This window comes from Columba livia, chromosome 9 (genome assembly GCF_036013475.1).
Source record: "Columba livia isolate bColLiv1 breed racing homer chromosome 9, bColLiv1.pat.W.v2, whole genome shotgun sequence".
In the NCBI taxonomy this organism is placed as follows: domain Eukaryota; kingdom Metazoa; phylum Chordata; class Aves; order Columbiformes; family Columbidae; genus Columba; species Columba livia.
The window spans coordinates 27,092,719-27,163,867 of NC_088610.1; the positions used below are offsets into that span (position 1 = coordinate 27,092,719).

The window sequence follows — 71,149 nt, forward strand, 5'->3', positions numbered from 1 at the left end:
GAGCAGGGCAGCCTGTGTGTGTAAGAGAGACATGGAAATAATCTGTCACGCTGCCAGGTGCCAGCTTGGGGCAGTTGTCTCTTGTAACCACTATTTTGATCATTGTCCTCTCATCACAGCTGAGAGTTTCTTCTTCCTTCCATGGAAGGACACTGAATGACTAGGTCAGAAGTCCAGGTGTGCACTGAGGCAAGATATGAGCATGCACATTGTGTGTTGGGGGAGACAAACCCAAAGGAGCACAAATGTCATCAGCTGTTTCTGTGGGTGCCATGGACGCCCATAGGACAGTGTATTGAGATCACTTTATGTTGAGAGTAACTTCCCCAACAAACTACCTCACGGCAGAACTGGGATGTGTTTTCTTGAACTGAGGTCCCTGTGTCCTCCCTGGAGACCTACTACAGCTCCACCACCCAGCCCCACTTACTTGCCACCTTTGTGACTGATGATAGCAGATGTGGGTCATGATGTGAGTAGGAGTTAGGCTGGATGGTTAATCCTAGATGACGTTGGTGGTGTGGAGTCTTCCTGGCAGCCAGTCACTGTTGGAATCCCACTGTGACCAACACTTGAGTGAACACTGTTGAACATCTTCATTATCTCCCTGCATGATGAGACGGCGTTCACCTTCAGCTCCTTTGTGTATAATGGCAAACTGGAGGTAGCCCTTGAGCTACCCCATCTAATTCACCCTGCCTCACACAAGAGAGTCAGACAAGATGACAGACATGTCATTTCTATGCAGACAAGATGACAGACATGTCATTTCCAACCTGAGTTATTCTATGATGAAAGAAAACTTTGCCTTGGAGAGCTCTTTGAAAACAGAATAGGGAGAGGAAGGAGAAAAGACAATGAGGCAGTAGGGAGAGAAAATGCTGCACTCTAAATACAGAAGAAAATTTATTTTGATAAGTGGCTGCCTAAGATTATTCACATAGATCAAAAGAGTATAATCAGCTTTCTGTTTCATGACCTTGATACTGTTAATAAAAAAAAAACAAAAAAAAAACAACAAAGAAACAAACAAACAAAACAACAACAACAAATAAAAAAACCCCACAACCAAATAAACAAAAAAAAACAAAAAACCCTCAAACTATTAAAAAAATCATTGAAGTTCTTTAAAAAAACTAGCCACGATGGCAACTTTTTCAGTGATTTCACTGAGTTCCTTTCTGCAGAGATTTCAACTTTTTCCTACTCCTAACAGCTACCACTGAATGACAGCTCTCACCTCTAAAGGAATCCACTACTCTAACCCTTATCCTCAAACCTACCTCTAAACCAAAGTGCAAACACATAACCTTTTACCCTTACCCTACCACTCATGCTACTTCTTAGTCCTTACCCCTAGCATGAAAATGCTGGCCTTAAGCCAAGGCCTGACCCCAGCCCTAAAAAAACCCTAACACTCAAAGCCAGTCTATACCCTAAATACTAACGAGACACCCTCAGCAGAGTTCCAATCCTTCCTGCTAAGCCCTTACCTTATCCCTAATCCAGGTAGATAAACTCTAGTCCAGAAACCCCTACCTGAAAACTTAACTTCCAAAGCCCTCCTTCCCATGTTTTAACTCCTCAACTTCAGTCCCTTTCCTAACCTGGGTTTAGGTTGGTTGGCACCTTGGTGGCAGGACAGGGATCATGAGATCCTAGAGCAGTCTCGTGATGTAGGAAAAGGAATGTGAGGTGACCTGTATCTGATCATCTCCTGACCACAAGGAGGACATGGTGAGAATGCTGTGGTGAGTTCAACCATACCTTAGACAACTCCTGCTCCTGCAGGCAGCATAGGACTGTGAACGTGACTGTCAGTTCTGTCTCTGGAGTTGAACGGCATGTGGCTTGGAAGATTCTGGTGAAGTTACTTTTCCCTGGTCAGCTGGTGCAGCTAGTCTTGCAGATCTCATCTGTAGAAGGGCTATCCCATTTCACTCCTCTTATCACTTTCGGTGTTTTCTTACATGGAAAAAAAATTCAAGTCGTTCACGTGTGTATTTGTGGTTGCAGTTTTAGAGAGAGATAAGGACATGCCGTTGGCCTAATAGTCATTATCAGGTGGGAGCTCCCTGCAGACTTCTCTGTTACAATCCAGTTAATTCTTCCACCCAGGGATCCATTCAGCACAACACAGCCTGAAGGCCAAGCTGTACATGGAGCACAGCCCTGGGTCTACTCAGGTTTACTGCTGTGTGGATCTCTAACTCCTCCATGTATTCTGGTCAGGATCACTGGATCTCCTGATGAAGGTTAGGTAGAAAATAGGGTCTTATTTGAACAACTAGAGGAAGAGTCACAACTTTAGGCCCTGGTAATCAATGGGGGCTTTGAAGACCATGGACCTCTGCTAGAAGTCCTTGGCTGAAGGGCAGGTGGAAGGTAATCCCTAACCCAAGGTGGTGAAAATGGCCTCCTGGATATATTTTTCACAAGAGGACAAGGTAGGACTTTGCGAAGATGTGGAGGACAGCTGTGTCTACAGTGTGGGTGTGGTGGGGGAGTGGGGTAGAAAACCCTGAGGGAAGCGAGCAAGACAAATTGTAGCAGTGCTGAGCAGAGAAGGATGACCTCCCTCAACCCTCTGGCAGTGCTGAGTCAAGGGGGATGAGAAGGACTCCCTTGTTTGGTTGGCCACACTCCTACTAATGCAGCCCAGGATGCCATTGTGCACCTTTACTTTGAAGGTGCAAAGCCAGGAGAGGACGGGGCTGTGGGGTGTATTAGAAAGGGTGTTGGGGTGTATTACAGGGAGGGTGGTCAGTAGGTCCAGAGAGATTCTCCTCCCCCTCTTCTCTGCCCTGGGGAGACCACACCTGGAATATTGTGTCCAGCTGTGGCCCCTCAGTTCCAGCAGGACAGGGAACTGCTGGAGAGAGTCCAGCACAGCCACCAAGATGCTGAAGGGAGTGGAGCATCTCCCATGTGAGGAAAGGCTGAGGGAGATGGGGCTCTTTAGCTTGGAGGAGACTGAGGGGTGACCTCATTAATTGTCATCAATATATAAAGGGTGAGTGTCAGGAGGATGAAGCCAGGCTCTTCTCGGTGACAACCAATGGTAGGACAAGGGGCATTGGGTTCAAAATGGAACACAAGAGGTTCCACTTAAATTTGAGAAGAAACTTCTTCCTGGTGAGGGTGGCAGAGCCTGGCCCAGGCTACCCAGGGAGGTTGTGGAGTCTCCTTCTGTGCAGACATTCCAACCCACCTGGACACCTTCCTGTGTAACCTCATCTGGGTGTTCCTGCTCTGGCGGGGGGATTGCACTGGATGAGCTTTCCAGGTCTCTTCCAATCCCTGACATCTGGGATTCTGTGATAATAACAGCCTTTCCATACCTTCTTGGACATCAGCAAGATATCGTCCCTTGCTTGAGTTTGGCTTCCTTTGTATTCTCATAAGACCTTTCTTAGCTTTTGACCATGGAGATTCCTTCCTTGGTCAACTATTCCATTGATCTAATACCTCCTTCTGTTATCTGGAGTGCCTTGTAGTTCCTGATATTCTGATGTTGTCAGGGACACTACAAATCTGGTAGGCCATCTGTACACACACGTTAATAGCTGTGCAAAGAGAGGTTCATTCCAGGGGAACCTGGAGAAACTCTGGGATTTGTCAATAAAAGCCTCATGAAATTCTAAAAGGAGAAGTTGCCGGTCCTTTACTGGGGGCAGAATAACCCCACACATGAGGGAAGGCTGGGACCTGAACAGCTCAGGAGTGATTCTGAGAAGAAGGGGCTGGGTATTACGAGGGATGCCATACGAGCCAGTGGTGCACGCTCACCATGAGTAAGTCCAAGGGCATGTGGGGCTGCGTTAGGAAGAGTGTGACAAAGCAAACAAGGGAATTATCGTCCCCCTTGAATCAGTGCTCCAGTGGCCACATCTGGGCTAGTGTGTATGGGTGTGGGACTCCCTGTTCTGGAGGAATGGAGAGGAACTAGAGAGGTTCCAGAGATGTGCCAGGATGGGATTTGGGGCCTTTGAGAGAGGCTGAGAAACCTGGGCTTCTTGAGCCTGGTGAAGTGGAGGCTCAGGGCACTACAGCAGTAGCCTGCAACTGCTTGAAGGATGGTTTCAGAGATAATGGAGCTTTTCTTTGTAGTAGAAAGGGAAGGAAACCTCCACAAATTGCAACTTGGAAGGTTCAGATTGGAGGTTCAGAAAAAGACATCTCAGTCCAAGGGCAGTGCTGTGGTACAAGAGGTCACGCAGAGGGAGTCTGGATCAGCCCATGGCTTTGGGCTTCAAGGAAAGAGCAGTGAGGGTGGAGAGACATCAGTGAGAGTAGGAAATGCTGGGATGAGAGCTAGGTAGGAAAGCAAGATGCATGTCAACAGCCTGAAGGCACAAAGGTGCCTGAAGGGGACAGTATAAGTAACCTGAAGTAGAGATTGCCAAGGGCTCTGGTGAGGCTGAAAGGCCACACAGGACCAAGGTCTTTGTCCCCCTGGCTATGGCAGTTGCATCTGTCTCTGAGACCTACCAGGATAAACCTTATTTTGAGGCTCTGGACTTTGTTTCCTCCTTGCCCCTTCCCGGGGAAGCTGGAAAGGGTGCAAGTGCGGTTTTCCTGCACTTGGCCTTGCTCAAACTCACACCCCACTGCCCCAGGAAGAGCCCTGAGCCACGCATTAGGGACAGGACCTGCCTTCCCAGGGACTGGGGTCAGAGTTTGGCCTTTCTGCTTCATAAAGCAATACCAGCATTTTCTCAGCACCTGAGCTGCCTGCACATTACCTTTGCTTACCTGCAATCACACCCTTCAGTTATCTTCTCTAATGAGTCCATGGAGAAGCTTTGTCAATAATGACCCTCAGTGGGGTCAATCAGTGTTTCAAGGTACTTTGAGTTGTGTTTCTGACTTCCACCTCTTGAGCGATTTGTTCAGTCTCCTCTCAGTATCTGAGGCTGATGGACTAAGGGCCAAATACACCATGGGGCTCATTCAGATACAGAAAGTACTAATGAACTATTTGCCTTCCCATATTTTTCTTCAAGTCTTCAAGACATTTCAAAACACTACAACTAATTAGAGCTGTTTCATAATGAAGCTAAGGAGAAGATTTCAAAATGCACCTAACAAAAATGTTTCTTGATTTTGAAGGATGTATTACACTATTTTTCAGTTCAGAGGAGAGGTGATAGCAGCATTCTCTGATTGATATTGATCCAGAATTTCTCCTCAGTAGGTTTGGACAGGTAGGAAAAGCAGTCCCTTGACGTCCAACATGGTATGGACAACCCTCTTCCTCAGTTGCCCAACCTTACCCTTTCTCCCACTGGTCCTTGGGACTTGCCTCGCTTTTCTTAACATCAGATTTCTCAACACATCTCTGCATCTGGATGTTACAGCTCCTTTGCACCATCTCCCACCTGCTCTCCTTAGACAACTGGCTGCAAAAAGACACAAAAGGATTTTTCCTAATTGCAAACAAAGAAAAGTGAAGCACAATTAAGTTTCATAAATAATAAAACACACTCCTCCACCATAAGTTAAGTACAAGCTGCCTCTAATGAGGTTGTCTTTCAACAAGGGATAATCTTATGTTTTAGGTAGGCAGATAAAAATATAGAGACAAACATAATTAAAGAGCTGGCTAAGGAGACAATTAGACTACTGAAAAACAAGTAAACTTATAACTACCTGAAATTCAAAGAAGCAGCTTGCAAGCTGAGCGGAATTTGAATTAATAAGAGAAGGAGAAAACTGGAGAACAATGGCAAGGGTCTTTGTCTAGAGTGTCTGCATCTAAAAGATTACTTTAGGAATGGTCATTATATCAAGACTTATATGACATATCTGCCATGTAACAGGCAGAATAGTGGCAAGGAAGTTACAGTACATCAACACGTCTTCGGAATATCACTTCCAAAAGGTCACAGGATTGGTAGAGGTCTCTTGTGAGAGAGAACAAACCAGCATTGCACCCATCTTTGAAAGAGGCCAAAAGTGCCATCCAGGGAACCACAGACTGTACAAGGGTCAGGAGTGACCCTTCTAATGAGTCCTCTTGGGTGACATTTCTGAGCACCTAAAAGAGAAAAATGTGTCCGAAAGCCATCAGCATGGACTTAGAAAGGGTAATTCATGCCTCACAAACTTGATTGCCTTCATGATGAAGTAACTGCATTTCTGCATGAGGGGAGAACAGTGGATGTCATTTATCTCAGCTTCAGCAAGGGTCTTGGCATGGCGTCCCTCAACATTCTTGTACCCGAGGTAGGCCATGACAGTCGGATGGGTTGACAAACAGATGGGTAAAAACACAGTTGGGTGATCAGGCTGACAGATCAGTGGTGAAGGGGTCTCATGCTCAACCTGGAGACTACTGTGGAACATTCTGGGACCTTGTGGGACAGCACAGGGGACTCTGCTGAGACCTGGACAGTTTAGCACATATATCTATGACCTTGAGGAGGCAACTCTTTCTCCACAAAGGCACCATAGAATCGTAGCAGGTTTCCTAGATAAGTTGTGCTGTCTCTGTCCTTGGATGTCTTCCAGCCCCCACATGGTAAAGCCTTGAGCAACATGGTCTCACTCCATAGTTAACTTTGCTGTGAGAAGGAGGTCAGACCTGAGACCTTCTGAAGTCCCATTCAGGAGAGTGGAAACCTGAATGATGTTGTGGTGTCTTCCCCTACAGGTCTTCCCTCGATGATAGTAGGGAATGTTCTCAGGTTCCCCATGACCATGGAAGTCAGTCAGATGTTAGTATAGTCAGACCAGCTGCAGTTTGCTTGTCCTTTTGTCATGCTTGGCAATAAAAGCCATGAGAAGAGGTGGGCAGTGGCATTTGTTATTTAGGCATTTGCCTTCTGAAGCAACAGCTACGTGTACTGATGCCCAGCTTCCCAGGAAAGGGCTGGACATCACCTGCTGATGGCAAGAATCTTTTCAGTTTCCTTTGCTTCCACAGGTGGCCTTTGTCTTGAACAATGAGTTTTTCTCCCTCCTGTCCTCTCAAGCAGGGGAGTGATTGAGTGGCTTGGTGGAAAATAAAACGTGGCAGCCAGATTAAGCCACCACATTAATTTTTTGTGCCCAATGTGGGGCATGAAACAAGGGCAGTTTTGTATTAAGGGTGCTAGAGTTATAGCAGCTATTCGATGGAAAGTGTCTGTGCAGGTCACTGAGTTCTCTGTCTGTGCCACTTTCCTCTTGATTTTGCTGAGCTTGGAAACATGTTGATACAAACAAAGTCTATGCTCTTTGCCTTGACGTTGATGTCCTTACTGTGTTGGGGTAGGTATTCTATCTTGTGGAGAGAATAAGGGGATTGGACTAGATGATCTTTCGAGATTCCTTCCAATCCCTGACATTCTCTGATTCTGTGAAGTGCAAATCGTGCATGACCGATCATGATGCCTTCTGTGATGGAGTGACTGATTCAGCAGACAAGGGCAGAGCAATGAATGCCATCTCTCAGGGCATCTGCAAGACATTTTATATGGTCCCTCACGTATAAATTGGTGGGATATTGGTGTCATGGATAGATGGAAAAGTAATTGGCTGGATGGCTGTGTTCAAAGAATTATAGTCGATAGCCCAGTGTTCAAGTGAAAACCATTGGCCAGTTTCTAACCTATCAGCCTTTGATGCCTATGTCACATCACAAACATCAGCACAATCCAGGGGCCAGTTCCTGTCATTTCACCTACACATCCACCTATGACATCACTAGCAGCAGCACAAACCAGAGGATTTCTTCTGACCTGTCACATACTTGGGATGATGTGATATCACAAGCACCTGCTCCTCCACCGAAACCTTCTCAGGCACTTATGATCTCAAAAGCTCCTGTCCTATCGCATACTCATCCACCTATGACAGCACAAGCAACGTCACTCCAGTCTTCAAAAATGGAAAGAAGGATGACCCATGAAACTACAGGCCAGTCAGCCTCATCTCCATCCCTGGAAAGGTGATGGAACATCTCATTCTAGATGTCATCTCCAAGCATTGAGAGGAAAAGAAGGTTATCAGGAGTTGTCAGCATGGATTCACCGAAGGGAAATAATGTTTGATGAACCCAATACCCTTCTGCAATGGTATGTCTGGCTGGGTAGACAAGGGAGGAGCATTGGACCTTGCCTACATTAACCTCAGCAAGACTTTTGACACTGTGTCCCACAACATCTTCATAGTCCAGCCTCCTTCAACCTGTTCATCAGTGACCTGGATGAAGAGACTGAGTGTACCCTCAACAAATTTGCTGATGATTAGCTGGCTGAGGTCATTGCTGGACTGCTCTCCATCATCTTTCCCAAGTCTTGGGAAACAGGAGATGTGCCTGAGGACTGGAGGAAAGCAAATGTCCCTCCAGTCTTCAAAAAGGGCAAGAAGGAGGACCCAGGTAACTCTAGACCGATCAGCCTCACCTCCATTCCTGGGAAACTGATGGAACGACTCATCCTTGGTGCCATTTCAAGGCATATTAGGGATAAGAGGGTCATTAGGAGCAGTCAGCATGGCTTCACCACGGGGAAGTCGTGCTTGACCAACCTCATTGACTTTTATAAGGACATAACAAGATGGATGGATGATGGCAGAGCGGTGGACATGATCTCCCTTGACTTAAGTAAGGCATTTGACACAGTCTCCCACAGCATCTTCACAGCTAAACTGAGGGAGTGCGGCTGGATGAGCGGGTAGTGAGGTGGACTGTGAACTGGCTGAAGGAAAGAAGCCAGAGAGTCGTGGAAAATGGGGTGGAGTTGAGTTGGAGGCCTGTATCCAGTGCAGTGCCTCAATGGTCAGTACTGGGGCCGGTATTATTCAATATATTCATCAATGATTTGGACGAGGGAATAGAGTGACTGTCAGCAAATTTGCTGATGACACCAAGCTGGGAGGAGTGGCTGACACTGGAAGCTGTGCTGCCATCAGAGACCTGGACAGGCTGGAGAGCTGGGCAGGGAAAAATTTAATGAAATATAGCACGGAAAAGTGTAGAGTCCTGCATCTGGGCAGGAACAACCCCAGGTTCCAGTATAAGTTGGGGAATGACCTATTAGAGAGCAGCGTAAGGGAAAGGAACCTGGGGGTCCTGGGCACAGCAGGATGACCATGAGCCAGCACTGAGCCCTTGTGGCCAGGAAGCCAATGGTACCTGGGATGGATTAGAAGGGGGTGGTCATTAGTTCGAGAGAGGTTCTCTACTCTGCCCTGGTGAGACCACATCTGGACCACAACCACAACCGGCTTGGCTAAACAGGGAGATTTTGAATGAAATCAGAAATAAAAAGAGACTTTACCGACTGTGGAAAAAAGAGCTGGCTACTTATGAAGAATTTATGGAAATAGCTAGATCATGCAGAAAAAAAAATCAGGGAAACAAAAGTGCAATTTGAAGTTAATTTGGCCAATTCTGTCAGGGATAATCAAAAGTCCTTCTTCAAATATGTTAATAACAAAAGGAGGGGCAAGGAAAACCTCCATTCTCTGTTGGACTCTGAGGGAAATATAGTTAACAAAGATGAGGAGAAAGCTGAGGTACTTAATACCTACTTTGCCTCAGTTTTTACCAGTAAGACAGGTGGCCCTCAGGGCAACTCATCTCTGGAGATGGTTGACAGAGATAGGAAGCCAAATAGCCCCCTTGTATTCCAGGAGGAAATAGCTGGTGATTTACTGAGCCATCTGGATCCTCACAAGTCTATGGAACCAGATGAGATCCATCCTAGGGTGATGAGGGAGCTAGCAGAAGAACTTGCCAAGCTGCTCTCAGTCATCTTCCAACAGTCCTGGCTCACTGGGGAGGTCCCATATGATTGGAAATTGGCCAGTGTTACCCCAGTCCACAAAAAGGGCTGCAGAGCTGACCCTGGCAACTCCAGGCCTGTCAGCCTGACCTCGGTGCCTGGCAGGGTTATGGAGCAGATCATCCTGAATGCAATCACACAGCATCTTCAGGATGGACAAGGGATCAGACCCAGCCAGCATGGGTTTAGGAGGGGCAGGTCCTGTCTGACCAACCTGATCTCCTTTTATGACCAGGTGACCCAGCTGGTGGATGAGGGGAAAGCCATGGATGTGGTCTATCTGGACTTCAGCAAGGCCTTTGACACTGTCTCCCATAATATACTCTCACAAAAGCTGGTAGCCCATGGCTTGGACAAGTGTACTCTACGCTGGGTTAAGAACTGGCTGGAGGGCCGGGCCCAGAGAGTGCTGGTGAATGGGGCTGCATCCAGCTGGCGGCCAGTCACTAGTGGTGTTCCCCAGGGGTCAGTGTTGGGTCCAGTCCTGTTTAACATCTTTATTGATGATTTAGATGAGGGGATTGAGACCATCATCAGCAAATTTGCTGATGACACCAAGTTGGGAAGGAGAGTCGACCTGCTGGAAAGCAGGAGGGCTCTGCAGAGGGATCTGGATAGACAGACTGGAAAAATGGGCTGATTCCAATGGGATGAAGTTCAATAAGGCCAAGTGCCGGGTGCTGCACTTTGGTCACAACAACCCCCTGCAGCGCTACAGGCTGGGCACAGAGTGGCTGGAGAGCAGTCAGACAGAAAGGCACACACACATTTATGCATGCCAAAAGCTGTGATGGTAAGAAAATCAGCTTAGTGCAATTTACAAAGACAGAGATTGCAAATAAAAAAATCAAAATTAAATTTCACAAATGGTACATATACGACAAAAGGATCATGACCTATTGAGACTTAACTTCATTCCCTGCATTTCTTGATCAGAGTAACAATCGGTATATCAGTGTTAGCATTCTCATCATACTGTCCCACAATAGCCACAGGTTGTTTCTGTGTTGTAGCTATAAACAGACAAATCGGCGAGTCCAATTGAATGCAGGCAGCCTGTAAGGTTGCCATGAATTTATTCCTCTAACTCCATTTTTGTTGTCATATTTATTGGATATTGTTTTCCCTTACCGGATCGAAGTCCTGTTTCAGTTCTATCAGTGTACTGTTTGCTTTATCGAGACATTGGCTGTTAATACTGGTGGAAATACAGCATTCGGAATTTCCTTGGAGGTTTCTTACTTGCACAAGCAGATCTGCACCATCCAAGCAGCTTCTTGTGGGACATGCAACTAAACAGAATTCTCAGAAAACGTTATTGGAGCTTACAATTTACTTAACAAATCTTGACCCAAGAGAGGTAGAGGGCTTTCTGGCAACTACAAGAATTCTTATGGTAAAACTTTGTTCCAAATTTGGCATTCTATTGGTCTCAAAAAGTGGCCTTTTTTCATTCTCTTCCATGACCTCAAAAACTATCACAGTGAATTTACTAAGAAGTCTCTTACAACCAGTTACCGCAGAATAAGTCTATTAAAAAAGAATGGTTTAATTTCCCAGCTTCATTAGAACTCTGGTCTATGTGCATGGGGTGTCTGCAGCCTGTGGGGAAACAGTCACAGGCCTGGGACAGTGTCGGATGGACTGTGGTGGAGATGGCCAAGGGTGACACTGGATGTCCCTGCAAGAGCCAAGGTCTTTGTCCCCTTGGCTATGGCTGATGTCCCTGCCACCGAGGCCTAAGAAGAGACACATAATTGTCATGGCCATGGCTCCCCATTGCCTCCTTGCACCCCCCATGCAGGCCAGGAAGTGTCACACCATTGTCCTGCACTGGGTATCGCGCTCCCCACAACCCCAGGAAGAGCCCTGAGCCACCTGTGAGGGACAGGATCTCCCTTCCCAGGGGCAGGGGCTCAAGGCTTGGCCATTGTCCTTCATCAGACAAACCAAGGGCTTTCTCAGTATCAGAGCTGCTGCACTTTGCCTTTGCTTGATGCAATCACTGCCTCCAATTATCTGCTCTAATGAGTCCCTGGGGAGGCTTTGTCAGTAACAGCCCTCAGTGGGGCCCATTAATGCTTCAAGGTACTTTGGAGTTTGTTCTGACTTGGACTTTTTGAGCAGATTCTTCAGCCTGTCCTTGGTATCTGAAGTTCATGGACTCAGCACCAAATACGCCACGGGGCTCATTAAAACACAGAAAGCCCTAACGAGCGATGTTTCTTTCTGTAATTTCCTTCAAATCTTCCAGACTTGTAGAACTAACTGGAGAGGTTTCATTGGGACACTTGCTGATGAAGATTTCAAAGAAGATTTCATAAAGGAGGGTTTTTTCTTTCCAGGGTGTTTTCTATAATTTTTCAGTGTATGGAAGAAGTGACAGCAGTATTCTACACTGGACATTGATCCCGAGGGTCTCCTGAAGACATCTGGACAGGCAGGAGAACAGTCCCTTGAGGCTGGACACTGTATGGACAACCTGGCTCCTCACCCCCACCCCCAGTCTGCTGGTTCCCTCATTGGCCACCAGAGATTGCATCACTTTTCCTACATCAGACTTCTCCACTGAGCTCTGCAGGAGATGCTGCAGCTCCTGTGCACCAGCTCCACCTGCTCTCCTGTGCAAACACTGCACAGTTTAATAAACAGCAAAACACTTTCCTCAGCTGTGTATGTAAGCTGGATCTGATGAGGTCCAGCATCCACAAGGGAAACCCACACAAGAACTGGTTTAGACAGAGAGACAGGAGAGGATAGAAATAAACACAATGAACGTGTTGACTGCCATGTTAATTAGAGCTCTGAAGAACGGGGTAAGTTTGTAACTCCCTGAAGCTCAAAGCAGAAACCAGACAGTTGAGAGGCCACTGAATGACCAAAGAGCAAGTGGAGGAGAAACCTGAGAGCACTGGGAAGGGCAAACATCCAGACAGTGCTGGAAAGTTGTCCTTGGACAGGGACATTTAATCAGGAGAGGTGGGAACTCCTGAATGACGAGGGAGATGAAATCATAGAGTGTTGGTAATAGAAGTACAGTACATATTTCTTCTCCTTCCCTTAGTACATCTTTCATCAGCTGTCTCACGATAAACAGCCAGGGCCATTTTAGGGGCCCCAGTGTACCTGAGGTGCTGGCCTGGGACTGGCATCTATCACACAGGACCTGGGGAGACCAGAGCACCTTGCAGTGCAGGTGGAGCCTGGGCAGGGGTTCCCGGGGCATCTACACTGGCACCAGGTGTTTGTGTCCCTGGAGCTGAAGACATTTGTGTCCTAAATTCATCCCAGTTCTGGAGAACTCTTTCCTTTTCAAAGAAAAGAGACTCCCCTAAAAAGACTTTAAAATGAATGAATGAATGAATGAATCAATCAATAAATAAATAAATAAATAAATAAGAAAATAAATAAATAAATGAGTGAATAAGTAAATAAAGAAATTGGTAAGTAACTAACTTACTAACTAAATAAGTAAATAAATAAGTAAATAAGTGAATAAGTAAATAAATAAGTATGTAAACAAATAAGTAAATAAGTAAATACATAAATAAATACATAAATAAATACATGAATAAATAGAAAGAAAGAAAGAAAGAAAGAAAGAAAGAAAGAAAGAAAGAAAGAAAGAAAGAAAGAAACAGAGAAAGAAACAAAGAAACAAAGAAAGAAACAAAGAAAGAAACAAAGAAAGAAAAGGAAGGTTGACACGTTCCTTTGCTTTGGATCTTTGTCTTCAGTTCCTCTTATTTTAATTTTCATTGACATTAACTGACATCTGATGAACCTGCAGGCATGAAGCCAAGAACATGTTGTGTCTTGCACAGCGCCCCATGCCCTCTGAACCTTCCCTGCCCAGGACTCCTCACACTTCGCCCAGAGCAAGTCACACTGAGGTGTTGGCTGGGTCACTGGCTGAGATGTTGGTTTAGATGGTCACCTACAGCACAGGTGGATCCTGCCCCATCATCGCCTGCTCTGCTCCGCTTAGAAACAGAGCCCAACATCACAATGGGATCATAAGAGAACCGAGGTTGAAGGGACCTCAGAAGTCTGCAGTCCAACCTGTCACCAACTGAGCCACACCAAGGTGTTCAACCCTTGATTCAATCAGAGCTTTAGCAGGACTAGAGAAGTGATCATCCCTTTGTACTGGGCACTGGTGAGGCTGCACCTTGAATCCTGGGGTCAGTTTTCGGCCCCTCATGGCAAGGAAGACATTGAGGTGCTAGAGAGAGTTCAGAGGAGGGTGACAAGGCTGATGAAGGGTCTGGAGCACCAGTCTTAGGAGGAGCGGTTGAGGGAGCTGGGGCTGTTCAGCATTGAGAACAGGAGGCTGAGGAGAGACCTTATTACTCTCTACAGCTGCCTGAAAGGAGGTTTTATCATGGAGGGTGTTGGTCTCTTGTCCCAAGTAGCAAGTGATAGGACAAGAGGAAATGGCCTCAAGTTGCACACGGAGAGGTTTAGATTGGATATGAGGAAATAATTCTTCAGGTAAGCCACCAGGGATGTTCCTCAGGACTCAGTCCTAGGGCCAGGTCTGTCCAATATTTTTATCAATAATCTGGATGCAGGAATTTAATGCACCATTAGCAAATTTTCTGATAATACCATCCTCAGAGGTGCTGATGACTATCCTGAGGGACAAGGAGCCTTGCGGAACGATCTAGATAGATTGGAGCATTAGGCAATGATCAATGGCATAAAATCTAACAAGTCCACATGCCGGATTCTGCACCTAGGATAAAGTAATGCCAAGCACAAGTGTAAATGCGGAGAGGATTGGCTGGAGAGCAGCTCTGCAGAAAGGAGCCTTGGGGCACTGGTTGACAGGATGCTCAACAAGAGTCAGCAGTGTGTGCCCTGGCAGCCAAGAGTGCAAATCCCATCCTGGGGTACATCAAACAGAGCAGAACCAACCGCTCAAAGGAGGTGATTATCCTGCTGTATTCAGAGTTGCTGGGGCCTCACCTTGAGTGCTGTGTGCAGTTCTGGGCCCCACGATTGGACAAGGATGTTGAAGTATTCAAATGTGTCCATAGAGCAACAAAGCTGGTGAACGACCGGAAGGCATGTCCTCTGAGGAGTGGCTGAGCAGTCTGGATTTCTCTAGTTTGGAGAGAAGGAAGCTGATGAGCAAGCTCATTGCCCTCTAAAAGTTCCTGAGGAGGGAAGTGTATAGGGAAGTGCTGATCTCTTGTCCCTGGTATCCAGTGACAGGACATGTGGGAATGATGCAAACCTGGGTCAGAGGAAGTTCAGACTTGACCCTCTACTGAGAGTGTGGTCAAATACTGGAACAGACTTCTGAACAATAGGATGAGGGGCAACGGGAACAACATAGGAGGTCCCATCTGAATATTAGGAAACACTTCTTTACTGTGAGGGTGCCTGAGCACTGGAACAGGCTGTCCAGAGAGGTTGTGGAGTGTCCTCCTCTGGAGACATTCAAAACCCGCCTGGACACCTTCCTGTGCAATCTGCTCTGGGCGAACCTGCTTTAGCAGGTGGGTTGGGCTAGATGATCTCCAGAGGTCCCTTTCAAGCCCAACCATTCTGTGATTCTATGACAGCTGGTTGATGCCCCAAGCCTCAGCATTCAAGAGGCATTTGGACAATGCACTTACTACCCTGTTTTAACTTTAGATCAGCCTTGAATTGGTCATGCAGTGGGACTAGATGGTCATTATAGGTCCCTTACAGCTGAACTATACCTCACTTCCCTTCTTTCCTTTCTCCTCCTTTCCCTAGCAGGGGGAAGCTGCAAAGCCCCCCCACCACAGCCCCACCCAGCACCCTTTGCAGGAAGCCTTTGAGGTGCTGGCCCCAAGGCAGTCCCGGTGCCCAGGAGTTCCAGGGGGCTGTCCCTGCCCTTGGTGGCCACGTGCTGGGCACAGCTGCTGGCTGTCCCTGATGCCTTCTCTGCTGTTTGGCTCTCCAGGACAAACCTCCTGCTCTTCTCTCCAGTCATGGCAGAAACCAGCCCTGCAACCAAGAGAAAAGCCCTGGTAGCTGTCCCCTCTCTGCACCAGAGCTGATGTCCATGAGGCCCCACAGTGAGGAGGACCAGGGTCACAAAGCCTTTTCTGAGGGGATAGCAGGATGGTTTCAACCACTGCAGCATGGAGAAAATCCCAAGTGTAACCAGAGCCATAGGCTGGGCTGGACAGTGCCAATAGACCGCCATGGAAATAAGACTCGCTTTGAAAAACAAGTGAGCGGAGGTGGCACTGGTGTGCTGGAAAGGCCAATCATGTTCAGACCTACAACATTTGGATCCACTCCCAAAGCACAGCCAGGCAAATGATGACTCTTCCCAAATGAGCAAAAAGAGTCCATCTCTGCTATTGCAGTCATGTTTCCTTTTCTACCCAAACCAAGATCCACAGCTGGCCATCTGTACAGGGGATGCAAAATGCACTTCAGCCGCAGGGTAAACCTTCCACACCTCCTGTGTGACTTGCACCTTTCTCAGAGCTATTTCCCTACCTTGATTGGTGGGAAGAGGTTCAGAACTTACGGAAAGCCTTTAAGAGATACTCTTTTGAGTACTGAAAGAGTAAGGAAGCTACTGCCATTTTGGACATTTGTATCAAAACTCATACACACATGGGATAGTGTGTGGTGTGTGACATGGATTTCTTTTTCTCCTTGTTCTCCCTTTCAGTAATGCCTGAGATCTTTGCTTTGGAAAAAACACACCTAAACAAAAGAATCTGAGAACAAAAGTCCTGATCAGAGAGAAGGTCCATCTGGGCCAAGACTCAGTCTCCAAAGCTGCCAGCCATTCGTGTCTACAGGGTCTTGGGGGTGCTCAAAGGCCTCAGTGGCTGGGACCGGCCTCCCTGGGGACCATCTCCTGCAGGGGCCCAGGGGCCGTGTCTCAGCTCAGCCTGGAACCTCTGGTGCCTGCCTGAGCCATGTTGTAGGTGTGTGTGCCTGTCTCTGCCCCATCTCCTGGATGGGCCTGGGCCCTGCCCTGCAGAGAGCGGCTCTCCTGGATGGAGTCCTCAGGCCTGGCTCAGAGCTCATCGTGCTCCAGGCACAACTACTGAGCACAACGATGCTGTGCTGTGCTGTGCTGCTCTATTCTGTACGCTCACAATGAGTCCAATAAAGATGTGACTGTTTGACTGAAATGCCAGAGAGGTTTTAGATCCAAAAACAGTTTCAGGGACACATACACAAAGGATACATCTGGAAACAGATTTTTTTTTTTAATATTTATATTTATTTTATTAAAATTACAAATTTTAATAGAAGGAGAAGGAAGAGAGCTAGCTCCTGCTGCAAACTTGCCCTGGGAGAAAGAACCCGAGAAAGCCAGGGCATGAGTGGTGCCTCGGAGGGCAAGAGCAGTGGGCATGAACTGAGCCAAAAGGGCCCAGAGGAGCTGACTTTGTCTGTCCACAGGCAGAGCTCCACGCATTCCTGCTGCTCTCCCACATGAACAGAAACTCTCTCTTTGACTCCAGACCTCTGGCATTATGAGCACCAGACACAAAAGACCCCACAGTTTCTCCAGGAGATGGTATTCATAGTGTCCTATAACTCCTCATGCTGTTATGTTGGGAGATACACCCCCATCAGGATAAACACTCTGCATGCAAACTTTAACAGGTGAGCAAATGGAGCTTCAGGCCAGGGAGAGTCCAGACCTTGAGAAAATCTGACATTCACCCATCAGAAAGTTCTGAATTTTGACAAGATGAAGTGACCAGATCTGTATCGGGGTGGGACAATGACCCCATCCATCAGGACAAAGCAGGACCTGACACGCTGAGCAGTGACCCTGAGGAGAAGGGCCTGGGCACTACAAGGTCCCCACACCAGACCGTGGTGCACGCTCACCATGAACAAGGCAGCTGCACATGGGGCTACATGAGGAGGAGCGTGGGGACCCAGACACCTGCAGTTCTCGTCCCATTCGGTTCAGCACTAGTGTGACCTGACCCACACACACGGGTGTGTGCCAGTGTGCGGCTTCCCAGTTTGGAGAAGCAGGGAGGAACTGCAGAGTGCAGGGCTGTGCCAAGGCAGGTTCAGCACCTTGTGCACATGGTGTGGGATGCTGGGGGACCTGGGCTGCTTTGGCCCAGCAGCGCTGGGGAGGCTGCAGCAGTGCAGGAGTAGCCTGAGAGTGCTTGAAGGGTGGTTTCAGAGATGGTGGAGGTTTCTTCATAGTGGGAAAGACCATGAGAAAGAAATAATGGCCCAAAGTGCAGCTGGGGAGGTCCAGGCTGGACATGAGCAGAAAGGAATGTGAGTGGAAGGGCAGTGCTGTGGTGGAGCAGGTCAGCAGAGGGAGTCTGCACCAGCCCAAGGCTTTGTGCTTCAAGGAGCAGCTGGGGAGGATGGAGAGATCGCAGCAAAGGAAGGAAGATGCTCAGACAAGAGCAAGGTGGGGCAGCAGCGGGGATGTCTCCAGCCTGCAGGGACAGAGGTGCAGGGGATGCCACAGCACAGGACAGGCCATCATGAAGATGATCAAGGGATGTAAAGAGGCTGAAAGCCCCACCAGACATGAGCTCCTTCTCCCCTTGGCAATGGCTGTTGTCTGCACCTCTGATGCCTGTGAGAAAACACCTTGTCCTTGCAGCAGGAAGGCCAGCAGCAGTGCACAGGCTGGTGGAATCCAGACGAGAAGACTTTGACATACTGGGTGATGGTGTGCAAAGCAGTGACATGGTAGTGGATCTGAAGGGTGAAGGAGCTCAGGAAATCTGATAATCCTTACAGGACAGCCTGCTCCAAGCACAAGAATGATCTCTCCAAGTGCCCATGAACAGAAGCATTTATCTCGTGAGGGTGCTCCTCTGAACTGATGGAGGTGCAGGGCAAAAAGGCCGCACACAGGAGGTGGAAGCAGGAGAAGCTGCAAAGGAGGAATTTAGAAACCTTGTCCATGGATGTGGGGATGATGACAAAGCTGCCCTGGACTTGATACGTGCATGGGAAGGGCAGCAAGATGAGCTGACAGAGCTTCACTTGCAGTAAGAGAATAGACAGGGGGAACATGGGCCTGCTGCTGAACTTCAGAAGAGTAGAATCAGATGGGACTGAGGTTCTTCATGGCTTCTTTGCCTCCATCTTCACCAGCAAGGTCTCCTGGGACTTTGTTCCTGAAGGCAGGAGTCTGGAGAACACCCAGCAGTGGATGGGGCTCAAGTCAGGGGTGACCTGAGCAAACTCAGACACCATTACAGAACAGGAGATGGGTCACTTGACCAGCTCCTGAACACAAGTATCGCTGTGCTGTGGCACCTGAGATTGCCAGGAACACCCACCTTTTGGTCCAGAGGAGTGTGAGTCCTCTTGAGGTGTTCTGGCCTGTCTCTTCACTCACATGGGGATTTAGTTACGCACATTTCTGAAATATTCAGTTTTCCTAGGAGACAATCCACATCAATATGAACTGGAGACTGTTGATGCCACCTGTTCTGGAAAGGGAGGGAAGGGCGAGCAGGGAAGGGAATAGAAGAAATTTGGCTTAATTGCTATTTATTATGGAAATGGTCTCTGTTTTGCTATTTCTGAAATCTCTCTAATCATCCACACCCGACTTGAAGCCTTTAGGATAATGATGCACAGAGCCTTGACTTGTAAGAGGATTTTAGATGTTAATGAGCCCTCTGCTGCCATGATCCTGAACTGCAGATGCTGAAAGAATGAACAAACCTCTAGTGAAGTGAAAGGCAGAAGCAAACTGCAAGTTTCTGAGGGTGTTTGGACCCCATGAAGGGCCATCACTGACACAGCTGTGAAGGAAACAACCAGTGCAGGTCCCTGATCCTGGGGGCTGGTGAAGGAAAGACTTAGAGACACTGGTCACAGGTGGTGAGGGCCATGTGGAGGTGGCTCTGATGCCATGTCAGCCCTTGATGCTTGTTCATCACCAGAATGGCTGAGCCCTGACCCCTGGGACCTGGTAGATTTTTCTCCAATGTTTTTCAAGGCTTTTCCTATGGTCAGTGTGAGTGTTTTGTGTTTTGGAGTGGGTTTTATGTCAAGTGCTGTTGCTTTAACTGCAAGACTCTGGTTTTCTGTGGAATTGGAAATGCCTGTGAGCAAATCACAACTCACCCAGCTTCTTTCATACACCTGGCAATGGTCACCAGTCACCTCAATGTCCCAGTCTCACACTTGCTTGAATTCTCTATTTGGATCCATACCCATCACTCCAGGAGGTTCATGGATCCACCAGGTTCATGGATGATTCCTGGGTACCATCCAAGTGTGGGCAGTGTAAGAGAGGAGCCGAGCAGGGTCAGCTCATGGGCCATGACTGAGCACAGCCACCCCAGCAGCAGCCATTCTCCATCTCCCAGGCACAGCCATGCCCACAGCATGCAAATGGCACTGCCATATATGATTAGCCCATGAGAGGCCTTTCTTCCTTCCGTATTCCCAGGAAAATCATCCTCCTGTTCCTCCTCCACCTGCAGGCATCAACTGCTTTCCATTTCTGGGCTCAGACATGGCTGGAAGGGTTCACTGAAGCCATTAGCCATCTCATTGCTTCTCCCTGACATACCCTGACCCTCTCCCACACCTATAATGGCCAATCGCGGCTGCTCAGACCTCCCACTCTTCAGAAGAGGCCTCGAGCTTCTTGGTTCTTCCTGGTGCTTATCATGAACTTCCTCGCTCTCTCCAGAGTTGACGGTGAGCTTTCTTGTCCATAACAGCCCCTTTATGACCATGTCTTACTAAATGGTTGTGTTTGTATGATCATTTGTTCAGAAAGGGCAGTCACAGGACAGCACCCAATATGTCAAACTGATGCCCAGTGAAATGCCGTAAAGCCCTGATGAGTTCCCCCTGTGTCTGTGTCTCTCCTGGAAGGAGTCTGTCCCGAGAAGGGGATCCAGCTCCTGCCACTCTCTGCAGAGGCACATGAGCAGTGTCCATAACCTGGGGACACAAAGGGTGACGTTTGCCAGACCACCCGTCATCTGAACCACTTAGATGTGTGCTTGTGGATGAGGTATGGAGCCTTACAGTGCAAATACCTATTTAATTGTCATTGCCAGAGAGGCTACCGCAGATGAAGTGTACTAATTTACAAATCTGTAAATATAAGAATATACGACTGACATTCCTAGACGTATTACACAAACACTGGAAGGATTATTCATGCCTTTTAACATGATTATTCACAGAAGCCCCACCATCTTTGCATCTCAGGAAATGGGATCCAGAGTCCAAGGGCAGGATGGTTTGGGCTCTTTGCTGGGATCTGGAAACTGAAACGTGCTCCCATCTCCCAGCCCCCTGCCGTCCTCAGTGAGGGTGTGAGACATTCTGCCAGCGAGGGCTGAACTCACAGCCATGACCAGTATCTTATGTCCAACTGCAGCCAGTGGTGTCCTGCCAGCTCAGGATTGGAGCTTCCATTGCGGGAGTTATTTAAAAGACGTGGAGATGTGGCACTTTGGGACATGGTTTAGTGGTGGACTGGGCAGTGTTTGATTTACGGTTGGACTCCATGTTCTTAAGGGTCTTTTCCAGCCTAAATGGTTCTCTGATTCTCTGATTTGGGTTGATACCATATCAGTTCCATCACCTCCACGTTCCCTCGGAGGCTGCTGCTGCGTGGCACAACTGTCCTGGCTCTCCAGGCAGGCTGGGCACTGGGTTGGTGTCTGCATTGGGAGTTTTCCCCTTCCTGGGGTAAAAGGCTGTTGAGCAGAGACAGTTGTAGAGATTTGGGTCACAGGGGTTTGCAGCAATCCTTTCAAAACCTGAGCAGGCTGAGCTTTGGAGCCCAGGAAAAATTGAGATGCTCTGAAGGATGTTTGTAAACAGTGGTACTGTCACTAGTAACAGTAACAGGGAACTCCGTATTCTCACTGATGATGATGATGATTTAAATCTCTTTAATTTCATTCCCAACAGTCATTCTTGCTTTTCCAAGCATCTACTACACCTCTGCAGTTGTGTCTTGAAAGAATTTCTTAGAACAATGCTTTTTCTCTCACTTCTTTTTTTTTTTAATCATTTAAAGAGTACACCTCTTGGACAGAATTACCCCAAAATTGTGCTTCTTTCATTTTTTTCTACCTTTTACTTATTTCTTATGTGGTGTGATATGGAGGTTGCATAGGAGAACAGTTTCTCTTTGAGACAAAGAAGGGCAAGGAACAGATCCCAGGTCAGTACAAAGGCCCAAAGGAAGCCAGAATCTTTATGTGTGTGCACTGACACACACTGTCACCTGCATTTCCAGTCTCTACAGTCCCAACAGTGCCGTAGAGTCTGAAGTTCTGAGCTCCCGTCATCTGCCCCGTGTGACACGTGTAAAATGGAACTACCCCAGTCCAATGGCTGGTTTTGATTCTCTTCACAGCCTGAAGCACCACATGGGTCAGGAGACAAGCCAGGATACCCAACCAGGACTCACATGATCTGCTCTTACAGTTCAGGTGTTCCCAGGAATCTCAGCAGACATGTCACGCTGATATCTGGGTGCAAGGAGCTGGTCAAGTGTCTCGTCTCCATTTCTGTAACGGTGGCTTTGCTGCCTGGCTGATGTGCAGACTCTGTACATGGATGCTGACATCTCTTGAACAATCTGCTCTGAAAGTGTTAACAACATGGGCTGTTCTTTCCAGAAGGATATTAGGACAACAAAAAAGAAGACCCTGGTTGGTGCAGACGAAAAGGGATGCTAAAGATGTGGTCAGGACTGTTCGGGGGCACGTGTAAAGCAGCCCTGCACCTCATGTGAATTATTCTTGTAGTCAGAGAGAACCTGAGAATCTTCTCTGAATTGAAAACCTGAAAAGAGATGAAAGGACAGCATCATTCAGGCTGGATGAGATGACAGGAGGTGTCTTGACCTGCTCATAGCAGGGTCAGACCAGATAGCTCAGGGCTTTATCCAAACACATCTTGGTCACTTTCTGGGACAGAGTGAGTGCGCACTCCTGGGCAACAGCTTCCAGTGATTGACTGTCCTCAGGACTGGAAAGTTTCTCCCTTTCTACAGCACCTTTCCAAGCCCAACCATCCAGATTGGTTTTACCCATCTATTTGCACACTGACACACACCATATCCTGCCTTGGACACAGGAATGTTGTGTGGGATGATACTGGATTCCTTGCTGACTTCCAGGTAACAGACCACCACTGCTCTCCCCACATCCACAACCCTGTCCTTTCCTCACAGAAAGCAAAGAGGATGGACAGGCACAACCTGCCCTGGGCAAACCCCGTCACCCAGACACCCGGAAATGGGGTCCCAGTGGACATGCTCTGGGGCACAGCCCTTAGTTCCCCTGCTCACCCATTGGCCATTTTGAAAAGTGCACACACTGTGTGAGAGCTGCCAGTGGTCAGGGAGTCCTCCCAGTCCCCATGAGCTTTCCAAGATGGTGCAGAGTGGCCTCACTGTGACATCGTCCTGCTGTCCCAGCTCCTGGGATGCTGCCCCTGCTGACCCATAGACTGGAGAGGATTGTGTTAGTTCCAGTGACCCCTGACTTGATCCACATCCACTGCTGCTTGTTCTCCACATTCCCGTCTAAAGTCACAGAGGCCTGGGACACATGGCTGGTGGAAGAGGGAGGACAAGAGAACACAGGGATTCTCACCTCTTTCCTTTATTAAATTCATCAGTAGCTACAAACTGTCTTTGTTTCACCTTTAAGTGTTCCTGCAGTAGTAACAGCTCATTATGGGGCCTTTGAATCGCCTTCCAGGTCTAGACTGAGTTCTGATCTGGACTGTTGCTGTGCTTGGAGGCTGCTGTCCTTGCAGACCAGATGAACTCTCTCCTGCCACCCTGCCTGGCAGTTCATTCCATCCGTGTCACAGCTCTGCCTGCAGCACTGACAGCTCCAGCTCCCCCAGTCAGGTCCCTGGCTGAGGACATTGCCTCACATCTGGGCTGAGCCACCCCAGCTGTGGCACCAGCCCAGCTCTGACCTGCCACAAGAACCCTGGTACCAAGTGTCCAACAGCCAATGTGTGCAAAGGCTTTGAATTAGAGCACAGACATAACATGGCCAGAGAATGATGAATGTCTCTCTAGACCTAGGAGCATAAAACCAGAATAAAATGCCTGAACTCATTCAGGTGAAGATATTCCTCCCCCGGCTTGGAGGAATTAGATCCTTTGCTGTAATATTGCTGGTTTCCTGTCTAATGATGGGACAAGAAAAGTTGATTCTCATATGAATTCTTTGTTTAATACAAAGAACACAATGATGTGTCTCTTCAGAGGAGAGAGAATCAACATCACTGATTAATTGAGGTTGTTTGAAAGGATGTGGCCCTGGAGCCCCACGGACACCTGGAAGAGCCCAGAGGGGACAGAAAAAGGGACATCATAAGCTGCTCCTGTGCTGCTGAGCTGGGCTGGGCTCCTGGGACACAGGGAGCTCATGGAAGCGGCAGCGCTGCAGGGAGACAGCTCTGCCCAGGAGCAGCTCCTCTGCACACGCAGCAGGGCTGAGGGCTCTGCCTGCAGCACCGAGGGCACAGGAGCCAGGCACAGAGAGGGGAAAGGCAATGTAGGGTTGTTGGTTGCTGAGGGCTCATTGAGAGACCAGTCTTCACAGTCCTTAGACGGTAAGTCTCTGCATTTAGGACAATGCAGCTGCATTTCCTGGCAGAATCTCCTAAAGCCGGCACATGACACAGTTTGCAGGATCTGTCAGGTCTCTCTCTCAGTATCTCTGTTGTAGAGAAGAACACACTCTAGACCAGCGCTTCCCTGATGCACTGTCAGAGGGACAGGGCATGATGGCAGCTTCTGCTGAGGGTGATTGCGGGGGAGCACCCAGGGGTGCCCAGGGCTGTCCTGCAGAGCAGGGTCCGTGCACACCAGGGCTGTGCCGGGGCAGGCACTCTGCCACCTGCCAGGGTCAGTGCTCAGCCTGCCCAGGAGATACCAACAACAAGGAGGGGAGAAACTGTGGGGAAGAAGCGACCCCCAGCAGGGAAGGGTCCTTCTGCTGTTTGTGTACAGGTATTACTTTAAAGATAAGGAGGTTACCTCATTCTGTCCTTTCAGTTTCCTATTCCAAGACTGGAGTTGGGGCAGGGGGGAGGGGCATGTGTGAAAGGATAAATGCAAAATGAGCTCTCATGCTTAAACAAGTCATTGAGACTCCTGAACTGCAACTCTGAGTGATCAGTACATCTGCCAGAAGGCTCATGACATCCCTTCACCACCCCTCTGCCTGTGCACAGCACCTGCATCACCTTGGCTGGACCCGTCAGCCTTAGTCTGACCTGTCCTGTTTTCCAGCCTGCAAACAGGAAGATGCCCCCAGGCAGTGCCCTGTGAACAGGCAGGATCTGTAGGGCCAGGGGGAGGGCACAGAGGGTGGGATGGTCTGTGAGCACTGGCAGGGAAGAGACATGGACAGGGAAACACCTCCCAGGGGAGAATCTCCAGGCAGCAGGGAAATGATCAGAAAGGAGAGGAAACCAAACCCGGAATTGTTATGGGAGGGAGAACAGAGAAAAGTCCCTGTGATCCTCTGCAGTGCAGATCCCTCCTGTGAGCAGCCCCCTGGACTCCTCTCCCACCCAGCAAAGCCTCTGCCCTCAGGGCCAGGGGCTCCAAGGCATGAAGCAGCTCCTGTGCAGCCAGAGCTCCAGTTCCTGTGCAGAGCACAGGGGCTGAGAGCAGCTGCCCGGCAGTGTTGGTGTCTGGGAGGTGGCTGCACAGCTGGGGAAGGGTGACGCTGTCTGAGTGCCCGGCTGCCTCTGCCCTGGCCTCTCTCACACCCACCCTCACCGCATTTTCCTTCTTGCTCCCCTGCTCTGGGTCACTGCTGTTGGGATCTTGTTCTTGCTGCCAGGCTCTCTGGGGATGGCAGTTTCAGCTGCAGAGTCACAGCCTGATCTTGTGGGTCCTTTCCTGCAGCTGTGTCCATGGGCACACGTGTCCCAGCTTTGCTCTGACCTGTGGGGTGTGGGCAATGCAGTCTGTGGGGCTGGGGAATGAGCCGTATGTTTCTTGGCCTAAGGTGCTGAGACCTTAGGGAAGGGTGAGACCTGTCATGGTCTGAGGTGGATCCCTCTGCTCTCAGCAGTGCCTGGTGGTTTTTCAGGGTAACATGGGAGTGTGATCAGCCCCCATCTCAGAAAGGTGCCAGCCCAGGGCAGCTGGAGCAAGACAGAGGGACAGAGCAGCTGCCCTCACTCTGCACTGACCCGCAGGCATCCTCTGGTCTCGCAGGACTCACTCTGTTCTCCCTGAGTGCAGCAGAAATGCTGAGGGTTTCTGACACCCAGCAACACTCTGCAGTGAATATGGGGGGATATGTAAAAAAACGAGGAACTCCTAAACTGCCTTCACCATCTGTGTTCCTTATGACTGGGAAAGCAAGTGCTGACAGCCCTTCTGTGTTAGCAGAACCAGGACAGTCCCCACCGTTCCCATGGCCCCACTTCTGCAGAGCTGGGCTGACTTATCGATGGCCCATGGGCAGAGGCCCTGCTCTTGGTTGCACATCTTCCAGCCCCAAGCAGGGCTGCAGCCACAGTGCTGAAAAAGGTACTTCTAGAAAAACACAAGAGTGTCTGTGAGTGACAGGGGAGGGTCTATGGGAGTTGGTTTGATTTTTGTCAGAGAACTCTGCCCTGGATTCTCACTGTCTTTTCTTTTCTCATGACAGTGGCCCATGCTCAGGAAAAGCAAATGTCCAACAGCAGCTCCATCACCCAGTTCCTCTTCCTGGCATTCTCAGACACACGGGAGCTGCAGCTCTTGCACTTCTGGCTCTTCCTGGGCATCTACCTGGCTGCCCTCCTGGGCAACAGCCTCATCATCATCACCATAGCCTTGGACCAGCACCTCCACACCCCCATGTACTTCTTCCTCCTCAATCTCTCCCTCATTGACCTGGGCTCCATCTCCACCACTGTCCCCAGATCCATGGCCAATTCCCTCTGGGACACCAGGACCATCTCCTTTTTGGGATGTGTTGCCCAAGTCTTTCTGTTTGTCTTTTTTGTTTCAGGAGAGTATTGTCTTCTCACAGTCATGTCGTATGACCGCTATGTTGCCATCTGCAAACCCCTGCACTACGGGACCCTCCTGGGCAGCAGAGCTTGTGTCCACATGGCAGCAGCTGCCTGGGCCACTGGGTTTCTCAATGCTCTGCTGCACACGGCCAATACATTTTCACTGCCCCTGTGCAAGGGCAATGCCCTGGGCCAGTTCTTCTGTGAAATCCCCCAGATCCTCAAGCTCTCCTGCTCACTCTCCTACCTCAGGGAACTTGGGCTTATTGTGGTTAGTGTCTGTTTAATATTTGGCTGTTTTGTGTTCATTGTGGTGTCCTATGTGCAGATCTTCAGGGCTGTGCTGAGGATCCCCTCTGAGCAGGGACGGCACAAAGCCTTTTCCACCTGCCTCCCTCACCTGGCCGTGGTCTCCCTGTTTGTTAGCACTGGCGTGTTTGCCACCCTGATGCCCCCGTCTATATCCTCCCCATCCCTGGATCTGGTGTTATCTTTTCTGTACTCAGTGGTGCCTCCAGCAGTGAACCCCCTCATCTACAGCATGAGGAACCAGGAGCTGAAAGTGGCACTGAAGAAGCCGATTCAGTTATTTTTCTGTCAGCAGCAATAAGTTACCCGTGTCTCTTCAGAAGTGATTTCCAGTTCATCTCAGGAACTTCCTGTGCATTGAGCATTTCATCTGTGATAACCATGTTTGTCAAGGAATTTCTTCACGCACGGCACTTCTCCAGAGCAGTGACTCAGAGGCCTGTCTACCTGTTTCTGGGGCCCTGGTTCAGCTGATGTCCTGTGTCACATCTCTGTAATACAGGGTGTTTCAAAGGATGGACCCATTTTGAAATCACTGTATGACACATCATGCATGCAGAGATGCTGGTGGCCTTCTTGGCCACCTGGGCACACGCTGGCTCATGTTCAGTCACTGTCCATCAACACCCCCAGGGCCTTTTCCATTGGGCAGATTTTCAGCCGCTCTTCCCTGAGCCCGTAGTGCCGCCTGGAGTTGTTGTGACCCAAGTGCAGGACAAGGCACTTGGCATGAAATTGAACAAGTCCAAGTATTGGATTGTTCACCTGGGATAGAGTAACACTGAGTGCAAGTGTAGATTGGGAGAGAGCGGCTGGAGAGCAGCCCTGCAGAAAGGGATCTGGCGTGATGGTTGGCCACAGTGTCAATAGGAGGCAACACTGTCCACCAGCAGTCAAGGCAGTAACCCCCATCCTGGGGTGCATCAAACACAGAATGGCCATGTGGTCAAAAGAGGTGACTATGCTGCGTTATTCAGCATTAGTGTAGCGTCACCTTGAGAGCTGTGTGCAGTTCTGGGCCCCACATACTATTACAACAAGGACGTAAAGGTCCTTGAATGCATCTAGATCATCCCCAAGCCCATTGGAGGCCCTTAGGAAGAGTTCCTCTCTCCAAATATCCAGCCCAGCTTGTTGTTGCCTGAACAACCAGGAGAAACTGCCCCTGGACCCTCATTTCAGACCCCATCTCCTCCACCCCATACAGGCAGTGCTCCCCCCCTTGTCACTGAGGTGGTTCCAGGGACCCAAGAGACACGAGTAGGAGGAGATGTTGGGTGGGGATATGGTGTCCTTCACTGCTCCTCATGGTGCGTCCTGCTGGGCTTTGTGCCACTGGTCACAACCCTCTGAGCCTGGATGTTCAGCCAGTTCTCAGTGGTGCTAAACAGGAACATGCCCATGAGCACATTGGGCTGCACTGGGAGGAGTGTGGCCACCCAGACAAGGGCAGTTATTGTCCATCATGACTCAGCACTGGTGTGGTCACATCTGGAGCCGTGTGTCCCAGTGTGAGGTTCCCCATTCTGGAGGAACGGGAGGAGCTGTCGTGTGGCCAGAGAAAGTCTGGGTCATGTGTGGAGATGTTGAGAGACCCAAACTTCTTTAGCCTGGTGAAGGGGAGCCTGAGGAAACGGGCTGGTTTTACTGAAATTGAGTAAATTTTCTTCATGCATTTTGAACCTCTCTCCTTCACAGCCAGTACAGTCTTTTGTTTAGATTTACTATGAAAATAATGAGATAACGCTGTTTCTTCCCTGGGATAGAGTTCATTTTTCCTTTTAGTAGCTTTACAGTGTTTGCCATTTGCTATGAAAGGAACATCAGAACTCACTTATATCTTGGCTGTTGTCAGGGAAACCAAGGACTTCTTTCGCCATCCAGACACAGATAGAAATTGGCAGGAGGGGACACAGACAGGACAGCACCTGGATTGACATGCAGGCTGATCAATGAAATATTCCCTATGATTAGCGCCATGCTCAGCCTAAAGCTGGAGCCGGCTTTTAGGGCTTGTTACATCCGTTACTTTGGGTTTTCCAGCTGGTTTGGTCAGTTCCATTCAGAAGTTTCATTCTGTCAGGAGTTCGATGTCAGTTCGGCCTTTTGCTGTTCTGCCATTTTGCCGTTGGCCTTTGGGCCTTTCTGCCTGTTGCCCTTTTGCTCTCTCTTGCTGGGACGGGCTGTTCAGAACCAAGGTGCTCCCTTCTGCAGGACTGGCTGCTCCGTGTGACTGGAGTTACACGGGGAATAGCACTGAGTATATTTTCTTAATTTAATGTATCTATTTCTATTTAATTTACCTGGACTATTGTCAGTGAAACCAAGGACTTCTCTGGAGTCCAGCTGCAGGTGCAAATTGGCAGCATAGGGCACTGACAGGACAGCATCTCTCTGCCTTTTGCACTTGTACTTTCTCTTGCTGGGAGCAGCTGTTCAGGACCAGGGTGCTCTCTTCTTTTGGGCTGCCTGTTCAGCACAACTGGAGTTCTGTGGGGGATTGCACTGAGTGTCATATATTTTACTTTATGTATATCTTAGTATAAGTATATTACTAGTAGTAGTGTATTATTTTTATTGTCTTATTAATTTTTTGTCTAAACCCACAAGTTTCTCCCCTCCTATTCACTTCTCTCCCTTATCCCACCTGGGGACTGGGAGCAGGATGTGAACAGCTCTCATGGTCTTGGTTGGTGGCTGTGGTAAAACCATGACAAGAAAGGGCAGTAGTAGCTTCAGAAAACTTGAAAATCACTTTACAATATGGTGTCAATTTTTAATTTTTTGTTTTTGTTGTTGGGAAACAGCGTGAGAAAGGAAAACCATCAGAAACTGCAGCTCTGGAGGTCCAGAGTGGAGTTCAGGATAAAGAAATGTCATTCTGAGCGCAGTGCTGTTGTCACTCAGAAGGACTCTGGATCAGCCATGACTTTGTGTTTTAAGGAACAGCTGGTGCGGATGGAGAGACAGCAGCACAGGTGGGGACACACTGGGCTGAGAACAAGGTGGGGAAGCGCATGGGGTGTCTGCAGCCTGTGGGGAAACAGCCACAGGCCTGGGACAGTGTTGGATGGACTGTAGTGGAGATGGCCAAGAGTGAGGCTGGATGTCCCTGAAAGAGCCAAGGTCTTCGTCCCCTTGGCTATGGCTGATGCCACTGCCAACAAGGCCTAAGAAAAGACACAGTCGTTATGGCCATGGGGCTTCTTTGCCTCCTTGCACCCCCAGGGAGACAAGGAGGTATGACACCATTGTCCTGCACTGGGTTTGCACCCCCCACAGCCCCAGGAAGAACCTGAGCCACACGTGAGGGACAGGATCTCCCTTCCCAGGGGCAGGGGCTCAAGGCTTGGCCATTGTCCTTCATCAAACAAACCAAGGGCTTTCTCAGCATCAGAGCTGCTGCACTTTGCCTTTGCCTGATGCAATCACAGTCTCCAATTATCTGCTCTAAGGAGTCCCTGGGGAGGCTTTGTCAGTAACAGCCCTCAGTGGGACCCATTAATGCTTCAAGGTACTTTGGAGTTTGCTGCTGACTTGGACTTCTTGAGCAGATTCTTCAGCCTGTCCTTGGTATCTGAGGTTCATGGACTCAGTACCAAATACGCCACGGGGCTCATTAAAACACAGAAAGCCCTAACGAGCAATGTTTCTTTCTGTAATTTTCTTCAAATCTTCCAGACTTGTAGAACTAACTGGAGAGGTTTCAATGGGACACTGGCTGATGAAGGTTTCAAAGAAGATTTAATGAAGGAGGTTTATTATTTCAAGCTTGTTTTCTGTCATTTTTCAGTGTATAGAAGAAGTGACAGCAGCATTCTACACTGGACATGGATCCCGAGGGTCTCCTGAAGACATCTGGACAGGCAGGAGAACAGTCCCTTGAGGCTGGACACTGTATGGACAACCTGGCTCCTCACCCCCACCCCCAGTCTGCCGGTTCCCTCATTGGCCACCAGAGATTGCATCACTTTTCCTACATCAGTTTAATAAACAGCAAAACACTTTCCTTGCTGTGTGTGTAAGCTGGATCTGATGAGGTCCAGCATCCACAAGGGACACCCACACAAGAACTGGTTTAGACAGAGAGATAGGAGAGGATAAAATAAACACAGTGAACATGTTGACTGCCATGTTAATTAGAGCTCTGAAGAACGGGGCAAGTTCGTAACTCCCTGAAGCTCAAAGCAGAAACCAGACAGTTGAAAGGCCACTGAATGACCAAAGAGCAAGTGGAGGAGAAACCTGAGAGCACTGGGAAGGGCAAACATCCAGACAGTGCTGGAAAGTTGTCCTTGGACAGGGACATTTAATCAGGAGAGGTGGGAACTCCTGAATGACGAGGGAGATGAAATACTAGAGTGTTGGTAATAGAAATACAGGGGAAGACCAATATTAGTACACTTCCCCATAATTTGCTTAGTACACTTCCCCATAATTTGCTTTTTGGCTTTTTTCTTTTAAATGTTAATATGTTAAAATAACAATTAACAAAAAATCTCCAATCAAACAAAGAAAAAATAAAACAAACAAAAGAAACAGAAAACTCCTCAAAACCGAACCAAAAACACCCCAAAACAACTAAACAATAACTAGAACCAAAACCAAAACCAAAAACTCCTGAATGACGAGAGAGATGAAATAATAGAGTGTTGGTAACAGAAGTACAGGGGAAGACCAATATTTCTTCTCCTATCCTTAGTACCCTTCCCCGTAATTCACTTTTTGGCCTTTTATTTTTTTAATTAATATGTTAAAAAACAAAGCAAAACAAAACAAAACACAATCAAAGCCACACAAACAAAAAAGAAAACAAAACAAACAAATAAAACAACAACAATAAAGTGCACGTTTCCAGGCAGACATCAGTCATCAGCTGTTTCACCATAAACAGCCAGGGCCATTTTAGGGCCCCAGTGTACCTGAGGTGCTGGCCTGGGATTGGCATCTATCACACAGGACCTGGGGAGACCAGAGCACCTTGCAGTGCAGGTGGAACCTGGGCAGAGGTTCCCGGGGCATCTACACTGGCACCAGGTGTTTGTGTCCCTGGAGCTGAAGACATTTGTGTCCTAAATTCATCCCAGTTCTGGAGAACTCTTTCCTTTCCAAAAAAAAGAGACTCCCCTAAAAAGACTTTAAAATGAATGAATGAATGAATGAATGAATGAATGAATGAATGAATAAATAAATAAATAAATAAATAAGCAAATAAATAAATATGAAAATAAATAAATAAATGAGTGAATAAGTAAATAAATAAATTGGTAAGTAACTAACTTACTAACTAAATAAGTGAATAAATAAGTAAATAAGTGAATAAGTAAATAAATAAGTATGTAAACAAATAAGTAAATAAGTAAATACATAAATAAATACATGAATAAATAGAAAGAAAGAAAGAAAGAAAGAAAGAAACAGAGAAAGAAAGAAACAGAGAAAGAAAGAAAGAAACAAAGAAAGAAACAAAGAAAGAAAAAGAAGGTTGACACGTTCCTTTGCTTTGGATCTTTGTCTTCAGTTCTTCTTATTTTAATTTTCATTGACATCAACTGACATCTGATGGGCCTGCAGGCATGAAGCCAAGAACATGTTGTGTCTTGCACAGCGCCCCATGCCCTCTGAACCTTCCCTGCCCAGGACTCCTCACACTTCGCCCAGAGCGAGTCACACTGAGGTGTTGGCTGGGTCACTGGCTGAGATGTTGGTTTAGGTGGTCACCTACAGCACAGGTGGATCCTGCCCCATCATCGCCTGCTCTGCTCCGGTTAGAAACAGAGCCCAACATCACAATGGGATCATAAGAGAACTGAGGTTGAAGGGACCTCAGAAGTCTGCAGTCCAACCTGTCACCAAGTGGGCCACACCAAGGTGTTCAACCCTTGATTCAATCAGAGCTTTAGCAGGACTAGAGAAGTGATCATCCCTTTGTACTGGGCACTGGTGAGGCTGCACCTTGAATCCTGGGGTCAGTTTTCGGCCCCTCATGGCAAGGAAGACATTGAGGTGCTGGAGAGAGTTCAGAGGAGGGTGACAAGGCTGATGAAGGGTCTGGAGCACCAGTCTTAGGAGGAGTGGTTGAGGGAGCTGGGGCTGTTCAGCCTTGAGAACAGGAGGCTGAGGAGAGACCTTATTACTCTCTACAGCTGCCTGAAAGGAGGTTTTATCATGGAGGGTGTTGGTCTCTTGTCCCAAGTAGCAAGTGATAGGACAAGAGGAAATGGCCTCAAGTTGCACACGGAGAGGTTTAGATTGGATATGAGGAAAAAATTCTTCAGGTAAGCCACCAGGGATGTTCCTCAGGACTCAGTCCTAGGGCCAGGTCTGTCCAATATTTTTATCAATAATCTGGATGCAGGAATTTAATGCACCATTAGCAAATTTTCTGATAATACCATCCTCAGAGGTGCTGATGACTATCCTGAGGGACAAGGAGCCTTGCAGAACGATCTAGATAGATTGGAGCATTAGGCAATGATCAATGGCATAAAATCTAACAAGTCCACATGCCGGATTCTGCACCTAGGATAAAGTAATGCCAAGCACAAGTGTAAATGGGGAGAGGATTGGCTGGAGAGCAGCCCTGCAGAAAGGAGCCTTGGGGCACTGGTTGACAGGATGCTCAACAAGAGTCAGCAGTGTGTGCCCTGGCAGCCAAGAGTGCAAATCCCATCCTGGGGTACATCAAACAGAGCAGAACCAACCGCTCAAAGGAGGTGATTATCCTGCTGTATTCAGAGTTGCTGTGGCCTCACCTTGAGTGCTGTGTGCAGTTCTGGGCCCCACGATTTGACAAGGATGTTGAAGTATTCAAATGTGTCCATAGAGCAACAAAGCTGGTGAACGACCGGAAGGCATGTCCTCTGAGGAGTGGCTGAGCAATCTGGATTTCTCTAGTTTGGAGAGAAGGAAGCTGATGAGCAAGCTCATTGCCCTCTAAAAGTTCCTGAGGAGGGAAGTGTATAGGGAAGTGCTGATCTCTTGTCCCTGGTATCCTGTGACAGGACATGTGGGAATGATGCAAACCTGGGTCAGAGGAAGTTCAGACTTGACCCTCTACTGAGAGTGTGGTCAAATACTGGAACAGACTTCTGAACAATAGGATGAGGGGCAACGGGAACAACATAGGAGGTCCCATCTGAATATTAGGAAACACTTCTTTACTGTGAGGGTGCCTGAGCACTGGAACAGGCTGTCCAGAGAGGTTGTGGAGTGTCCTCCTCTGGAGACATTCAAAACCCGCCTGGACACCTTCCTGTGCAATCTTGCTCTGGGCGAACCTGCTTTAGCAGGTGGGTTGGGCTAGATGATCTCCAGAGGTCCCTTTCAAGCCCAACCATTCTGTGATTCTATGACAGCTGGTTGATGCCCCAAGCCTCAGCATTCAAGAGGCATTTGGACAATGCACTTACTACCCTGTTTTAACTTTAGATCAGCCTTGAATTGGTCGTGCAGTGGGACTAGATGGTCATTATAGGTCCCTTACAGCTGAACTATACCTCACTTCCCTTCTTTCCTTTCTCCTCCTTTCCCTAGCAGGGGGAAGCTGCAAAGCCCCCCCACCACAGCCCCACCCAGCACCCTTTGCAGGAAGCCTTTGAGGCGCTGGCCCCAAGGCAGTCCCGGTGCCCAGGAGTTCCAGGGGGCTGTCCCTGCCCTTGGTGGCCACGTGCTGGGCACAGCTGCTGGCTGTCCCTGATGCCTTCTCTGCTGTTTGGCTCTCCAGGACAAACCTCCTGCTCTTCTCTCCAGTCATGGCAGAAACCAGCCCTGCAACCAAGAGAAAAGCCCTGGTAGCTGTCCCCTCTCTGCACCAGAGCTGATGTCCATGAGGCCCCACAGTGAGGAGGACCAGGGTCACAAAGCCTTTTCTGAGGGGATAGCAGGATGGTTTCAACCACTGCAGCATGGAGAAAATCCCAAGTGTAACCAGAGCCATAGGCTGGGCTGGACAGTGCCAATAGACCGCCATGGAAATAAGACTCGCTTTGAAAAACAAGTGAGCGGAGGTGGCACTGGTGTGCTGGAAAGGCCAATCATGTTCAGACCTACAACATTTGGATCCACTCCCAAAGCACAGCCAGGCAAATGATGACTCTTCCCAAATGAGCAAAAAGAGTCCATCTCTGCTATTGCAGTCATGTTTCCTTTTCTACCCAAACCAAGATCCACAGCTGGCCATCTGTACAGGGGATGCAAAATGCACTTCAGCCGCAGGGTAAACCTTCCACACCTCCTGTGTGACTTGCACCTTTCTCAGAGCTATTTCCCTACCTTGATTGGTGGGAAGAGGTTCAGAACTTACGGAAAGCCTTTAAGAGATACTCTTTTGAGTACTGAAAGAGTAAGGAAGCTACTGCCATTTTGGACATTTGTATCAAAACTCATACACACATGGGATAGTGTGTGGTGTGTGACATGGATTTCTTTTTCTCCTTGTTCTCCCTTTCAGTAATGCCTGAGATCTTTGCTTTGGAAAAAACACACCTAAACAAAAGAATCTGAGAACAAAAGTCCTGATCAGAGAGAAGGTCCATCTGGGCCAAGACTCAGTCTCCAAAGCTGCCAGCCATCCGTGTCTACAGGGTCTTGGGGGTGCTCAAAGGCCTCAGTGGCTGGGACCGGCCTCCCTGGGGACCATCTCCTGCAGGGGCCCAGGGGCCGTGTCTCAGCTCAGCCTGGGACTTCTGGTGCCTGCCTGAGCCATGTTGTAGGTGTGTGTGCCTGTCTCTGCCCCATCTCCTGGATGGGCCTGGGCCCTGCCCTGCAGAGAGCGGCTCTCCTGGATGGAGTCCTCAGGCCTGGCTCAGAGCTCATCGTGCTCCAGGCACAACTACTGAGCACAACGATGCTGTGCTGTGCTGTGCTGCTCTATTCTGTACGCTCACAATGAGTCCAATAAAGATGTGACTGTTTGACTGAAATGCCAGAGAGGTTTTAGATCCAAAAACAGTTTCAGGGACACATACACAAAGGATACATCTGGAAACAGATTCTTTTTTTTTAATATTTATATTTATTTTATTAAAATTACATATTTTAATAGAAGGAGAAGGAAGAGAGCTAGCTCCTGCTGCAAACTTGCCCTGGGAGAAAGAACCCGAGAAAGCCAGGGCACGAGTGGTGCCTCGGAGGGCAAGAGCAGTGGGCATGAACTGAGCCAAAAGGGCCCAGAGGAGCTCTGACAGGTGGTCATGCTCAATGCTGCAGAGGAAGGCAAAAAAACCCCGGGGACCAGGGCCAGTCTGCCCCGGGGGAAAATTCCTTCCTGACCCCAACATTGGCAATCAGCTGTTCCCTGAGCACTTGAGCAAGACCTGGCTCCTCGGCCCACAGGCTGGTCATGCCTCCCAAAAGACCACAGAATAATAGAATGATAGGATGATGATCTCTTCTCTCCCTCTCCCTCTCCCTCTCCCTCTCCCTCTCCCTCTCCCTCTCCCTCTCCCTCTCCCTCTCCCTCTCCCTCTCCCTTCCCTTCCCGTCCCTTCCCGTCCCCTTCCCCGTCCCCTTCCCCGTCCCCTTCCCCGTCCCCTTCCCCTTCCCCTCCCCCTTCCCCTCCCCCTTCCCCTCCCCCTTCCCTTCCCTTCCCTTCCCTTCCCTTCCCTTCCCTTCCCTTCCCTTCCCTTCCCTTCCCTTCCCTTCCCCTTCCCCTTCCCCTTCCCCTTCCCCTTCCCCTTCCCCTTCCCCTTCCCCTTCCCCTTCCCCTTCCCCTTCCCCTTCCCCTTCCCCTTCCCCTTCCCCTTCCCCTTCCCCTTCCCCTTCCCCTTCCCCTTCCCTCCCTCCACTCCCCCTCCCCTCCCCTCCCCTTCCCTCCCCTCCCCTCCCCTCCCCTTCCCTCCCCTCCCCTCCCCTCCCCTCCCCTGCCCTCCCCTCCCCTCCCCTTCCCTCCTCCTCTCCTCCTCTCCTCCTCTTCTCCTCTTCCTCCTCCTCCTCCTCCTCCTCTTCCTCTCTTCTCTCTGTTCTCCTCTTGCTTCACCTCTTCCCTCTCTCTCTCTCCCTCTCCCTCTTCTTCTTCTCTCTCCCTCTTTTCCTTCCCCCTCTCCCTCTCCCTCTCCCTCTCTCTCTCCCTCTCCCTCTCCCTCTCCCTCTCCCTCTCCCTCTCCCTCTCCCTCTCCCTCTCCCTCTCCCTCTCCCTCTCCCTCTCCCTCTCCCTCTCCCTCTCCTTCTTCTCTCTCCCTCTTTTCCTTCCCCCTCCTTTCACTACCAGTACATGCAGGGGAAATCCCTGACAAACACTTGGAACCTTGTCCAGCTTAGCCATTCGCTCCATCACCTTGTGCCAACGACGCATCTACCTTCTGGTGGCCGGGAGAGCACCGCACCCCCTTCAAACCACTCTGCATTCCACTTCCTACAGCTGCTGTCCCTAGCTCCCCACTCCATCAGGACGGTGAGCTCTGCAGTGCTCCTCAAGAAGGCATTCCCTTCATTTTGCTACTGCTATCCAGCTGAAAAGGATGTTCATCCATCAGATGAGCCTGGAAGGTTGCCCTGCTGGGAGATGGCCTTGCAGTGGAGAAACTCCAGCTGCCTCGTCCAGGTCTTTCTCCTTCAGCCCCTGTCAAGGGATTCCACCGGCTCCTCAGCGACTTCCTCTCCAATGTCTTCAGGCTGAATCCAGGCCAGCTCTGGCAGCAGACATGGGAGCCTGCTCCCTTTTATGCTGTCCCGGGGCATTGTGACCTCAGCATTGCTGGCTGGTCACACTGACGGAGGTGACATGGGCCCCCAGTGTCCCACCCCGTCTGCTGCCAATGCACCCAGCACTCCTTGGAGGAAGGACTTTGGGGTGTTGCTGGTCCCAAGGCTGCCTCCAGGCCAGCTCTGGTAGCAGACACGGGACGCTGCTCCCTTTTATATTGCCCCAGGGCATTGTGACATCAGCATTGCCCCGTGGTCGCATTGTGACATGGAAGTGACATGGGCCCCCAGTGTCCCACCCCACCCACTGCCTATCCACCCAGCACTCTTTGGAGGAAGGACTTCGGGGTGCTGCTGGACCCGAGGCTGTCCTTGTGCCCAGGAGGCCTAGGGGGCTGTCCCTGCTCTTGGTGGTAAGATGAAGGGTGGTCTGGCGAACATCACCCTCTGTGTCCCCAGGTGATGGACACTGCTCATGTGCCTCTGCAGAGAGTGGCAGGAGCTGGATCCCCTTCTCGGGACAGACTCCTTCCAGGAGAGACACAGACACAGGGGGAACTCATCAGGGCTTTACGGCATTTCACTCGGCATCAGTTTTGACATATTGGGTGCTGTCCTGTGACTGCCCTTTCCGCACAAATGATCATACAAACACAACCATTTAGTAAGACATGGTCATAAAGGGCTGTTATGGACAAGAAAGCTCATCATGAACTCTGGAGAGAGCGAGGAAGTTCATAATATGCACCAGGAAGAACCAAGAAGTTCGAGGCCTCTTCTGAAGAGCGTGAGGTCTAAGCAGCTGTGATTGGCCATTGTAGGTGTGGGAGAGGGTCAGGGCATGTCAGGGAGAAACAATGACATGGCTAATGGCTTCAGTGAACCCTTCCAGCCATGTCTGAGCCCAGAAATGGAAAGCAGTTGATGCCTGCAGGTGGAGGAGGAACAGGAGGAAGATTTTCCTGGGAATATGGAAGGTAGAAAGGCCCCTCTTGGGCTAATCATGTATGGCAGTGCCATTTGCATGCTGTGGGCATGGCTGTGCCTGGGAGATGGAGAATGGCTGCTGCTGGGGTGGCTGTGCTCAGTCATGGCCCATGAGCTGACCCTGCTCTGCTCCTCTCTTACACTGCCCACACTTGGATGGTCCTCAGGAATCATCCATGAGCCTGGATGAAGCACCAACCTCCTGGAGTGATAGGTATGGATCCATATAGGGGATTCAAGCAAGTTTAGGACTGGGACATTGAGGTGATTGGTGACCATTGCCAGGTGTATGAAAGAAGCTGGATGAGTTGTGAGGAACTCACAGACATTTCCAACTCCTCAGAAAAGCAGAGCCTTGCAGTTAAAGCAACAGCACTTGACATAAAACCCACCCCAAAAACACAAAACACTCACACTGACCACAGGAAAAGCCTTGAAAAACATTTGAGACAAATCTACCAGGTCCCAGGGGTCAGGGCTCAGCCATTCTGGTGATGAACAAGCATCAAGGGCTGACATGGCGTCAGAGCCACCTCCACATGGCCCTCACCACCTGTGACCAGTGTCTCTAAGTCTTTCCTTCACCAGCCTCCAGGGACAGGGACCTGTACTGCTTGTTTCCTTCACAGCTGTGTCAGTGATGGCCCTTCATGGGGTCCAAACACCCTCAGAAACTTGGGGTTTGCTTCTGCCTTTCACTTCATTAGAGGTTTGTTCATTCTTTCAGTAGCTGCAGTTCAGGACCATGGCAGCAGAGGGCTCACTAACATTTAAAATGCTCTTACAAGCCGAGGCTCTGTGCATCATTTTCTTAAAGGCTTCAAGTCGGGTGTGGATGATTAGAGAAATTTCAGGAATAGCCAAAAAGAGAGCATTTCTAAAATATATAGCAAGAAAGCCAAATATCTTCTATTTCCTTCCCTGCTCGCCCTTCCCTCCCTTTCCAGAACAGGTGGTATCAGCAGCCTCTAGTTCATATTGGTGTGGAGCATCTCCTTATAAAGACTGAATATGTCACAAAATGGGTTGCCTAAAACACCATGTGCATGAGGAGATAATCCAGGACAGATCAAGAGGACTCACACTCCTCTGGACCAAGAGGTCGGTGTCCCTGGCAATCTCAGGTGCCACAGCACAGCAATACTTGTGTTCAGGGAGCTGGTCAAGTGACCCATCTCCTGTTCTGTAATGGTGAGTTTGCTCAGGTCATCCTTGACTTGACCCCATCCACTGCTGGCTGTTCTCCAGACTCCTGCCTTCAGGAACAAAGTCCCAGGAGACCTTTCTGGTGAAGACGGAGGCAAAGAAGCCATGAACAACCTCAGTCCTGTCTGATTCTACTCTTCTGAAGTTCAGCAGCAGGCCCACGTTCACCCTGTCTATTCTTCTACTGCAAGTGAAGCTCGGTCAGCTCATCTTGCTGCCCTTCCCATGCAGGTATCAAGTCCAGGGCAGCTTTGTCGTCATCCCCACATCCATGGACAAGGTTTCTAAATTCCTCCTTTGCAGCTTCCCCTGCTTCCACCTCCATGTACTGCCTTTGTGCCCTGCAGCTCCATCAGTGCAGATGAGCAGCCTCATGAGATAAATGCTTCTGTTCATGGGTACTTGGAGAGATCATTCTTGTGCTTGGAACAGGATGTCCTGTAAGGATTATCAGATTTCCTGAGCTCCTTCACCCTTCAGATCTACTTCCATGTCACCACTTTGCCCACCATCCCTCAGTATGCCAAAGTCTTCTCCTCTGGATTCCACCAGCCTGTGCTCTGCTGCTGGCCTTCCTCCCTGCCCTCTGGTGCCAGGCACCCCTCTGTGTCCTGCTCATGACAGTCAAGGGGGACACTGATGTTCAGATCCCTCATTAGGGTTTCCTTGTTTCCCAGTTCCAGATTCAGGTGAACATCACCCTTGTTGGCCCACCAGGCAGATATGTTAAGCAGTTGGCCCAGGATCCTCTGGAGTGTTAGCACCTGCCACTTTGAATTGTCAATGAATATCAGGGCAATTATAGTTTCCCATAGGAAACTGCTCATTGACTGGTGACATCCTTCAGTTGCCCAGAGAAGATCTTTTCCATTTATTCTCCATGATCAAGTAGTTTGCAAGAAATAACACATTATCACCCTGTGCTGGACTTACAAGGCAAAGTCTTGAAAATGGAGGTGAGTGTGTGTGTGCTACAGTTGTCACCACTCTGAGAAGACAACAGGAGTTTGACCAATGTCAGACTGAGCCGATTTCAGCTGCTCCAAGATGGACCCACTCCTGGCCAAATCTGAGCCACTCAGTGATGCTGGCAGCACCTCTGGGATATTGTATTTGAGAAAGGGTAAAAATCGCTGCACAACAGCAGGTGGGAGAGAGGAGGGAGGAAATGGGAGAGAAAAGCACTGCAGACACCAAGGTCATATCCCATAGGACCCAAGCAGGTCCCTCAGCAGGCCAAAGCTTGCTCTCCTGAAATCGTGCTCTTGGCCTTGTGATCATCTCCCAGGAGCCTCAGCTCCACTTTCCCATCCCTGACTGTTCCATCCTGACCAACTCTTTCTGGTTTGTAAGTGTGAAGTCCCACAGGGCACCTCACCCCACTGACTTCTCAGTCACCCGTGTCAGGAAGATGTTGTCAATGGGTTCCAAACCCTCCTGGATGGCCGGTACCTTGTAGATATTGGGATATCTCAGGTCTGCCACAATGACACTGCCCTGGAAACATGAGGTTTCTTTCATTTGTCTGAAGGAGGCCTCATCTCATTCCTTTTCCTCGTCAGTGAGTCAGTAGCTGATGTCCCGTCACCACAACACTGCCCATGTTGTTCTGCCCTCTCACGCTGACTCCTCAATCTTCAGCTGATATTGTGTGTCCCCAGGCAGAGCTCCACGCATTCCTGCTGCTCTCCCACATGAACAGAAACTCTCTTTGACTCCAGACCTCTGACATTATGAGCACCAGACCACCAAGACCCCACAGTTTCTCTAGGAGATGGTATTTATAGTGTCCTATAACTCCTCATGCTGTTATGTTGGGAGATACACCCCCATCACGATAAACAATCTGCATGCAAACTTGAACAGCTGAGCAAATGGAGATTCAGTCCAGGGAGAGTCCAGACCTTGAGAAAATCTGACATTCACCCATCAGAAAGCTTTCAATTTTGACAAGATGAAGTGACCAGATCTGTATCGGGGTGGGACAATGACCCCATCCATCAGGAGAGAGCAGGACCTGACACGCTGAGCAGTGACCCTGAGGAGAAGGGCCTGGGCACTACAAGGTCCCCACACCAGCCCGTGGTGCACGCTCACCATGAACAAGGCAGCTGCACACGGGGCTGCATGAGGAGGAGCGTGGGGACCCAGACACCTGCAGTTCTCATCCCATTCGGTTCAGCACTGGTGTGACCCCACACACACGGGTGTGTGCCAGTGTGAGGCTTCCCAGTTTGGAGCAGCAGGGAGGAACTGCAGAGCGCAGGGCTGTGCCAAGGCAGGTTCAGCACCTTGTGCACATGGTGTGGGGTGCTGAGGGACCTGGGCTGCTTTGGCCCAGCAGCGCTGGGGAGGCTGCAGCAGTGCAGGAGTAGCCTGAGAGTGCTTGAAGGGTGGTTTCAGAGGTGGTGGAGGTTTCTTCATAGTGGGAAAGTGCATGAGAAAGAAATAATGGCCCAAAGTGCAGCTGGGGAGGTCCAGGCTGGACAAGAGCAGAAAGGAATGTGAGTGGAAGGGCAGTGCTGTGGCAGAGCAGGTCAGCAGAGGGAGTCTGCATCAGCCCAAGGCTTTGTGCTTCAAGGAGCAGCTGGGGAGGATGGAGAGATCTCAGCAAAGGAAGGAAGATGCTCAGAGAGGAGCAAGGTGGGGCAGCAGGGGGGATGTCTCCAGCCTGCAGGGACAGAGGTGCAGGGGATGCCACAGCACAGGACAGGCTGTCGTGGAGATGATCAAGGGATGGAAAGAGGCTGAAAGCCCCACCAGACATGAGCTCCTTCTCCCCTTGGCTGTGGCTGTTGTCTGCATCTCTGATGCCTGTGAGGAGACACTTTGTCCTTCCAGCAAAGGGCCTCATGGCCTCCTTGTCCCCAGCCAGGAACCTGGGAGGTGTGGGACCATAGTCCTGCCCTTGGCCTTGCACAGCCCCACATCACACTGTCCCAGGAAGAGCCCTGGGCAACATGGGAGGGACAGGATCTGATTTCCAAAGTGGGGTCATGGCTTGGTCTTTTGGTTAATGAAACACAACCAGGTTTACTCAGCATCAGAGCCACCTTTTCTTTGCTTTTCCTGACCTTTCATCTGTGCCTCCAGTTTTCAGCTCTAACCAAACTTGGATGTTGTTTCTCAGTAGGTTCCCTCAGTGGGACCCATTAATATTACAGGAAACTTTGGAGTTTGCATCTGAGTTTGACTTCCTGAGAAGTTTCTTCAGCTTCTCCTCAGAGTCTGAGGTCCATGGAGTCAGCACGAAACCCACCAGAGGGGTCATTAAAGCACCTTGGGCTGCTCCTGTGCTGCTGAGCTGGGCTGGGCTCCTGGGACACAGGGAGCTCATGCCAGCGGCAGTGCTGCAGAGAGACAGCTCTGCCCAGGAGCAGCTCCTCTGCACACGCAGCAGGGCTGAGGGCTCTGACTGGGGATCTCAGGAGACAAGCAAGGCAGAGAGAGATTAAAGGTGGTCAGGAGTGGGAGGATGACTGAGAGCTCACTGGAGGAGAAACCTTTGCAGCTCTTGCCATGGTAAGTCTCTGGGTGCAGGGCAGTGCAGCTGTAGCTCCTGGAGGCATCTCCTAAAACTGGCACAGGCACAGCTTGTGGGATCTGTAAGGATGGGGCTCTTGTCAGGCCATGTTGAACAGCTGTGAAGCCAGGTGAGCACCCAGGGGTGCCCAGGGCTGTCCTGCAGAGCAGGGTCCCTGCACCCCAGGGCTGTGCTGGGGCAGGGACTCTGCCGCCTGCCAGGGTCAGCGCTCAGCCTGCCTGGGAGATCCCATGGCAGCAGCTGTGGGTGGAAGGAGCGACCCCCGGCAGGGCAGGCAGGGAGTTTGTGGGGTTGAAGGGGGCTGTGTGGGTCAGGGCTGCTCAGAGCTCCAGATCCCCCCACAGACATGGCAGAGGGTCCTTCTGAACAAGGACATCGAGAAAGGAACAGCTGCAAGGGAAGGAGTCTGTGCTTTCAGTTTTCCACTCTTGGTTGGCTGGGTGTGCAGTGGGAGATGGGGATTTATTTCTCTCTTTGGAGAAGACACTAAGACCCCAGTTCTCGTTAGGACTGGTCTGAGCTGCTCCTGAGCCCCTGCACACACAGAGCTGCCCCTGGGCAGTGCCAGGAGGTGTGAGCAGGACAGAGCTGAGCACACAGCGGGTGGGACGGGGTCTGTGACACTGACAGGGAGCAGGCCCAGGGACAGACACACAGCTGCAGGCAGCACAGACATGGGCAGGGAGAGAGAGATGGACCTGAAATGCTGGGGAGGGGATTCAGGCCCCCCTGCCATCCCCTGCAGCGCAGACACATTTCCCAGTGCAACCCCTGGTCTCCTCTCCTCCCCAGCAGACCCTCTGCCCCAAAGCCATGGGGTCCAGGTCACGAGCCTACACCTGAGCAGCTGGACCTCCAGGTGAAGGGTTCCTGGAACGTGGTACACAAAAAAGGTGCTAAAAGTACTTGCTCTCCAGTGTCACTATGTGAGTGGCAGCAGCACAGTCGCGTCAGGAGAAGGTTCCAGAGCATGTGCATCTGCCTTTCTGTCCTTGCTTTATTTTCTGGTAGCACTGCAGTGTTCTTCCCTGTTTCTCCACCTGTCCCTGGTGCTCTTGCTCTCTGGGGTTGGGGTGGGAGTGTGGGTCAGTTTTTGTTCTGACACCAATTCAGTGGAACTTGCCTCACAGGTGTGTTCATGGTATCTAGATGCCCAAGTTGCATTTTAAGCTGTGATGAACTGTTATTCAAACTTAGAGAGAATGAGCGGAAACATCCCTCCATCAGGGAGGGGGTTTTCCATGAGAAACAGCATGTTTATTTTCCTCAGAGAAGTCACCCCTAACATGTAACTGTCTTTCCTCCTATGACAGGTCCTCGTGCCCACAGGCAGAAAATGTCCAACAGCAGCTCCATCACCCAGTTCCTCCTCCTGCCGTTCACAGACACACGGGAGCTGCAGCTCTTGCACTTCTGGCTCTTCCTGGGCATCTGCCTGGCTGCCCTCCTGGGCAACGGCCTCATCATCACCACCATAGCCTGGGACCAGCACCTCCACGCCGCCATGTACTTCTTCCTGCTCAACCTCGCCCTCCTTGACCTGGGCTCTATCTCCACTACTGTCCCCAAATCCATGGCCAACTCCCTGTGGGACACCAGGGACATCTCATACTCAGGATGTGCTGCACAGATCTTTTCATTTGCCTTCTTGACAGCAGCAGAGTATTCTCTTCTCACCGTCATGTCGTACGACCGCTATGTTGCCATCTGCAAACCCCTGCGCTACGGGACCCTCCTGGGCAGCAGAGCTTGTGTCCACATGGCAGCAGCTGCCTGGGCCACTGGGTCTCTCACTGCTCTGCTGCACACGGCCAATACATTTTCACTGCCCCTATGCAAGGGCAATGCCCTGGGCCAGTTCTTCTGTGAAACCCCCCAGATCCTCAAGCTCTCCTGCTCACACTCCTACCTCAGGGAACTTGGACTTCTTGTGACTGGTGTCTGTTTATCATTTGGGTGTTTAGTGTTCATTGTGGTGTCCTACGTGCAGATCTTGAGGGCTGTGCTGAGGATCCCCTCTGAGCAGGGTCAGCACAAAGCCTTTTCCACCTGCCTCCCTCACCTGGCCGTGGTCTCTGTATTCATCGGCACAGGCATGTTTGCCTACCTGAAGCCCCCCTCCATCTCCTCCCCATCCCTGGACTTGGTGGTGTCTGTTCTGAACTCAGTGGTGCCTCCAGCAGTGAACCCCCTCATCTACAGCATGAAGAACCAGGAGCTCAAGGATGCCTTGAAGCAACTAATGGCTGGATTCTTTTCAAAGGCATTAAACTTCTCATCTTCTGTATGTCACTCATGACATGACTCATGACAGGTCCAACCTGTCTTTTTTATATTTTGTAGTTTTAGATGAATTTTTGGAGTTGGGGGATAATTGTTTGGTTTTGCTTTTTTAACTCTGATAATATTGCCCTCAAAGAAATATTATTATTGATCCTACATCTCTGTCCACCTTTATAGATCAAGTCAAAGACCTTGTAAATGAGAAGTCATGCTTTTTGTGTATTTAAAGAAAATAAATGACCCTGCAGTTAATTGTTTGTCTGAGGTCCTTCCTCTGCAGCCTTTGTGAAGCTCAGCACAAGGTGTCTGTGTGCGAAGATGGAGCAAACAGTCCCAGCAGAGCAGCTCTGCCAGGCAGCGCCAGCCTTGTTCTTCCCAGAGTCCTTCCCTTTCCACTCCCACACTCTTCTTCTCAGCCCTTGTGTTGGTGCAAGGCCTGAGTGCTCGGGCAGCTTGGTCACCGTCCTCCTGTGTGTCAGTCCTGTGACCAGGACAGGCGGTGGGCACTCCTGTGACAGAGCCGGCCTCAGAACAGCATCTCCATCAGCAAGGGCATCTCCTTAGCACAGTGCCTGAAGGTTTAGATTTTCTTCCTGCATTGTTTTAAAGAACATTCCTCAGTAACAGACTCTCAAGAGGCTCGTTGCTTTGCTTGTTTCTCTGTGGGCTCAGTGTGAGGAGATCGTGGTCCCAGTGTGGCTTCTGAGGGAGTTCAGGCTGCTTGCTCAGGTGTTGCTTGTTGGTGGCCAGCACCCACACACAAGGTGAATAAGGCAGGGTCCCTCTGAGCAGCCTCCATGGCCACCCAAGAGCTTGTGTGGGACGTGGTCAGTGGCAGTGACCACCACCAGCTGGGGCTGTCTACCAGCCTGAGCAGTATGGCCCCGCAGAGTCACCACAGCCCACTTGATCTACAGAGCAAAACCCCCAGCTCAGGGCTGTGGGCAGCGTGGGGACAGGGTGCAGGAATGGCAGCCAGGTCAGTGCAGGTGTGCTCTCCTTGGGCAAAGGCTCTGTGGGGAGGTGGGACATCCCAGGAGAAGAGCAGGGCACTGTTTGTGTGCAGATATGGAAAGAGATACCCTTCGCCTGCGGGTGACAACTTAGGTCAGCCTGCGCTGTCCCTGGGGTAGCAGGAGCTGCCTGAAGAGCCCCGGGGCCAGGACTCGGTGCTGTCCTGGGGAGCGGGGCTGGCACAGGGAGCTGAAGGATTCCTGGTATTGGGACATCCTGAGTGTGGCAGGCAGATAGACACTGTCACTGAGCCCCATTTCCTTCATTTCATTCTACAGGGCCTGCCCAGATGGAGCTTCTCTGCTGGGCTGGGCTGGAAAGTGCCCCAGAGAGGGAAACACCAGTGAAAAGCTGAAGTGTGTGAGTGTGCAGGGTGGGGGCACCAAACTGGGAGGAAGGGCTGACACACCAGCTGTTGGCATCCAGCGAGACCTGGACAGGTTGGAGGACTGAACAGAGGAGAACCTGAGGAAGTTCAACAAGGGATAGTGCAGGGTCCTTCACCTGGGGAGGAATAACCCCAGGCACCAGTACAGGTTAGGGGCAGACCTGCAAGGCAGCTCTGTGGAGAAGGACTTGGGAGTTCTGGCTGATAACAGGTTGACCATGAGTCAACAATGTGCCCTTGTGTCCAAGAAGGCCAGTGGTACCTGGGGTACATAGCAAAGAATGTGACCAGCAGGTCAAGGGAGGTGAAGCCTCCTCCTCTACTCTGCCCTGGTGAAGCTGCATTTGGAGTTACTGGGTCCAGTTCTGGGCTCCCCAGTTTAAGAAGGACAAGGAATTACTGGAGAAAGTGCAGCGGCAGGCTACAAAGATGATGAGGGGTCTGGAGCATCTTTCTGATGAGTAGAGCCTGAGAGAGGGGGTTTGTTCAGCTGGAGAAGTTGAGAGGGGATCTTATCAATGTTTTTAAATATCTCAAGGGTGGGTGTCAAGAGGATGGACCAGACTCCTTTCAGTGGTGTCCAATGATAGAATGAGGGGCAACGGGCACAGGCTGAAGAACAGGAGGTTGCATCTGTATATGAGGATAAACTTCTTTACTTGGAGGGTGGCAGAGCCCTGAAACAGGCTGCCCAGAGCAGGTGTGGAGTCTCCTTCTCTGGAGACATTCAAACCCACCTGGACATGATCCTGTGCGATCTACTCTGGGTGAAGCTGCTTTAGCAGGTGAGTTGGACTGGATGATCTCCAGAGGTCTCTTCAACCCAAACAAGCCTGTGATTCTGTGATTCTGTGGGGCACACAGCTGTGGTTTCGCATGGCCAAGCCTGCTGGGAGAGACATGAAAGACCAGGAGAGCAGGGTCTGGCCTGTGCCCATGTTCCTGGACATGCTGTGGCAGCTGTCCCAAGGCATTTGTCACAGATCAGCCCATTGCAACCACCATTTTGTATATTGTCCTCTCACCACACCTGAGAGAGGTTGTTTGTCCCTCCGAGGAAGGACTCTGAATGGCTAGGCCAGAAGCCTGAGTGTGCACAGAGGGCAGATGGGAGCATGCACACAGTGTTTGTGGGGGGAAATGAGCCCAAATGCCTCAGCTATCGCTGTGGAGGACATGGAGGCCTGTGGGACAGGTCAAGGTCACTTCATGTTGAGAATAACTTCCCCAAGAAACCACCTGAATGCAGGACTGGGATGTGATTCCTTGAACTGAGGTCAGTGTGACCTCTCTGGAGACCTGATACAGCTCCACCACCCAGACTCAGTTGCTGCCCAGCTTTCTGAATGATGACGGCACCATCTCTGCTTGCAGCACTGTCACTACTATTTCCTGCAACTCTTGCCTGTATTGAGTGCTGAGGTGTTGTTTTGTTTGTTTCTTTGTTTTCTGGTGGCCACATCCTGCAACCAGTGTTGTCCCTAAGCCACCCGCTTCATTTTGGAAGAGTCACAGGCTTCATAGCCAGTCTTCAGAAGGCAGCTGCACCTCGGATATGGGGATTTCTATCCCCTGCAGTCACCACTTCCTTCTTGCCCCAGATACAGTTTTGTGTTTGCATTTTAGAGCCATTTGTCCCCTTCCTGTTCACATGGGCATCCCATGAATGCATCACAGCTCTCTATCCCAGCGTAGACAGGCACAAGGCCTTCTCCACCAGCTCCTCTCACCTCACCTGTGCCACTGGTTTCTACAGCACCCTCATCCTTGACTGTGGGATGCCCAGAACAGCCCTCCTGAGACAGTTTGACAAAGCCTTTTTTCTACACCTTCCCCACATCCCTGCTCAATCCCCTCATGTACAGCTTAAGCACCAGAAAGTTTGGGTACAAGTGAGGCTCTGAGAAAAGTGGTCAGGAAAGCTTTGTGGTGCACAGAGACCCCATTGACATGTTGGCAAACTGCTCCCTTCTGAACAGGCCCAGAGGACCTGGACAGCATTTGCTGTGTCCCAGAAACTTGCCTGGAAGGTTGAAATATAGAGAAAACTTATGGTGCGGTAAGGGACAGACAGGGGCTGGTGGAACTGGCTGGTGTGACCGTGAGACATCTCTCCAACACCTCAGAAAGGTCATGGCTCTCAGGGAGGCTGCATGGTCCTCTGAGAAAGAAAATATCAAAAATCACTTATCATAGAATCATAGAACAATTGTGGTTGGAAGAGACCCTTAAGATCATCGAGTCAAACCATAACTGAAATCTGGCACTAAACCATGTCCCTAGGAACCTCATCTATCTGTCTTTTAGACACCTTCAGGGATGGTGACTTCACCACCTCCTCGAGCAGTCTGTTCCATTGCTTCAAAACCTTTCTGTGAAGAAGTGTTTCCCACTATCCAATCTAAACCTCCCCGGGCACAACCTGAGGTCATTTCCTCTTGTCCTATCACTTGGTACTTGGGAGAAGAGACCAACACCCTCCATGCTCCAACCTCCTTTCAGATAGCTGTAGAGAGTAATAAGGTCTCTCCTCAGCCTTCTTTTCTCCAGACTCAATCCCCAAGGTCCCTCAGCTGCTCCACATCACACTTGTGGTCCAGCCCCTTTACCAGCGTTGTCAACCTCCTCTGATGTCTCACCTGCATGTCGATGTCTTCCTTGTCATTTAAGGTGTGACCTCATCAGTGCCGAGTATGAGGGAACGATCACTCCTCTAGTCCTGCTGGCCACACTATTCCCGATAGAAGCCAGGAGGCTGGTGGCCTCTTTGGCTACCTGGGCACACTCTGGATCATGTTCAGCTGCTGTTAATCAACACCCCAGATCCTGAGACTGTAGCATTGCCTATGGTTGTTCTGACCCAAGTGCAGGACACAGCACTTGGCCTTGTTGAACCTCATACAAGTGGCCTCAGCCCAACCGTCCAGCCAGTCTGATCCCTCTGCAGAGCCTTCCTACCCTCCAGCAGATCAACACTCCCACCCAATTTGGTGTCACTGGAAACTTACTCAGGGTGCACTCGATCCCCTTGTCCAGTTCATTGATAAAGAGATCAAACACAACTAACCCCAATACTGAGCCCTGGGGAACACCACTTGTGACCGGTCACCAATTGGATGTGGCTTCATTCAACACAACTCTTTGGGCCCAGCTAAAGCATCCCTGTAGTCCCCTTGAGACTCCTGCCACTTTTTCCAAAGGTTATAAATTCTCCTTTTATTCCCAAGTTGCAGCTGCAGCTCTCTGTTCAGCCAGGCTGGAACTTCTTCCCTGGGAGCTCGCCTTCTGGCACAAGGGCACAGCTGCTCCTGCACCTCTGAGATCACCTTCTTGAAGAGAGAACAGCCTTCCTGGACTCCATTGTCTTTCTGGACTGCCTCCCAAGGGACTCTGTCAACCAGCCTTCCGAACAGATCGAAGTTTGCCTTTCGGAAGGCTAAAGTAGCAACTCTGTTGACCACCCTCGTTGAGTCCAACTCCTGTCCCTGCACAGAACACCCCACAGTTCACACTGTGTGTCTGAGGACATTGTCCAGTCTCTTGCTGAACACTGCCAGGCTTGGGGCCACGACACCTCCCTGGGGAGCCTGTTCAGTGTCCAGCACCTCTGGGGGAAGAACCTTTTCTTAATGTCCAACCCAAACCTCTCTCAGATCATCTTCCTGCCGTTCCCTTGGGTCTTGTCATTGGTCACTAAAGATAGGAGTTTGGTGCCTCCCCTCCTTCCTTCCCTTATGATGAAGCTGTAGACTGTGATGTGGTCTCCTCTCAGACTCCTCCAAGCTGAACAAAACAAGTGACTTCAGCTGCTCCTCATACGGCTTCCCCTCCAAACCCTTCAGTAATTTCGTAGCCTCTTCTGGACACTCTCTAGCAGCTTAGTATCTTTTCTATTCTGTGGCACCCAGCCCTGCAAACAGTGCTCCAGGTGAGGCTGCAGGAGAAGACTCTAGAACATAGGAGGGACCCTAGATCAGCATCATTGAGATAATGCTGCAATCACTCCTTTTCCAAACTGAAAAATAATAAACTATACACTTTACTAAAAAAAAAAAAAGTAATTTTATTACAAGGCTTTTGAAATCATTCTCTGTAACTAGACTAGAAAAACTCTCTAATTAACTATACAAGACTAAAAGGAAATTACAAGAAGAGACAAATTCAGAAGCAAAAAGTGCTAAGTACATTGAAGTATTAATGAGTTCCACTGAGGGCAAGTACCAGCAAAGCCTCCCCAGGGACTCGTTAGAGCAGAGAATTGGAGGCCATGATGGCAGATAAACAAAGGGAAACGTGCAGGCAGCTGAGGTGCTGAGAAAACCCTGGTTTAGTTGGATGAAGCAGAGAGGCCAAGGCCTGACCCCCAGCCCCTGGGAAGGCAGATCCTGTCCCTCACACATTGCTCAGGGGATGTGGGCTGTGTGGTGCTGAGTGAAGGACAATGGTGTGACCATTCCCAGCCTTACTGGGGGTGTGCAAGGAGGCCATGAGGTGCCCCAGTGCCTGAGGACAACATGTCTCCTCACAGGCCTTGGTGGCAGAGGCGATGGCCATAGCCAAGGGGACAAAGACTTGGGTTCTCTTGGTGACATCCAGCCTTGCCCTTTGCCATCTCCACCACAGGTTGTCCTACACTGTCCCTCAGCTGCTTCTGTTTCCCTGCAGGCTGTAGACACCCATGTCGCTTCCTCCCCTTGCTCTCACCCTGGTATTTCCATACATTGACTGATGTGTCTCCACTCTCATGCTCTGTTCCTGGAAACACAATTACATGGACTGATCTCCTGCTCCTTCTGGATGATTTCTCGTACCACAGCACTGCCCTTTGAGTGACATTTCTTCCTCCTCATGTCCAGTCTCCACCTTTTAATCTAGAACTGTGTGGCAGTGTTTCTCTCCTCTGCTGTAGAAAGGAGGATCCTGAAAACTACTGACCTGTCAGCCTCTTACCTGTGCCTGGGAAGATCATGGCTCAGATCCTCCCAGAAGCTGTGCTAAGGAACAGAGAATGGTGACTCAAACACTTCCCTGGGCAGCCTGTTCCACTGCTTCACAACCCTTTCCATGATGAAATGTTTCCTAATATCAATTCTGAACTTTCTCTGGTACAAGCTGAGTCCATTTCCTCTCATCCTCTCACTTGCTACTCAGGAGAAGACCAACACCGTCCATGCTACAACATCTTTTCAGATAGTTGTAGAGAGTGAAAAGGTCTCCTCTCAGCCTCCTTTTCTACAGGATAAACAGCCTCAGAACCCCCAACTGCTCCTCAGCAGACTTGTGCTCCAGACCCTCAACAGCCTTGTCCCCCTCCTCTGCACTCATTCCAACAACCCAAGATCTTTCCTATAGTGAGGGGCCCAAAACTGAACCAAGGATTTGAGTTGTGGCCTCACCTGTGCCGAGTACAAGGGGATGATTGCTGCTCCGGTTCTGCCCACTACACTATTCTTGATGCACATCAAGCCATTGGCCTATTTGGCAACCTGAGCACATGCTGGCTCATGTTCAGCTGCTCTCAATCAACAACCCCAGGTCCTTTTCCACCACGTAGCTTTCCAGCTACTCTTCCCCAAGCCTGTAGTGTTGTAGGGGATTGTTATGACCAAAGTCCAGGACCTGACACTTGGCCTTGTTAAACCTCAGACAAATGGCCTCAGCCTAATGAAGCAGCAGCTCCAGATCCCTCTGGAGAGCCTTCGTACCCTCCAGCAGATCAACACTCCCACCCAAATTGGGGTCATCTGAAAACATAGTCAGGGTGCACCCGATCCCCTCATCCAGATCATTGATAAAGAGATGAGAGAGAACTGGCCCCAATACTGAGCCCTGGGGACACCACTCATCACCAGCCACCAACTGGATTTGGCTCCGTTCACCACAACTCTTTGGGCCCGTCCCTCCAGCCAGTTTTTGATCCATCGCAGATACACCATCCAGACCATGAGCTGCAGCATCTCCAGGAGATGCTGTGGGATACGGTGTCAAAGGCTTTACTGCAGTCTAAGGACACAACACCCACAGCCCGTGTGGCGGATTCACTCCCCACGACAGACTTTCCCTCATCTGCTCAGCCGGTCACCTTGTCACAGAAGAGATCAGGGTGGTCAAGCAGGACCTGCCTTTCATCAAGCCATGCTGATTGGGCCCAATTGCTTGTCTCGTCTGTGTGACCTCACAGTCCTTTCCCACCTGTGTTCCTGCTGTTGGCCTATCCCCTGCAGAGGCAGAAGTGACCTCACAGTGCCCTCCACAGCCATTGGTTCCTACTGGACTATGAGTTCCTGAGACACAAGTGACCACATGACATCGTACCCACCATCACCCTCCTTGTGGTCCAGTGTGTGAGCAGATCAAACTAAGCTGTTTTCATCAAATTTATCCAATAGATTTCCTATCAAGGGTTTGAGTGGAGAAACGCTCCTCAGAGGAGCTGCTGTATTTACTCTGGGATATTTTATATCTCTGCTTCTACCTCTGCTTTTGTTCTCCTTCCTCTATCTATTCTGACGTGAAAGAGCTCTCCAAGGAAAAGATTCATGGAATCCTACAATGACACAGGATGGAAGAGACACCCAAACACCATCTCTGTCCCACTAACCTTTATGGCACCACAAGGAACAGCTGATAGCATTTGTGCTCCCTTGGGTTCAACTCACCACATGCACACAGTGGACATGCACATGATGTGTATGTTTGCAACTCGTCTGCACAATGAAAACATGGACTTTTGACCTAGTATTTCATAGAATCATAGAATGTCCTGAGTTGGAAGGACTCACAAGGATCATGGAGTCCAACTCCTGTCCCTGCACAGGACACCCCACAGATCACCCCGTGTGTCTGAGGACGTTGTCCAGTCTCTTCTTGAACACTGTCCGGTTGGGGCCGTGACACCTCCCTGGGGAGCCTGTTCAGTGTCCAGCACCTCTGGGGGAAAAACCTTTTCCTCATGTCCAACCTGAACCTCCCCTGGCACATGCTTCTTCCATTCCCTTGGGTTCTGTCATTGATCACCACAGAGAGCACATCAGTACCTTCCCCTCCTTCTCCCCTTGTGAGGAAGCTGTAGCCACCATGAGGTCTCCTTTGAGTCTTTTCTTCAGCTCTGATGCTCAGAAACCCCTTGGTTTGCTTTCTGAAGCAGAAAGGAGAAGCCATGACCTGCAGGCAATGGGAAGGGGGATCCTGTCCCTCACACACAGCTCAGGGCTCTTCCTGGGACCGTGGGATGTGGGTGTGCAAGGCCCAGGGAAGGACAACACTGGGACGACAACCTCCAGCTTCCCTGTGGGGCTGCAAGGAGGCACTGAGGCCCCAGTGTCATGAGGACAACATGTCTTCTCCTGGGCCTCAGTGGCAGAGACAACTGCCCTGGCCAAGGGGACAGAAACCTGGGTTCTGTGGGTGCCTTCCAGCCTTACAGCGCCCTTTGCCATCTCCACCACAGGCTGTTCTACACGGTGCTACCCCTGCCCCTCTTTCCCTGCAGGCTGCAGACACCCATCTCACTTCCCCACCTGCTCTCACCCCAGCATTTCTGCACCTTCACTGCTGTGTCTGCACCCTCACTGGCTGCTCTTTGGCACACAAACCATGGGCTGATCCAGCTCCCTCTGGGTGACCTCTTGCCACACAGCACTGCCCTTCCAGTCACATTTCTTCGTCCTGATATCCAGTCTCCATCTTCCAAGCCACTTTGTGACTTTTTTTTCCTCTTTCTTGCTCTTTTTCTGCTACTCAACCATCTCATAAACTGCCCTTCAAACAGAGAACCCAACCCGTTAGGCTTCTTGTGGTCTTTCACCTGACCAGAGAGAAGTCACCTCACCATGATCTAAATCCCATGAGTGCTGCTGGCCTTTCAGCTCCTCTGACACGACCATGTTCCTGCTGCTGTCCCATCATGTTCTCAGGTGGAATGGACATGACAGCCCATCTCCAAGGTCTCTTCCTGGGTAGGGCCTGGGCGCACTTGGGCAGAGGTTCTTTCCCAGCCATGTCCCTGCTGCTGGGCTGTCACCTCCAGTGACACAACTGGCCTCACTGTCCCCTTCACAGCCACATAATTCTGACTGGATTATGAGTGTCTGAGACATAACTGACCTCACAATACCACACCCACCCATCCCCCTCCTTAGCACCCAGGACCCGACCAAGACTGAACCGTGTCCTACACACTCCTACACCTGCCCCTCTTTCCTACAGGCTGCAGACACCCATCTCGCTTCCTCACCTTGTTCAAATATGTCAAATATGCTTTCTACTAGCAACGTGAATGAAAAGCGCTCCTCACTGGAATTGCGGGATTTACGTTAACAGCTTCTAGATCTCCTCTTTTGCATTGTTTTTTACTATTCCTCTACCTATTCTCTCTCCAGAAACCTCTCCAAGGGAAATATTCTGTCAAATCACAGAGAAAACTCAGGTTTGCAGAAAGGCCTTGTCTCACTCATCTTGTCTCACTCTCCTGCTCAGGCCAGTTTCAACCAGGTGAGGTTGCTCAAGGCCTCCAGCCAGCTTTGCATCATCCCCAAGGCTCTTAAAGTGCTCTCTGTTATATCTTAAAAAGGGAGAATAAAGATATTCAACAATATTGGCCCAAGTGTTGGTCACTGAGAGGTGACACCAGTAACTGGCTGCACCGAGGACTTTGTACCACTGATGATATTTGGGCTTGATGATTCAGCCAACTTCCCACCCAGCATCCACTTCTTGAGCCCCATCAGCACCACTCTGGCCAGAAGGAGACCATGGCTGAGCCTTGCAAACACCCTGTACACAACATGCCTTTCTTTCCCCTGTCCATTTGGGTTCAGCAATCCCTTCCTTGTCCTTCACATTCCTGGAAATGACTGCAGGAGGCTTGTCCCATCCCCTTCCCAGGGAGGGAGGTAGGGTGGCCAGACTGTTATTCTCCCAGTTCCTATTCCTGCTCTTCTTGAGAATGGGATTGAGATCTGCGTTTTCTAAGGACCCCAGAACCATTCTGGTTTCTATGGCACTTTTGAGATCACAATCTGGACTCACAAGCAAGGGTGACAGAGCAGACTGGAGCACTTGCAATGAGCCTGTCCAAGGCAGCTGAGATGAATCTCACTGATCCAGTGGGGTTTGTTCCTGGAGTCACACACAGAAATGTCAGGTTCTGTCAGGTGTCCACATCTGAGCTGGCCTCATGGGCTCCTTATCCACCCAGGGCTGCTCAGAGGCAGAGTCTGTCCCTTTCACACACAGAGGCAGGAGTTACAGTGTTCCTCTGGCCTCCTTTTGGCACTCCTAAAGGATGGGAGTCACTTCAGCCCTGCACTGTGTCACCCTGCTCTGCACTCATCTGAGATGTCCCGTAGCAGGAAGAATGGACACAAGGACCTTGGTTGAAGGAAGCACATCCCAGTGCTGCATTCAGGCAGTTAACAATGGGCTGTTACTTCCAACATGAAGTGACCTCAAGACCTAGTCTGTGCCACAGGCCTTCATGGAACCCCAAGGAATACTTGATGCTTTTTGTGATCACTCGGGTTCATGTCACCTCACATACATGATGCGCATGCTAACACCTCATCTGTACAATACAATCTTGGACTGCTGGCCTACTCATTCAGTGTCCTGCCATGGAAAGAAGAACAGCCTCTGTGGGTGAGAGGCCAGTGCTGGAAATGGTAGTTGTGAAGGGCCAGTCCATGGTGATTGATCTGGGGCTCCTTCCATGGGGTGTCCAGTGCACAGGGGCACAGCCCAGCCCCTGCTCTGCTGGTCCTGCAGGTCTCTGGCAGGAGCCTGGCTGTGAGAGGACACTGCTGTGTGCCAGCCCTGCACACACACACTGTTCAGCTGCACACTTGTGTTTCATCTGTGACCATTTTCTTGCTCATATGTTTGAGAGAAGGTTTGGAAGAAGAGCCAAACCTTCAGGCCCTGCCCATAGGAGATCAAGTTTCTATCTGGAAAGGCTGTTCTGGGGCCAGCTCTGTCACAGCAGTGCCCATTGCCTGTCCCTGCCTGCGCTCACAGCACTGACGCACAGCAGGATGGCAACCAAGCTGCCAGAGCACTCAGGCCTTGCACCAACACAAGGGATGAGAAGGAGAGTGTGGGAGTGGAACCAGAACAGCTCTGGAAGAACAAGCGCTGCTGCTCCCTGGCAGTGCTGCCATGATGGACTCTTTTCCCTTCCACCCATCACAGGAGCCATCCCTGCAGCTCTAAAAAGGCCTTGCAGGAAGGATATAGTGAAAAACGAGTCACTAAAGAGACCTTTATTTTGTTTAAAAACAAGGACAGCACAGCTCCTCATTTAAACAACCAGTGGCTATAAAAGAAAAGCAGACAGAGAATTAGGACAGTGGATGACAACATTATCACAATAAAAACCCTACTAACAATAACAGACAATCCAGATGACAGGCTGGGTCTGTAGTTACATTGAAACAACTATGCAGAAGCAGACGAGCAGTTTATTGATTCAGAAAACCATCCAGTCATCAGTTTCCTCAGGGCATCCTTGAGCTCCTGGTTCTTCATGCTGTAGATGAGGGGGTTCACTGCTGGAGGAACCACCGAGTACAGAACAGACACCACCAGATCCAGGGATGGGGAAGAGATGGAGGGAGGCTTCAGGTAGGCAAACACGCCAGTGCTGACAAACAGGGAGACCACGGCCAGGTGAGGGAGGCAGGTGGAAAAGGCTTTGTGCCGACCCTGCTCAGAGGGGATCCTCAGCACGGCCCTGAAGATCTGCACATAGGACACCACAATGAACACAAAACATGTGAAAACTAAACAGGCACTAACCACAAGAAGCCCAAGTTCCCTGAGGTAGGAGTGTGAGCAGGAGAGCTTGAGGATCTGGGGGATTTCACAGAAGAACTGGCCCAGGGCATTGCCCTTGCACAGGGGCAGTGAAAATGTATTGGCCGTGTGCAGCAGAGAATAGAGAAACCCAGTGGCCCAGGCAGCTGCTGCCATGTGGACACAAGCTCTGCTGCCCAGGAGGGTCCCATAGTGCAGGGGTTTGCAGATGGCAACGTAGCGGTCGTAGGACATGATGGTGAGGAGATAAAACTCTGCTGAAATGAAAAACAAAGACAGAAAGAGCTGCGCAGCACAGCCTGAATAGGAAATGGCTCTGGTGTCCCAGAGGGAATTTGCCATGGACTTGGGGACAGTGGTGGAGATGGAGCCCAGGTCAAGGAGGGCGAGGTTGAGCAGGAAGAAGTACATGGGGGTGTGGAGGTGCTGGCCCCAGGCTATGGTGGTGATGATGAGGCCGTTGCCCAGGAGGGCAGCCAGGTAGATGCCCAGGAAGAGCCAGAAGTGCAAGAGCTGCAGCTCCTGTGTGTCTGTGAACGGCAGGAGGAGGAACTGGGTGATGGAGCTGCTGTTGGACATTGGCTGCCTGTGGGCATGAGGACCTGTGCAAGGAGGAAAAGGTTTAGATTGAGACTTCTATGGGAACAACCAAAGCCATTTCCCAAAGTCTCTCCCACCCCTTCACACAAAGAGACCCATTTTATTTTTTTTCCAGGAGAACGTCCAGGCTGGAGCCCTCGTTGGTGCTTGATGAGTGTGCAATGAAGAGCAGTGTCTCTGCCCAGGGTCTCCTGAGGAGTCAGCCTGACCCTGTGTGATTGGGTGGGCAGGGGCCAGTCCTGTGGTTCAGCTTTGTCAGCTGGAACCGCTCCTGGTGCAGAAGGGACTGTCAGCATCTGTACCCCCAGGCATGAGAAACTGAGTTTGAGAGGTCTGGTGTTCCTACAGCTCCTTCTTCCCTCCCACCCTGGGGAGTGTTGTTGGGTGTCAGAAACCCTCAGCATTTCTGCTGCACTCAGGGAGAACAGAGCGAGTCCTGCAAGACCAGAGGATGCCTGTGGGTCAGTGCAGAGTGAAGGCAGCTGCTCTGTCCCTCTGTCTTGCTCCAGCTGCCCTGGGCTGGCACCTTTCTGAGATGGGGGCTGATCACACTCCCATGTTACCCTGAAAAGCCACCAGGCACTGCTGAGAGCAGAGGGATCCACCTCAGAACATGACATGTCTCACCCTTTCCTGAGGTCTCAGCAAACCACATTTAGCCCAGGACACACACACTGCTCATTCCCCAGCCCCACAGACTGCATTGCCCACACCCCACAGGTCAGAGCAAAGCTGGGACACGTGTGCCCATGGACACACCTGCAGGAAAGGACCCACAAGATCAGGCTGTGACTCTGCAGCTGAAACTGCCATCCCCAGAGAGCCTGACAGCAAGAACAAGATCCCAACAGCAGTGACCCAGAGCAGGGGAGCAAGAAGGAAAATGCGGTGAGGGTGGGTGTGAGAGAGGCCAGGGCAGAGGCAGCTGGGCACTCAGACAGCGTCACCCTTCCCCAGCTGTGCAGCCACCTCCCAGACACCAACACTGCCGGGGAGCTGCTCTCAGCCCCTGTGCTGTGCAGAGGAACTGGAGCTCTGGCTGCACAGGAGCCGCTTCATGCCTTGGTGCCCCCGGCCCTGAGGGCAGAGGCTTTGCTGGGTGGGAGAGGAGTCCAGGGGGCTGCTCACAGGAGGGATCTGCACTGCAGGTGATCACAGGGACTTTTCTCTCTTCTCCCTCCCATAACCATTCCGGGTTTGGTTTCCTCTCATTTCTGATCATTTCCCTGCTGCCTGGAGATTCTCCCCTGGGAGGTGTATCTCTGTCCATGTCTCTTCCCTGTCAGTGCTCACAGACCATCCCACCCTCTATGCCCTCCCCCTGGCCCTACAGATCCTGCCTGTTCACAGGGCACTGCCTGGGGGCATCTTCCTGTTTGCAGGCTGGAAAACAGATTACAGATTAAGTGTAAGGCGTCCAGCAAAGGTGATGCTGGTTCTGCATGGGGAGAGGAGAGGCAAGGCATGCCAGGATTCTCTTGAAGACCTACTGCAGTTCATGTGTCTCAAGTATTTGTTTAAAATTAAAAACTGCCTTAATCTCCACCCATTCCCCAGAGTAGCAGACTGAAAACACAGACTCCGGGAGGTTCCTTATCTTTGTAGTAGTCTTTGTCTTCTTCTTCTCCTTGAAACCTCCTCTTGTCAATATTCTGGAATGAGCTGGAGCTGCGAGCAGCTCTGACCCACGGAGAACCCAGCAGCAGAAGGACCCTGCCCTGCCGGGGGTCGCTCGTCCCCCCACAGCTTCTCCCCTCAGTGTTGCTGGGCTCTCCCGGGCAGGCTGAGCGCTGACCCTGGCGGGCGGCAGAGTCCCTGCCCAGCACAGCCCTGGGGTGCAGGGACCCTGCTCTGCAGGACAGCCCTGGGCACCCCTGCCTGCACATTTACATTTACACCCCACAGCCACCCTGGGGAGAATGCAGCATTCACGTCTTGTCACTCTGACAGTGCAGAAGGCAATCCCTGCTCTGCAGCACATTCTCCACTCTGATCAGAGAATCTCTGAGAGCTCTACTTACATCTCTCGCAGGCTCTGCAATGTGACAGCTTTCTGAGATCCTACCATGATTTGCAGATTCAATGCCCTGCAGCCACAGGCTTCATATCTGAGAGGATTTCATTTCCAGTGACCTCTCAGCATCCTCCCAGCCCAGACTGCGTTTCCCTCTCTGTGCCTGGCTCCTGTGCCCTCGGTGCTGCAGGCAGAGCCCTCAGCCCTGCTGCGTGTGCAGAGGAGCTGCTCCTGGGCAGAGCTGTCTCTCTGCAGTGCTGCCGCTTCCATGAGCTCCCTGTGTCCCAGGAGCCCAGCCCAGCTCAGCAGCAGAGGAGCAGCCCTTGATGTCCCTTTTTCTGTCCCCTCTGGGCTCCCTCCAGGTGTCCCTCAACCTCCAGGGGCACATCCTTTGAGACAACCTATAGTAATCAGTAATGTTAGTTGTGTCTGCTCTGCAGAGATACTTCTTGCCAGCATTGTATTCTTGCTAGTAAAAAATAAATTGGTATGAGAATATTCCAGGTGTGGTCTCCCCAGGGCAGAGCAGAGGGGCAGGAGAACCTCTCTGAGCTACTGACCACCCCCCTTCTAACCCACCCCAGGTACCATTGGCCTTCCTGGCCACAAGGGCCCAGTGCTGGCTCATGGTCATCCTGCTGTCCCCAGGATCCCCAGGTACCTTTCCTCTACACTGCTCTCCAACAGGTCCTTCCCCAACTTATACTGGAACCTGGGGTTCTTCTTGCCCAGATGTAAGACTCTACACTTGCCCTTGTTCTATTTAATTAAATTTTCCCTGCCCAGCTCTCCAGCCTGTTTAGGTCTCTGGATGGCAGCACAGCTTCCAGTGTTCAGCCACTCCTACCAGCTTGGTGTCATCAGCAAACTTGTTGACAGCCACTCTATTTCCTCATCCAAATCACTGGTGAATTTATTGAATAGTACTGGCCCCAGCACTGCCCCCTGAGACACTGCACTAGATCCAGGCCTCAACTGGACTCTGCCCCATTGACCACGACCCTCTGGCTTCTTCCCTTCAGCCAGTTCGCGGTCCACCTCACTACCGGCTCATCCAGGCCACACTTCCTGATTTTAGCAGTGAGGATGCTATGGGAGACTGTGTCAAATGCTTTACTGAAGTCAAGGTAGACCACATCCACTGTTTTGTCATCATGTATCCACTTCGTTATGTCTCCATAACAGTCAATGAGGTTGGTCAAGCACCACTTCCCCTTGGTGAAGCCATGTTGACTGCCCCTAATGACCCTCTTATCCGTGATATGCCTTGAGACGGCATCAAGGAGAAGTCGTTCCATCAGTTTCCCAGGGATGGAGGTGAGGCTGACCGGTCTAGAGTTCCCCGGGTCCTCCTTCTTGCCCTTTTTGAAGACTGCAGTGACATTTGCTTCCCTCCAGTCCTCAGGCACCTCTCCCGTTTGCCACAACTTAGCAAAGATGATGGAGAGGGGCCCAGCAATGACCTCAGCCAGCTCCCTCAGCACCCGTGGGTGCATCCCATCTGGACCCATGGATTTATGGATTTACCTTCAAGCAGCCTTGCCCACGGGATTTCCCCCAGCAATTACCTGAAAAGGCCAAAGTTTGCGCTGCTGAAATCCAGGGTTGCAATTCTGCTTGCTATCCTGCTCCTGCCACACGAGTTCCTGAACTCCACCATCTCAAGGTCACTGCAGCCAAGGCAGCCTTCAACCTTCACTGCTTCAACCAGACCCTCCTTGTTAGTGAGGATGAGGTCCAGCAGCTCCTCTCCTGGTTGGCTCCTCCACCCTTTGCATCAGGAAGTTCCCATGGATGCACTTGCTGAACCTCTTGGACTGTGTCTGGCTGAGTCGTCCTTCCAGAAACATCAGGGGAGTTCAAACCCCCACGACAAGCAGGGCCTGTGACTGAGGCCGCTCTCAGCTGCTGGAGAGGCCTCGGCAACGTCCTCACCCTGAGCTGGTGGGTTGTGATGGACACCCACAGTAGTATCACCCTAATGCTCCTGGTGCTCCCAGTAACCCTCCCTCTGACCCCTCCAGTGCTCCCAGTAACCCTCCCACTGACCCCTCCAGTGTTCCCAGTAACCCCTCCAGTGCTCCCAGTAATGCTCCCACTAACCCTTCCAGTGCTCCCAGTAACCCCCACTAACCCCTCCAGTGCTCCCAGTAACCCTCCCACTAACCCTTCCAGTGCTCCCAGTAACTCTTCCCTTAGCCCCTCAAGTGCTCCCACTAGACCACAACTAACCTTTCCAGTGCTCCCAGGAGCCCCCATTGTTCCCAGTAATCCTCCAAGAACTCCCAGTTAACCCTCAGTGCTCCCACTAACTGTCCTTGTGCTCCCAGCAGGCCCCCACAGTGCTCCCAGTAACCATGTTGTGTTCCCATTAACCCCCCACTAATCGTCCTATTGTTTCCAGTAATCCTCCCAGTAAACCTCCCAGTGCTCTCAGTAAACCTCCCAGTGCTCCCAGCAACCCCCCCAGTGCTCGCAGTGAGCCCCAGCAACCCCCTCATAGCCCCCAGTAATCCCCCACTAGCCCTTCCAGTGATCCCAGTAACCACCTAGTGCTTTCATGTGAGCCCTCAGCAACCCCCACTGTCCCCAGTAACCCCTCCCAGTGCTCCCAGTAACCCCCCACTAACCCCTCCAGTGCTCCCAGCAACCCCCATTGTTCCCAGTAATCCTCCAAAAATTCCCAATAAACCCTCAGTGCTCCCAATAACCCTCCCAGTGCTCCCAGCAACCACCTAGTGCTCCCAGTAAACCCCTACCAACTGGAATGTTCCCAGTAACCCCCACAATGTTACCAATAACCCCGCACTAATCCTTCTAATATTCCCAGTTACACTCCAAATAACCCTCCCAGTAAATCCCCAGCAACCCTCAATGTTCCCAGTAATCCTGCAAGAACTCCCAGTAAACCCCCAGTGCTCCCAGTAACCCTCCCAGTGTTCCCAGAAACCTCCCACTATTAAACCTACTTTTCCCAGTAACCTTCCCAGTGCTCCCAGTAACCACCTAGTGCTCCCAGTAACTCCCCAGCAACCCCCAGTGTTCCCAGACACATACCCAGAGCACCCAGTGGCCCCCACTAACCCCCCCAGTGCTCACAGCAACCCCCATTGTTCCCAGTAATCCTGCAAGGACTCCCAGTAAACCCCCAGTGTTCCCAGTAGCCCTCCCAGTGCTCCCAGTAACCATCTAGTACTCCCAGTAACACTCAGGCAACCCCACACGCTCCCAGTAACCCTCCCAGTATTCCCAATACTCCCCCACTAATCTTTCTAGTGTACATAGTAACCCCCACTATCCTCTCCAGTGATCCCAGCAACCCCCATTTTTCCCAGGAAACCTCCAAGAAGTCCCAGTAAACCCCCAGTGCTCCCAGTAAACCTCCCGGTGCTCCCAATACTCCCCCACAAATGTCCATCCTGGGCAGCATCCTCTGGGCACTGTGGGGCAGGGGAAGGGTCGGTTGTACAGAAGTGGGTCAGCTCTCCACTCGGGTGGGGAGAGCTGCTGGGTGAAGCTGCCGGCCTGGCTCGCACAAGCCAGACAAGACCTTTGCTGGTTATCAGCATCGATGCATCCAGTCTTTCCTGTCACTGAATCCTAGAATCACAAAGTAGTTGGAGTTGGAAGTGACATTCACAGCCCGTCTGGTCCAACTCCCCTCAGCGACCAGGGACATCTTCACCAGCTCAGGTTGCTCTGAGCCCCACCCAGCCTCGCCTGGGATGTCTACGGGATGGTTCATCCACCCCCTCTCTGGGAAACCTGTCCCAATGTTTTACCACCCTCAGTGTAAAAAATCTCTTCCTCATTTCATTCCTTGACTCTCCCCTCTTCTAGTTTAAACCATCCCCCTTTGTCCTATCGCAACATGCCCTGCTCAGAAGTCTGTCCCCATTGTTCTTATCGGCCCCTTTTCGGTCCAGAAAGGCTGCAATAAGGTCTCCCAGGAGCCTCTCTTCTCCAGCTGAAAACCCCAACTCTTAAACAGGCAAACTCATGAATTATTTCATCTGATTAAAAAAGTGTGGGTTTCTTGTTCTTGTTGTTGTTGTTGCTTTGGTTTAATTTGGTTGGGTTTGGTTTTTAAGTTTTGAGGGGAGTTCTCAGGTTTTCGGGCTGAGCTCCATGGTCTCACTATAAGCACCCAGTGCAAACCTCGAGAGACCCCCTTGTACCTGAGGTGTTTGCCTGGGACTGGTGGGAATCAAACCAGACTGATAGAGCGATGGTGCTTTCCTCATTTACAATTAGTATTCAACACTTGTGCATCTAATTAGATAAGTTTCAGGACTGTAGGTGAAGACGCAGATATGTGAAGAGCACTTAGAAGATGTGATAGAAGAATATTCCAATTGATAATAGAGAATCATAGAATTATTTCAGTTGGAAGAGAGCCTCAGGACCATTGAGTCCAACCACCACCGAAATCTAGAACTAAACCGTGTCCCTAAGAACCTCGTCTAAACATCTTATAAACCCCTCCAGGAATGGTGACTCCCCCACTGCCCTGAGCTGCCTGTTCCAATGCCTGACAACCCTTTCCAGGAAGAATATTTTCCTAATATCCAATCTTAACCTTCCCTGGCACAATTTGAGGCCATTTCCTCTTGTCCTATCACTTGCTACTTGGGAGAAGAGACCGACACTCTCCATGTTCAACCTCCTTTCAGGCAGTTGTGGACAGCGAGAAGATCTCCCCTCAGCCTCCTGTTCTCCAGGCTGAACCCACCAGTTCCCTCAGCCGCTCCTCATCACACTTGTGCTCCAGCCCCTCAGCAGCTTCGTCTCCTCCTCTGCACTCTCTCTAGTGCCTCAATGTCCTTCTTATGATGAAGAGCCCAAATCTGAACACAGGATTCAAGATGCGACCTCATCAGCGCTGAGAACAGTGGCACAATCATGCTAGTCCTGCTGGCCACACCATTCCTGATACAAGCCAGGATGCTGGTGGCCCTTTTGGCTACTGGGGCACACACAGGCTCATGTTCAGCTGCTGTCAATCAACACCCCCTGATCCCTGTCCACCAGGCAATTTTCCATCGCACATACACCCATCCAGGCCACGAGCTGCAGCTTCTCCAGGAGATGCTGTGGGATACGGTGTCAAAGGCTTTACTGCAGTCTAAGGACACAACACCCACAGCCCGTGTGGCGGATTCACTCCCCACGACAGACTTTCCCTCATCTGCTCAGCCGGTCACCTTGTCATAGAAAGAGATCAGGGTGGTCAAGCAGGACCTGCCTTTCATCAAGCCATGCTGATTGGGCCCGATTGCTCGTCTCGTGTGTGTGACCTCACAGTCCTTTCCCAGCCATGTTCCTGCTGTTGGCCAATCCCCTGCAGAGGCAGAAGTGACCTCACAGTGCCCTCCACAGCCATTGGTTCCTACTGGACTATGAGTTCCTGAGACACAAGTGACCACATGACATCGTACCCACCATCACCCTCCTTGTGGTCCAGTGTGTGAGCAGATCAAACTAAGCTGCTTTCATCAAATTTACCCAATAGATTTCCTATCAAGAGTTTGAGTGGAGAAACGTTCCTCAGAGGAGCTGCTGTATTTACTCTGGGGCATTTTATATCTCCAAGGAAAAGATTCATGGAATCCTACAATGACACAGGATGGAAGAGACACCCAAACACCATCTCTGTCTCACTGACCTTTATGGCACCCCAAGGAATGGATTTGTACTCATTTGGGTTCATCTCACCAGATGCACACAGTGGACATGCACATGATGTGTATGTTTACAACTCATCTGTACAATGAAAATAGGGACTTTTGACCTAGTATTTCATAGAATCATAGAACGTCCTGAGATGTAAGGACATAGAGTCCAACTCCTGTCCCTGCACAGGACACCCCACAGGTCACCCCGTGTGTCTGAGGACGTTGTACAGTCTCTTCTTGAACACTGTCCGGTTGGGGCCGTGACACCTCCCTGGGGAGCCTGTTCAGTGTCCAGTACCCTGTGGGTGAAGAACCTTTTACTCATGTCCCACTGACCCTCTCCTGGCACATCTTTCTTCCATTCACTTTGGGACTGTCATTGGTCACCACAGAGAACAGATCAGTCCCTTCCCCTCCTTCTCCCCTTGTGAGGAAGCTGTAGCCACCATGAGGTCTCCTTTGAGTCTTTTCTTCAGCTCTGATGCTCAGAAACCCCTTGGTTTGCTTTCTGAAGCAGAAAGGAGAAGCCATGAGCTCCAGGCAATGGGAAGGGGGATCCTGTCCCTCACACACGGCTCAGGGCTCTTCCTGGGACCGTGGGATGTGGGTGTGCAAGGCCCAGGGAAGGACAACACTGGTACAACAACTTCCAGCTTCCCCATGGGGCTGCAAGGAGGCACTGAGGCCCCAGTGCCATGAGGACAACATGTCTTCTCCTGGGCCTCAGTGGCAGAGACAACTGCCCTGGCCAAGGGGACAGAGAGTTCTGTGGGTGCCTTCCAGCCTTACAGCGCCCTTTGCCACCTCCACCACAGGCTGTTCTACACGGTGCTACCCCTGCCCCTCTTTCCCTGCAGGCTGCAGACACCCGTTTCGCTTCCCCACCTGCTCTCACCCCAGCAATTCTGCATCTTCACTGCTGTGTCTGCACCCTCACTGGCTGCTCTTTGGCACACAAACCATGGGCTGATCCAGCTCCCTCTGGGTCACCTCTTGCCCCACAGCACTGAGCTTCCAGTCACATTTATTCCTCCTCATATCCATTCCTCACCTTCCAAGTAGACTTCTATTTCCTCTTTCCTGCTTCTTCCCACTATCAAGAAATCTCTACCATCTCATAAACTGCCCTTCATGCAGTGAACCCAAACCGTCAGGTTTTTTGTGGTCTTTTACCTGACCAGAGAGAAGTCACCTTGCCATGATCTTCTAAATCCCATGAGTGCTGCTGGCCTTTCAGGACAGCATGAGACATTTGGCCTAGGAGATCCTCAGGAAGGTCCTGCGGCCACAGTGCCAGGGCCACCTGCCCCAAGCTGCCACCTGCAGCAAAGGGTTTCTCTTTCCATGTCTTTCCTGCACACATACAGTGCCCCACTCTTCTCCTGGAACATCCCATCTCCCCACAGAGCCCTTTCCCAAGGGACCTGGCCAGCTGTTCCTGCCCCCTTCCCACGCTCCATACAGCTCCGACCTGTCAGTGCTGCTCTGCAGAGCAAGTGGGCTGTGGTGCCCAGGGCCATGGGGTGAGTCTGCAGGCTCATGCTGGTCAGGGTAGGAGGCTCCTGCTCACTCCCCCTCAGCACACAGACATGGCTCCTGCAGCCCCAGAGATCCCAGAGAGAGGATTCTGGGCAAACAAGTCAGTGCGGGGTCCTTTATTTCATTTATACACACAGCGAGTACAGCTATTTATTTAGAAAAAGACAACGGGTCACACCAGACAGGTAGATATGGACATAGATATAAGATGAAAAATAATTTTGCTTGTGGGTGGCATTAATACAACAAAGAATACCTAAAACCAAAGAAAAAAAAATAAAAAACATACAAAACTCAGGTTGAACTAGTAATGCATTATATTACAAGTGACATGCAGAAGCAGGAGGTCACTTCATTACTCCTTTTAAAAAGTGAACAGTCATCATTTTCTTTATAGACTCCTTGAGCTCCTGGTTCCTCATGCTGTAGGTGAGGTGGTTCACTGCTGGAAGCACCACCGAGTACAGAACAGACATTACCAGATCCAGGGATGGGGAGGACATAGAGGGGGGCTTCAGGTTGGCAAACATGCCAGTGCTGATGAACAGGGAGACCACGGCCAGGTGAGGGAGGCAGGTGGAAAAGGCTTTGTGCCATCCGTGCTCAGAGGGGATCCTCAGCACGTCCCTCTAGATCTGCACATAGGACACCACGATGAACACAAAACAACCCTCAAAAAAAAAAGCACTAAACATGAGAAGCCCAAGTTCCCTGAGGTAGGAGTGTGAGCAGGAGAGCTTGAGGATCTGGGGGATTTCACAGAACTGGCCCAGGTCATTGCCCTTGCACAGGGGCAGTGAAAATGTATTGGCCGTGTGCAGCCAGTGACTCCCTTTGTCCCCCATTGACCCCCATATTAAATTAGCAGGACTTACTGAGAGGGCTTTAAACTAGATTTGAAGGAGAGGGGATGAAACCAGATGTGGCAGAGGCACAGCCAAGGGCAGCATGCTGGCATCTGAGGGCAGTGCTAATGATGCCCTTCGGTCTGCTGACCAAGTGCAATCAATGGCACAGCTGAAGTGCATCTGTACGAATGCACGCAGCTCGGGCAACAAACAGGAGGAGCTGGAAGTGCTTGTGAAGCAGAAAAGCTTTGATTTAATTGTCATCACAGAAACATGGTGGGATGACTCTCAGAACTGGAGCACTGCAATGGGTGGATATAAACTGTTCAGAAGGGACAGGTGAGGAAGGAGAGGAGGTGGGGAAGCCATGTATGTTAGGGAGGGTTTTGATTGTTTGGAACTTTATGAGGGAGATTATAGGGTTGAGTGTCCATGGGTAAGAATCAATGGGAAGGGCAACAAAGCAGACATTCTAGGGGATGGTCTGTTACAGGCCACCCAACCAGGATGAACAGGCAGATGAAATATTTTACAGACAGCTGGGAGAAGTCTCCCTATCAGCAGCCCTTGTTCTTATGGGGGACTTCAGCCTACCAGGTGTCTGCTGGAAGTAGAACATGGCAGAGAGGAAGCAGTCTAGGAGGCTCCTGGAGTGTATGGAAGACAATCCTGACATAGCTGGTCAGTGTGCCGGCCAGGGAAGGAGCCCCCCTGGATCTGTTGTTGTAAATAGAGAAGGGCTCATTGGAGGTCCCCTTGAGTGTAGTGATCATGAAATTATTGAGTTGATTATCCTTGGAGAAGTTAGAAGGGCGGTCAGCAGAACTGCTACTTCGGCCTTCAAGGGCAGACTTCAGTAAAGCCTTTGACACCGTATCCCACAGCATCTCCTGGAGAAGCTGCAGCTCATGGCCTGGATGGTGTATCTGCGATGGATAAAGAACTGGCTGGAAGGCCAGGCCCAAAGAGTTGTGGTGAATGGAGCCAAATCTAGTTGGTGAACCGGTCATGAGTGGTGTCCCCAGGTCTCAGTATTGGGGTCAATTTTGTTTAATCTCTTTATCAATGATCTGGATGAGGGGATTGAGTGCCCTCTTAGTAAGTTTGCAGGTGACACCAAGTTGTGTGTGAGTGTTGATCTGCTGGAGGGTGGCAAGGCCATGCAGAGGGATCCGGATGAGCTGGATTGTTGGTCTGAGGTTTAACACGGCCATGCACGGGTCCTTCACTTGAGTCACAACAACCGCTACAGGCTCGGGAAGAGTGGCTGGAAAGCTGCCTGGCAGAGAGCTATCTGGGGGTGTTGGTTGACAGCAAGTGAACATGAGGCAATGTGTGCCCAGGTGACTGAGGGGAGACCTTATCAGTCTGTACAAATACATGAAAGGAAGTTGTAGCATGGTGGGTGTTGGTCTCTTCTCCCAAGTAGCAAGTGATAGGACAAGAGGAAATGGCCTCAAGTTGTGCCGGAGAAGGTTCAGATAGGATATTAGGAGACATTTCTCCATGGAAAAGGTTGTGAAGCAGTGGAACAGGCTGCCCAGGGAAGTGGTGGAGTCACCATCCCTGGAGGGGTTTAAAGGATGTTTAGATGGATTTCTTAGGGACATGGTTTAGTGCTAGAGTTGGGTTATGGTTGGACTCAATGATCCTGAGGGTCTCTTAGAGCTGAAATTATTCTATAATTCTATTGACAAATCAAATTCAGGGCCGTTATTCCCTTTAATGCCAATTACAACCCTGCAGTGTTACGTGAGGTGCCAAGGCTTTCACACACCCCTACATGCATTGGGAGGGACAGCGATGGTCCTGTCCAGGGCAGCCATCCCTATTCACAGTGAGTGTGGAATGGACACACAGACAGCACTGCAGACAAATTCGGTGCCTTTGTGCAAGAAACTCGTTCCCACCTCAGAAGCGTCACAAGATCTGTCCCTTCTCTATCCAGTAGATGTAGGGCAGCCCATGAATAGGAAGCACGTCACACCGGGGTGTCCATGGGTATAGCTACACTTCCAAAATTCCTTTCTCTCTTTTCACCACCCTGTTCTCACCCCCTTGATAACACAATCAAGGCACAGACAAACCATTGTCACACTGGGCCTGTCAGCAGCACCTTGTCATTCCTAGAGATCAGTGACATGTCTGCCCAAGTACCTCAGGGGCAGCAGAGACACCACTGACTAAACACACGTTTCCTTCCAGGTCTGTCATTCCCAGACCTGTTTCTCTCTGTCCTTGGGGACAGAAGAGTTTGCTCACTCTCCTGTTGCCCAGTTTCAGCCCTAACTTTCCATCTACCAGCCACTGTAAGATTACTCTGCTGCTTCGGCCCAGCAGCGCTGGGGAGGCTGCAGCAGTGCAGGAGTAGCCTGAGAGTGCTTGAAGGGTGGTTTCAGAGGTGGTGGAGGTTTCTTCAGAGTGGGAAAGAGCATGAGAAAGAAATAATGGCCCAAAGTGCAGCTGGGGAGGTCCAGGCTGGACATGAGCAGAAAGGAATGTGATGGAAGGGCAGTGCTGTGGCAGAGCA

General features: G+C 50.6%; 2 protein-coding genes and 1 pseudogene across 2 annotated transcripts; 2 read left to right on the forward strand and 1 right to left on the reverse strand.

The window, feature by feature from the left end:
* Window positions 1-26,335: 26,335 nt before the first annotated feature.
* LOC102099055 (olfactory receptor 14A16-like) lies at window positions 26,336-27,366 on the forward strand (annotated as a pseudogene).
* A 17,177-nt stretch (window positions 27,367-44,543) lies between these two features.
* LOC135580202 (olfactory receptor 14A16-like) lies at window positions 44,544-45,804 on the forward strand. Its single transcript, XM_065073223.1, has one exon. It carries the CDS (start codon window positions 44,753-44,755, stop codon window positions 45,743-45,745), a length of 993 nt encoding a protein of 330 aa, XP_064929295.1. The 5' UTR covers window positions 44,544-44,752; the 3' UTR covers window positions 45,746-45,804.
* Window positions 45,805-57,565: 11,761 nt separating this feature from the next.
* On the reverse strand, window positions 57,566-58,177 carry LOC135580204 (olfactory receptor 14J1-like). The gene has a single exon (XM_065073236.1). The coding sequence runs from the start codon at window positions 58,175-58,177 to the stop codon at window positions 57,566-57,568; it is 612 nt and encodes a 203-aa protein (XP_064929308.1).
* Window positions 58,178-71,149: the final 12,972 nt, after the last annotated feature.

Bases quoted from the DNA above. Each gene is read 5' to 3' on its own strand.
- LOC135580202 (XM_065073223.1), top strand. From the start codon at position 44,753: ATGACAGGTCCTCGTGCCCACAGGCAGAAAATGTCCAACAGCAGCTCC.
- LOC135580204 (XM_065073236.1), bottom strand. From the start codon at position 58,177: ATGTCCTACGACCGCTACGTTGCCATCTGCAAACCCCTGCACTATGGG.